The sequence below is a fragment of the Adiantum capillus-veneris genome, chromosome 4, assembly GCF_014529385.1.
Source record: "Adiantum capillus-veneris isolate H3 chromosome 4, ASM1452938v2, whole genome shotgun sequence".
NCBI lineage: Eukaryota > Viridiplantae > Streptophyta > Polypodiopsida > Polypodiales > Pteridaceae > Adiantum > Adiantum capillus-veneris.
Genome location: NC_140934.1, coordinates 55449701 through 55521789, shown reverse-complemented (window position 1 = coordinate 55521789; position 72089 = coordinate 55449701). Strand labels below are relative to the sequence as shown.

Below are 72089 nucleotides of genomic sequence, written 5' to 3'. Positions count from 1 at the left end.
GGTTGAACAGTACAACCAAATACATTTATGGCCATAAGTAGAATTGATTGAAATGTTACCATATACATGTGATAGTGATGTGTGTGAACACACTTAGGGCCGTCAGGGGCATTTTTACCCTCACTAGGAGTTTTTTCCCCGGTGCATTGTATATACGCCCATCACTCTAGGGCTATCTTACCTTTCCATAGCACACTAAGTAAAACACTCTCTATTGTGTGCCTTGAGCTTCCTTCATCTTCTCCAAGTTGTGTGTGTTTTCTTGCCACCCTAATTCCAACAATTGTTATCAAAGCGGGTTGCCTCCTCTCGGGCTTAGTTGTTGTCTCCAATTTTTGTGAGCTAATTAGCAGGTCAAAAAATACTTAGGGAAGGCTCGTAGAGCTAGGCCTACTCGGATTTTTGATTCGAGCTCATTTCGGCCTCCGTTTCCACTACAGGCAATACTGTGCATGCTTTTTTGTCATTTTATGCAAATTTTTTGTCAATGTCACTTTTTGCATAAAAGGTCCCTTACAGTCTTCTACGGTTTGTACTATATATCACATGTTGTTCTCGCTTTGTCTCTCCTCTTTTTGGGCAGTTTTCACATCACGTGGAGCATTCACCATGGCTGACAACAACATGGATGTGTTCAAGATGTTTATTGTTGTGAGGATAGATTGGATGGGGCCAATTACCCTATGTGGGCTTATATGATGCAACATGTACTTGTGTCAAAGTTCATTTAAAACATTGTGCAAGGCATTGATGTACGTCTTGGTTTTGTGGATACAGGCGAGGTTAAGGATGTTGCAGGTTTTGCTGCAAGGATTGCTATTGTTAGGAATGTTTTTTCTATGATTGAGAAAGCTCGTTGGGATGTAAGAGATGTGCAAGCTCATGCATTGATCGCATTGTCTATGAAGCGCACTATTCCTCCTCACATTCATTCAGCAAAATCTACAAAACAAGCTTGGGATATTCTGGCAAGTCTTTATGCAAGTCGCAATGAGGCTAAAATTGCATTGTTGCTTAAAGAGTTGGAGTCGAAGATTATGCATGAGGAAGGTGAGATGGAAACTTTCCTTGCTGGGTTTAAGGATATCAATGAGCAACTTATTTCTCTAGGCAAAGTCATTTATGACAGTTCCCTTGTGTAGACTATTCTTGATGCTTTGCCAGATTCTTACCAAACTTTTGCTAGTACTTGAAGATGTATGGCCCAAGGAAATCCTGAAGTTTTCAAGTTTGATGCATTATGCACGTTTCTGTTGCAAGAGTCACTTTACAGAAAAAGTAGGGCTAAACAGATTACAACTGAACAAGCCTTTATTGCTGCTCAAAGAAAAGGTGGTAACAGTAGTGTAGCCACTTCTCATAGTTCTTCTGCGAGTGGTAAAATCACATGTTCCTAATGCTTTTGCTGGTAGCAATTCGTTTGGCAATTTTGGTGATAAGGGAAAAAACAAGATACAGTGTCATTATTGTAAAGCTAACAATCACTTGATCAAGAAGTGTCCGATATTGAAGGCAAAAGAGGCTAAGAAGAAAGAGGCTAGATCAACTATAAGGTCCAATACAAGTGTAGGTATTGTAGAGTCTTCTATGAAAGGACATTGTGATGCTAATATTGATGCAGAATTGGGCTTTTAGTCTAGACTGTACTTATGATCCTACTATCCATGATGCATGCATATTTGTTGCTGCAAATTTCACATGTGTGGTATTTTGACAGTGGTGCTACAAAGCACATTACCTCACATCGTGATTTGTTTACCTGTCTTGAGTCTGTCCCTCATGGAAATTCAGTCACTTGTGCCAACAACGCCGCTTACTCGGTTCAGGGAGTTGGAAAATTTGTGCTTACTGCTGCAAATGGCAGCTCTTTCACACTTGTTGATGTATCGTATATACTTGGGATCCAGAAGAATATTTTGTCTATATTTGCACTTGCTAAACTTGGTCTTGTAGTCAAATTTGTGGATGACAGATGTACATTACATGATCTCAGTTTTGGTGATGAAATTGTGGCATCTGGCATTTTATGATGTGGGTTGTATAAGCTCAGTTTGTATGACAAGTGTGGGTAGGATTTTGCAAATATTGTTATGGATTCAAAGGCTATTTCAGATACAAAACTTTGGCATACACGTTTTGGACATCTGAATTTTGTCAATTTGCTATGTTTGCAAAAATGTGTTATGGTTTCTTCTTTGCCATTTTTGAGGCACCTATCAAACATGTTTGTGAAGGCTGTATTTTGGGTAAGATGCAGCATTCAAAGTTTCCAAAGGATGGTTCGGTTAGGGCCACATGCAGGTTGCACCTTGTGCATAATGATTTTTGTGGGCCATGCAAACTCCATCCTTGGGAAATTACCTTTACTTTGTGAGTTTCATTAATGATTACTCCAAGCATGCATGGGTGTATCCACTTAAAGCAAAGTCCGAACTATTTATGTGCTTCAAACAATGTCAAGCTATGGCTGAAAATGTCTTGAAATGTACTATGGGCACCCTCCGTTTGGATCAAGGGGGGGAGTACATGTTGGGGTATAGGCACCTGTGCCTTGCCCGGCTGCCCAGAGTCTGGGCGCCCACTGACTTGTATACCTTATACATAACATAAGTGTATAGGGGGCTGCTCACTCTTTGAGTCTCCCCACCCATATCTGTGTCGTGTGTCTCCTTCTCCCTCTCACTCTCCGTCTGTGGTGCTCCCCGATCCCCTTTAATTGGTATCAGAGCTATGGTGACCGCGGAGAGCACGACGGCTTTGAGAGCTTCGAGGTGATAGCTTGCTTGCTCTCGACGGTGGAGTTCGATCGTGGAGTTTCACGGAGAGAGATTTTAGCTTAGGAGCTTGGTGTGGTCAAGCTTGGTCGAGGAGGCGGTTGCGGCTTCCTTGGTGAGAGGAGCTTTTGAGCTCAGTGGAGCTCGTTAGAGAAGTGCTCGGCGGAGGAGAGCTTAACATTCGAGTGCTTGGATGTTGTTGTGGCAGAGCTCTTGCGTTGGAGCTTGAATTGAGAGGACATTGCATCACGCAGAGTGGAGCAGGAGCAGGTTCAATACTGTGTGCAGCTCGGTTTTGCCATTTTCGGGCTCTAAAACGCAGTTTTTTGCGTAGCTCCGTCATACAGAGTCAGATCTACATGATCCAGGAATCTAGGTCAGGGTTTTGGCACGCTCCGGACGCGATGGTGATGTCTATTTGCTAAAATTATGCTTTGAATTACAGCAGGTACAGCAGCAGGTTTATTTGTGCACTTTCGGGTCCCAAAAACACTGTTTTTGGTATATCTCACACACACGGAGTATTTTCTGCAGCAACCAGCAAATTCATAGGTGTACACAGGTTTTTGGATATGCATTTGTCCAGGAGCCACTCATGCGAGAGTAAGCTATGTTGCCATGGTCTTGGCGGTTTATGTATGCCATATATGGATTTGTGTATTTGTTTATGGCTAAGATTATTTGAGTGGTACTCCGGCAAGAGCGGGTATGCTCATATGTATGACTTTGTGAGGTGATTCCGGTCGAGTTTATTCCCGGATTGGCCATTGTGGAATATATTATTGTCTCTTTGAGGTTTACTGTTGAGATTTTGCTCCAGTTACAAAGGAGACTCTGCCAAAATTTTGTCAGATATTTATGCGCGATTGAGTCATATTGACTTGTGATTTTGTGCAAGGTTTTGCACGGTTATTGGTGCAACTTTGCATCAGGTTTTGAGCCATATTTGCAGACTTTTGTTGATGCGATTCGAGCCAGTTTAGGGCTGATTTGGTTGACATTGCGGGAGCTCTATTTTGGAGTGTGTCTCATAGGTTTTACATTGTGTTTCTAGCCATATTGGTAGACAGTTTCCAGGTGTTGTTGGTGAGGTGGTTTTGCTTTCTAGTTTGCTACATTGTGCTCATGGCAGAGACAGGTGATCGATCAGATTGTGACCTCTCACAGATGCGCGTGTTTGATGGGTCAGACTTTGCGGCATGGAGAGAGTGTATGCTTGATGCATTGACACAGCGAGGGTTGCATCGACCATTGAGTGGTGATGCAGGTAGACCTTCAAACATGTCTGACGATCAGTGGCAGGAGCTAGAGGAGATGGCACTATCTACACTCTCTTTGCACCTTGCGGAATCTGTATATGCTCTTGTTATGTATGAGACTACTTCGAGAGCACTTTGGCGCAGATTACATGATATGTATGATAGATCTGAGTCATCACGGACTCGTGTGAGACATGTACATTCACGAGCACGTCGACAGGTGACATGTTGGTATTGTGGTCATTCTGGACACGTTAAACGGCGCTGTTTTTGTCGTATGCGACATCGTAGGAGACATGGCAGTCTCAGAGATGTATGTAGTGATGCCATGGACTCAGTTGCTTTGACAGTTGATGCAGATGTAGTGTCGGAGTATACTAGTGACGGGGATGTCACTTTTACCTCGAGCTATGCATGAGATGCTATACATGTGGATAGTGCACTCCCTTCGCAGTGGTTGCTAGACGCAGATGCTATGTTTCATGTCACGCCGCATCGTGAATGGTTTTGTAGCTATTCTAGCGGGATGCTTAGTAGTGTAAGTTTGACCGATGGATCAGTGCATGCGATAGCAGGTGCAGGAGATGTGAGACTGTCATTACCGAGTGGTGCATCTTACTTGTTACGACATGTGCGCTATGTACCAGATTTGACAGTGAGTTTGATCTCGATTGGTCAGCTTAGAGATTGTGGATGTCAGATTTCGCTACGAGAGCGAGATTTTGTGATGCATTTGGGTTCGCTAGTGATTGCGAGAGGTGCCAGGAGTGGTACAAGTTACCCATTGCATGTGGATCACGGGAGAGACGGTGTTGTTTCTGTGATCATGCAGCCAGGTAGAGAGCGAGAGAGCAGGCGAGTCTCTTTTGCTCATGGGTTGCAAGATGCTTTGCATGGAGTGCAGAGTAGTGAGCTCGTTGTGCACACAGTTGGGGCACGACTTGAGCAGTCACACAGAGAGGTGACAGAGTCAGACATGCATGCTTTGCTAGTGACTGAGCAAAGCAGAGAGTCAATTGTGCGAGATACTTCTATGCAGGATAGACAGGTAGAGCGGTCTTGCTCTAGTGAGTCACAACAGGAGGACGTTGTGCAAGAGTCTATGCATACGGAGTTAGAGCATGAGAGCTCTAGTGAGTCACAGCAGATTGAGTGGTCATGTTTGCAGTGGATGATTGCAGAGGAGGCTGAGATGTCAGCGATTATGCAGTCATTCCTTTCTATGCTCGACAATGAGCATGGGGATATAGTTGTGCAGGATATGTCTTCCAGCAGACACCTAGAGCAGTTGGTTTGCTCTGAGGTTGCACGATAGATTGATGCGTCTTTTGTGGACAGTCAGGAGATGCATGTGGCTGACACGCCTTGTCAGCCAGAGATGCCTATTGCCAGGGATATATATGTTGACGCATGCTCCGTAGAGCTAGCAGGGCCCGCTAGCATTGCATCGGCATTCGGTGGTCTCATGTATGAGATGCTGATCTTGAGACCGGATATCGCAGCTGCAGTGGGAGCATTTGCAGTTGGGGTTGTCAGTCGTTTGTTGACTGATGATGGCATAGTGCACGAGGGAGATATGCAGGTATTGCGTACATACTTGCAGTACGTGTGCGGTACGTCTGGTGGTGTATGGACTTACACGGGAGCAGGACAGTCGGATGCACACGATCATAGCCAACCAGTGGGCATCGGTTGAGAGCGGTTTTCTCTCGCCTTTTGTAGTCTTTAGACTAGGTTCTCTTGCTTAAAGGCACAGTTGCCTTTAAGTGGGAGGTTGTTGGGGTATAGGCGCCTGTGCCTTGCCCGGCCGCCCAGAGTCTGGGCGCCCACTGACTTGTATACCTTATACATAGCATAAGTGTATAGGGGGCTGCTCACTCTTTGAGTCTCCCCACCCATATCTGTGTCGTGTGTCTCCTTCTCCCTCTCACTCTCCGTCTGTGGTGCTCCCCGATCCCCTTCAGTGCATGTCTCATGAACTTAATGCATTTCTAGCTATAAAACACCAATGTACAGTGCCTTATACGCCACAACAAAATGGTGCTGTTGTGAGAGGGAAAATAGGTCACTTACGGAAATGGCACTATGTATGGTCAAAAGTCAAGCTTTGCTGCATTCATTTTTGCTTGAGGCCATCATGTGTGCCACTTATGTACTTAATAGGCGTCCTATGAAAGCTTTGTAGTCTACGACTCCATATGAAGCATGGCATGATAGAAAGACTTCTATTGAGCACATGCATGTTTTTAGCTGTTTGGCATATGCTTTGGTGCCATGAACGCAACACAAAAAATTGGATGATAAGGCTGTCAAATGTATTTTTGTTGGTTATAGTGCTTAAAGCAAAGGTTAAAGGTTATACCATCCGCAAACAAAGCGTATCTTGGTCTCACGAGATGTTGTGCTTGCGGAAGATTTTGTTCAACCTTTGTTGTCATGTACTAGAGACAGTACTGTAAGCTCACAAGACATTTATGATGGTTTATTACCTCTTTTCAATGGTGGAATTTTGAATTTAAGTTGTAATGAGGCAAATGTATAGCCTATAAGGGTTTCTGAAAATGCTACAAATCAGTATATTACTGATGCAGATGTACATGATGTACTTGATGAGGAAAGGGCTGAGAGTGAGCAGGCTAGAGGTATGCCAAAATGGCTAGTGCATACTTTGTGTGACAGTAAATTGAATGCACCTTTGTCTAGTTGTACTCGTTTAGGTTCTTGCCATGCATCTTATGCATCGGAGTTATGCTTTGGTTGTGTCCAATTTATGAGATGTTGAGAAACCTTTGTCTTTCAATGAAACACAGAATTCAAAAAATTGGATGGCTGTCATGCAACTTAAATATGATGTACTTGTAGAAAATGACACATGGATTTATGTGGTTTGACTCCTGGAAAAAAGGCCATTGGTACAAAGTGGGTTTACAAGTTGAAATGCAAGCCGGATGGTGAGATTGATCGCTATAAGGCTCAACTTGTTGCAAAGGGTTATGCACAACAAAAAGGCATAAATTATGAAAAGACTTTTGCTCCCACTTGTCATATGACTACTGTGCATTTTCTATGTTGCATCATTACTTGGGTATACAGTTTAAGCAGTGTGATGGTGGTATTTCTTTGTGTCAGACAAGCTACATAGAGACATTGCTATGTAAGTTTAAACTTGAGGATTGCAAACATGTTGCCACTCCCATGGAAACAGGTTTGAAATTGAGTCTTCATGATGCTGGTGATCCTGCCGATGTCACTCTTTACCAAACCGCTATTGGTTGCCTTATTTATGTATGCAACACGAGGCCGGATATTCAGTTTGCAGTCTCACAAGTCAGCAGATTTATGCATAGCCCAGGGTCTAAGCATTGGTGGATGTAATTTTTTGGCGAGCATTTTTTGGTGAGCGCTTTTTTGGAATACGACGAGCAAATTCCAAGAAGATGCTTTTTTCCTTCTCAACTTTATTCTCTCTCTTTATACTCTCTCTCTCTCTCTCTCTCTCTCTCTCTCTCTCTCTCTCTCTCTCTCTCTCTCTCTCTCTCTTGATGTGTGTGTATGCTTTGCCGATGGTTGTACGCGTGTTAAAAAATAGTGGTAAATGGTTCTATCATTATACCACCCAAGCTTCTTCTTCTCCATCATCATCTGCGTCTCTCTCTCTCTCTCTCTCTCTCTCTCTCTCTCTCTCTTTCTCTCTCTCTATCAACTATTCATAATTTATGAACCTCTCTCTCTCACTATCCTCTCACTCATACATGCGACTTGTCTTCTCAAATGTTGTGATATATGTTGGGCAACAAGATTAACCACCAACGTGATAAGTGTCCTTCTATTTTTTCACGCTTGTGAGCACTCATACACATGAACATTTGTATACAAACATGGAAAATATACCCATAGCAAAGCACACACATTATTTTCCAACATCATGCTATAGACGGTGCAACACGATAAGCCATCAACCAGACAATGATACATGCACAAAAAACGTTGGCAACAAATCAATTTCAATAGTTTACACTCCATAAAAATGAAATTTGATTTTGAAAAACATTTAAAGACTACAATAAAAAAACCACAGAATAATATTAAAAGGGTTTAAAGTACACAAATTAAAACAATGACTACAATAAGATAGATATGAAAAAATAGTACATTATGCTAATATGGTGTCAAGGCCTTATTTTTCTAACCTTAGCAAAGGAAAGGTGAGATCTAGTTGTTTTTGTTGTTGTTGTTGTTATTGTTGTTGGCTCCATTGGCTATTCCTTGCACAACAATATATGCCATTCACACTTCTACCCAAATCTCCACATGTCATTCAAAGGATGCACACTCATGTGGGTGCAAAAACCATGTTCCCTCCAAATCATATTTGCATTGTTGGTTAGTGCGAAAACTTGATCGATATCCCCTTAGATTGGATGTGCATTGAAATCAAGGTTTTGCATGGTGTTGAATATTGAGCTTGTGGCCTCGTTGACTGCATGAAGAGCGTCCATGTAGTTGTGTGCACTCTGTGTTGTGCATACAACATTCATAGCATATACACTTTTGAGAATGTAATTGGCGTGCACATTGTTGATGGTGTCAACACGGGGAGGGGGTTGAACACGCTAATCGCATTGTCCACGATTTCACCTAAGCATGGTAAATATGTCATGGCAAATATGTGAATGAGAGAAAACTAAAGGAATAACTAAAGGACTTGCGCATGAATGAATGAATGAATGAAAGTGTTCTTTTTGCTATTTATAAAAACCTCCAAGCATCTTTATTTCAAAGGTCATTCGCACCATGTTCTCCACAATATATTCACTTAAAATATTACAAAGAAAAAAAAATCACTAAAAGATTAATCACCACCGATTGACTTGCCTTCAAAAGCATAGTGGCAAACACATAGCAGATTGTGCCAAAATTAAAACATAGTATGAACAACCACTAAGTTTAGGTGTGCCATTACATAGAAAATAACTTAATATGGAGTAGTCAATACAAGTCGGGATTTATGTTCCTGGTGGTCGCAAATCCTGTGGGGGTTGCGCTACTGGGACGTGTGCAAGTGGGGGTCCCATGGGTAGTGTAGGAAATAGTGGCTGATAGAGCGGTTAACCATAGCTTGGCCGTCATAGAACCATGGCTGAAGGTCTACTCAAAGGAGGAGCAGATGGCACAACCAACTCTTGGCAACGTCGTAAAGGACACGGGGGTGACTGTGATTGTGCTCTACGTGATACCTTGCCCACATGAAGAGTCGATCCTAGACCATTAGGAAGCCGTTGTTGCAGTTGAATACGTGCCAAAACAATTTCTTGTCCCGCTCAATGCTGATGAAATGTTGTTGTAGACGCTTGCACTCCATTGCCAAGCCACCACAACCTGCAAGACTATCCAAAACTACATCCCCAACCTTTGTGAAGGTACCTAACAACCACCTATTTACAAAAGCACAAACATTAGCAGACATTTCAATGGCTTGTTAGCAAACTAGTTCAATGGCAAAAACCAAGCATAAAAGTGCCCTCCTCGACTTACCGAGCAAATACTCACTCCTTTCTCCACTCCAGGTCGAAATGGTGCTCCAAGAGCATCTAGTGTCCATGGCAAGTCCCGTAGTGCTCTTGGATCATGTCACAATTCAACTCAAAACCATCCTTGTCAGTAACCACATCTCCTACTTCACAATCGTATAGTGGAACCACTGGAAGGCCTTCAATTTTACGTGTGAACATGACCAACAATAAGGTCGTGACCTGCAATATGGGTATTGTTTTAAACAAAAAACACATCAATATCTACCAACAATGAAATTCATAGAGAAATAGTTGAGAACTTATTGGATCCGTGAAGTCATCTATCACAGCGTATGTGCGTGACACCATTCGGAGAAAAATAGTGCAAAGATGGCAAAAATCGTGCAAGCGGGCCTCCTCGGTGATGAGTGCCAAGTGGTCTGCCCGGCATGCCATGACTATTGCACCATCCGATAGTAAAAACTCTACATCCAAGGTGAACACATTGGCAACGAGCTTGACAGAGAATGCATTCCATTGGGGTATGCCACCAATGCCGGCATCAAGTTTGCAAGGTGTGGAAAGGTTTGCCCACACAAGTCACACCCCTTCAAGCCGTTGATTAGGCTCCATTTTGTCGGAGTGTGAGAGAGACCCAATCAAACATTGGATCACTCGAAGGCTCTTGCAATACATAAATACCATGTAAAAGAAGATTGAGTGAGTGTTTATCAAGTTCAAAGTGGATGCCAAAGTATCATAAACTCACTCAGAAGAAATCTTTGGATCCATAATAGCCTTCCACACATGGCATATATCAGCAAGTACTGTGAGATGTATTGGGACTACCCCAACACTTATAATTTTTGCCATTTGTGAGTCACGGTGAGCCAAAACTAGAATTCCTAATGTGTGGCTTATGGCTCGTCAGCGCTGTCACAAGCAGTAATAAGCAATAAAAAAATCGATTTTTTTTTTAGCCACATAACTTCTTTGTGTGCAAGGGTTCATTCCCACACAAAACCCCGACAAATCCCATTTTTGATGCTCCGACCCCCGACTCCTCTCCTCAAGCTCGTGAAAAGGAAGCTTCTCAAAAATTTACAGCTTGTGAGATAGAGAGAGTGAGAGAGAGAGCTTGACACCGTGCTTGCAAGCGAGCACAAGCAACCGAGTTCGAAAAATTTGAAAGCAATCTTCATAGATCGAGCAAAATCTATGATCGATACCGATCGGACTCGGTATTGACCGCTCGAACCTTGGCGTTTTACGGCTACTCGGCTAGCCACTTCCGCCCGGTGGTGGAAGGCGACATCGACATCGACACCGCTCATGCGCACCGGCTCGACACTGCTCATTACGGTGGATCTCTGACATCCGACCTAGACACCGGGCGTTTTCCCACGACGAGCGCGTTCCCGTGATCAACGACCGTGCTTGCGACATGCGCGGGTGAGGTACCTCTATCATAGAGGAGTGACACCCGGCATTGGCACCGAGCGCACCGATCGCGCAGTATGACACAATTTACGGATACGACACCTTTGGCGGCTATTCGACTAGCATATTTCTGCCCGGCGGCAGAAATCGGCACATAGCGACACCGACACGCAGGTTACAGGTTACAGGGGGGTTTTTCAGCCCATTCACTCACAGAGTCTCCAGGTTACCAGACACAGCTCTTTCATAAGTGATTTGGCAGTCATTTCGCCAGCAGATTCTCTGCAGACACATGCATTGACATATGCATTTTGCTGTGAGGACACTTAGTGCTACTGAGCTCTTTTGAGAGCAGATATCCACGCAGGGATCACTTTCACTGCATGCAGCAGTTCTTGGCGCGTGTTTGAGCGCGATTTTACTCATGTACGTTGAGTTGCGGACACTGCCCACTGTACTACGTGTGGAGCCATTTTTCGGCTATTTTGGCAGTTTTTCTCGGCCGTTTATGAGACTCGGACCGGAAGAGCCCTTTCTGAGACTGTGGCTAGTCCATTTGTGTCTGCATTAGCCTTTGGAGGGTCAATAGCATGAGGTTTTCTTTGAGCTAGGGTGTGCTCGAATGTTGAGACACTTTCAGTGATACAGGTAGCTGGAGTTCCCCTTTACGGTACCCTCGCCATAGGATATGTATCTGGACGGTTATTTATTCTTTTGACGCCGAGTTGGCACTCACATAGCAGTTGTTTTGTGCAGGAGATGCCCAGTTAGTGCAGTTGGCACATTTATATGCATTTTGAGTTGAGTTTTGACTCCTCATACAAAGGAAACTCTGCCGGATTTACTTCCCGCGAGTCGTGACTTCCATTGTTGGCACTTTTGAGTCTATTTCTTTGGCACCTCTCAAACCCTCTTATCAGCGATGGCTTCCTCTTCAAAAAAGGAGGAGTATTTCATTTGGAAGTTCGATGGTAGCAACTTCACCATGTGGAAAGAGCGCATGAAAGATGTTTTGATAAAGAAAGGCCTCTCAGAACCGTTGAAAGAGCGCGCAGAGGATGATGATTATACACAAGCTCAATGGGAGCTTTTGGATGCAAAATCCATGGCTACGATACGTCTACATCTAGCCCAGTCTGTCTTCTTCACTATCATAGGGAAGAAAACAACCAAGGAACTATGGGATAGCTTATGTTCAGCATGGGAGAGCAAAAGTGCATCCAACAAAGTTTTTCTCATGAAAAAGGTTATGAAGCTCAACATGAAAGAAGGTAGCACAGTTTCTAGTCATTTAAATGAGTTCAACTCCTTGTTCAGTCAGCTGACATCTCAGGGCTTTAAGGAGTTTGACGATGAACTCAAGTCTATCTTCTTGTTATGCTCTCTACCCAGTTCATGGGATATCTTTTGCACAACCATTAGCAATTCAGCTCCGAATGGCAAGTTAGAGTTCAATGCTATCACAGATGTGTTGCTCACTGAAGAGATTCGTCGTAAATATCTCGATAACGCTAGTCATGGAGATGCATATATGGCTGGCAGTTCAACAAAGGCAAGAGGTCGTGACAGGAACAAACACAAAAGCAAAAGTAGAGAGCGAAATCCTCGTAGTCCTAGCAGACACAGGAACCAAAGTAGAGACCGCAATGCCATAAATGTCGAGTGTTACTATTGCCACAAGAAGGGTCATTACAAAAAGGATTGTCGCAGTTTCCTAAGAAATCAGAAAAACATGCAAAAGGATAATTCTGGAAAAGACAAAAGTACAGTAAAGATTGATGAGCTCAATATTGTTGAGTCTCCCATACCCACCACTGCAGTAGAGGATGCTCCTCCTCCAGTGATGCTCATTATGCCCACATAGATTCATGCCGAGGTGACAACAGATACCTCAGATGTTCTCATTTTCACTTCAGATCTCACTCCAGATGCTTTGGTTGCACAGGATGAGGGTTATGCACAGAATTGGATCCTTGATTCTGGTGCAAGTTTTCATGTCACACCGCATAGAGAGTGGTTTTCCTCTTATGCATCCATGCATGGAATAGTCAAGCTTGGTGATTCCTATGAGCTTGACATTATTGGCATTGGTGATGTGAAACTTCAGATGCATAATGGCACTACTTTTGTGCTGCAGAATGTCAGACATGTGCCCAAGCCTACGAAAAGCTTGCTTTCTATAGGGCAATTGGATGATCTTGGCTACACTACAGTTTTTGGTAATCGTTCTTGGATGATCCGCAAGAACAACCTTATCATGATGAAAGGCAATAAAAACGGATCCCTGTACTCTTTGTTTGTTTCGAGTGTCGACGAACACTCTATCTATGTTGCCAAGCTGCCGTCTCCTGAGTTGTGGCATAGCCGACTAGGGCACATTAGCCAAAAGGGAATGAAAACACTTCAGTGTTTTGGCTACTTACTCGTGTTAGATTACACGGACTTTCCAGTGTGTGAGCATTGTCTATACGGCAAACAGACTAGATTGACATCTTTGCCATTGAATAAGAAACTAGGCAAACCTCTAGACTTGGTGCACAGTGATTTGTGCGGTCCAATGCCACATAAAACTCTAGGGGGGGCGAACTACTTTCTCACGTTCATAGATGATTCTACTAGAAAGGTGTGGGTGTATCTCCTTTAGCGTAACGAAGAAGTATTCTCGACATTCCAAAAATTCCTTGCCATGGTTGAGAACCAATCAGGAACAAAGCTCAAAGCTTTTCGCACGGACAATGGTGGAGAATACGTCTCCACAGAGTTCAAGGATTTTTGCAATAGAAAAGGCATTCGGCGGCAGTTTACTGCTCCATACACACCTGCACAAAATGGGATAGCTGAAAGAATGAATCGTACGATTCAAGAGCGAGTTGTCTCTATGATGTCTATGGCGAATCTTACTCCAGAGTTTTGGGGGGAAGCTGTTCTGACAGCAGCGCACATCATCAACAGGTCACCTAGTTCTCCTTTGAATTTGAAAATTCCAGAGGAATTATGGACTGGCAAAAGGCCAAGCTATGAGCATTTACGTGTATTTGGATGTGAGGCATATGCACATGTGCCCAAAGAACTTCGTCGGAAGTTAGATCCCAAATCACACAAATGAATCTTTATTGGCTATGGTGCAAACGGAGAGATGGGATATCGTCTCTGGCACCCAGAATCAAATAAAGTCATTCGTAGCTCACATGTGATTTCCAATGAATCAAAAATGCACAAAAAGCCCATCAAAGATGTCGAGTACAGACGTGTTCGCTTTGAGGATGTAGCCTCCGAACCAACTCAGTTCAATAGTGTTGCACCTACTCCTCAAGTGCAAGATACTACTATTGCTCCGGAGAGAGCAGAGTCTAACAGTCAGGCACTGAGACGCTCTGAGAGAGTATCACGTGCGCCCGAGCGGTTTGAGCCGGGTATACACCACATTTTGGTCACTGACATTGGAGAGCCAACCTGCTACAAAGAAGCTATACAAATGGAGGATAGTGTTAAGTGGGAGCAGGCTATGCAATCAGAATACAATTCGATTGTGGCTAATGAGACATGGGATTTGGTTGAATTACCAAAAGGCAAAAATGCTTTACCTTGCAAGTGGGTATACAAGAAGAAGTATACAGCGGAAAATCCCGAGCCTAGATACAAGGCTCGTTTAGTTGCCAAGGGTTTCAAGCAGCAAAAAGGTGTGGATTTTGATGAGATTTTCTCTCCAGTAGTCAAGATGACTACACTTCGCACCGTGCTTGGCTTGGTTGCTATCCAGGACATGGAACTTGTCCAAATGGATGTGAACACATCATTTCTTCACGGGGATCTAGATGAAGATGTCTACATGAAACAACCAGAGGGATTCGTATGTGAAACCCAAAAACCAACGAGGATAGAATTGGTTTGTAGACTGAAAAAGGAACTCTATGGCCTCAAGCAAGGTTCAAGGCAATGATATCAAAAATTTGACAAATTCATGCAGTCTCAGGGTTACATAAGAAGTCAAGAGGATCACTGCTTATACACAAAAAGGTTGAACGATGGTTCTTTAATCATCTTAATCTTGTATGTAGATGATATGCTTATCACAGGCAAATCAATTGATGAAATCAATCAGTTGAAGAAAATGCTAAGCACTCAGTTTTCCATGAAGGATTTGGGAGATGCCAATCACTTTCTTGGTATGCACATCAAGAGAGATAGGCAACGTGGAATTCTTGAATTATCTCAAGAAAAGTACATTCACAAAGTCTTGCAACATTTTAGTATGCAGGGGGGGAAGTCATTGAGTACCCCAATGCAAGCATACTCCAAACTTAGCAAGGAAGACTCTCCCAAGACAGTGGCTGAGAGAGAGGAAATGACCAAAGTACCATATTCTTCAGCAGTTGGCAGTTTGATGTACGCTATGGTAGCCACAAGACCAGACATTGCACATGCAGTGGGAGTAGTTAGTAGGTACATGGCAAACCATGGCAAGAAGCATTGGGAAGCAGTGAAGAAAATCCTCAGATATTTGAAAGGTATAGCTAGCAAGTGTTTACGCTTCGGAAACAGTGATGCATCTATTGTAGGTTACACGGATGCGGATTATGCGGGTTGCGTGGATCGTAGAAGATCCACATCTGGCTATGTGTTCATGTTTGCTGGAGCAGCTATCTCTTGGAGATCGTGTCTCCAAGATTGCACGTCTTCATCTACCGCTGAGGCAGAATATGTTGCTGCGTCTGACGCCAGCAAGGAAGCCATATGGTTGGCTCGTCTAGTGGGAGATTTGGGCATTCAAGAGGTTCCAGTACTACATTGTGATAGTTAGAGTTCCATTGCTTTGGCAAAGAATCCAGTGTTTCACTCAAAGTCGAAACACATAGAGGTCAGATACCATGTCATACGAGATGCATTGGCTGGCAAGCGTATCGAGCTTGCCAAGGTTCACACTGACGACAACCCCGCAGATGCTCTCACAAAGAGCCTAGCCTCGGAGTGATTTACACATTGTATAGAACTTATGGGTGTAGGATGAAGCCTCGGCAATGCTTCATCAATTTTGTATAGACTAACTATACTAATGCCACTATTGGCCACCATGACCTTCAAGTGGGAGGTTGTTGGGGTGTAGGCCAGGTGGCCGTGGGAAACCGCCCCTATTTACAATTTCACCTAAATGAATATAGGGAGAGAAAGGGAGAGAGTTGACCACTCTCTCACTTTCCTCTCCACTAACCCCAAACCTGCTGTGTACTGTGCTTCATCCCCTTCCCCATTCTCTTCTTCTCCTCTCTTGCACACACTCCGTACGCGCGCACAACAGTAAATGGACAAGAAATTGTTGCATAATATGAAACCAAGCTTCTAAATTAAGCTATGGCGTGCTGCAGATCTGCACGATGTCGATGGAGAAGGTAGCACGCAGAACTGAATTCGGTAGGCTATGCTACTGTGACGAAAAACCACCCACAGGCCGGCGCCCGTCCACCGATCTTGCTCTTGACAGATTTGGTGAAGGTCGAGCCTACCCGAGAGATGTTCACTGGCGGTGTTTCTTGCGCACCCCGACTCCGAGCCTTGACCTCCCTTGCATGGCTTCACACGACGCATCAGTCTTTTCCATGGCAGCGGGTGAACTCACGTGCTACACTTACATATTTTGAGGTGAACCCCCCGAGGCTCAAGAGAAGCAAATAATTATAGATGTGGACACCTTTGAACTTTCCACCAATGACACTGAAGCTTTATAGTTTTTTCAATGCATGGAACAAGGAAGGGTGTCATAATAACTAATATCTAAGTCTCCTAAATGATTTTTCTCATGTTAAACTGATCATTTAATATGGGGAAGTGCCAGGGGAGAAAAGGCTAGAATATTGGTTAAGCTGGTAGACCGGCCACAGTAGGGATCCAAAGGAGAGAAAATAGGGATCCAAAGGGGGGGGCCATCTGCAAAAGAGCAATGTGCAACAATGGGCTTAAAAGACCCTAAGGTTCAGCCCATTAAGACTTCCAAAATGCTAAGGTTCCAAAATTCAAAGGTTGTGTCCAACGGTTAAGCTTAGGAAATTTGGATGCTTTGTATGTGTAAAAAAATATTCCCCAAGTCCTACAAAGGAGGGGACGAGCCCAAGAAGTAGGGGATGAGAGATAATATTGTATAGCTCAATACCTGTATAGCAAGCATCGGATGGTACAAGCGAAATGCGGCTACTCCTCTGTGTTGTGTGTGGATCATATGGTTTGCTTCCACCGCACAAAAGCCTTGCCAAAGTTCTTTTGTCAAAAAGCCTACAAAGCATCACCAAGAGACATGATGCCACAATCACATGAAGTACGTGCATGTAGATTCTTTAATGTGGAGTTCTCAGTCTCCATCTAGTGTTAGTACGCTCACCTTTCAAACTGCCACCAATATTTTAATATTGTATAGCTCAATACCTGTATAGCAAGCATCGGATGGTACAAGCGAAATGTGGCTACTCCTCTGTGTTGTGTGTGGATCATATGGTTTGCTTCCACCACACAAAAGCCTTGCCAAAGTGCTTTTGTCAAAAAGCCTACAAAGCATCACCAAGAGACATGCCACAATCACATGAAGTACGTGCATGTAGATTCTTTAATGTGGAGTTCTCAGTCTCCATCTAGTGTTAGTACGCTCACCTTTCAAACTGCCACCAATATACGTGCATTCTCAACCATTGTGAGAAGGGCTTCCCCTGCATTGGAATAGATGCCTCCACTAATGACACATCACCCTTGGCCAATATATATATCAAGTGATATTTTCTACAATTTACCATTCGTTAACATTCTTAATAAATTTAGAGAACAAAGAGTGCTTTCAAAAGCATATAATACTTACTTCGAAGGACTAATCCGTGCCCGTGCAACCTCGGAGACTCTGAAGGGGGTCATTTTGTAACCCTTCTCTCCCCAACCCACAAAAGAGATGCATTTTTGGAAAAAATATGTTCCACTCTCGGGATTGGCTATGACTCCCTTTCGCACAAAAAAGTTCTTGGTCTCTTTCACAGCCAAATTGTAGCTTGCCTTGTAATCATCTTTGTGTATGCAGTACTCTTTACTCCCCTTCACTGTTAAATTTTGTGTTTTCAGCCGTAAGTACATGGGGTTTTTCTTGGAAATCAGTTTGATTTGGCGATTTGCATTGCACGAAGAGTTCGATGCAATGTGTATTATAAATTTAGAATTACCTTCCATAGTAGTTGCACTAGCAAATACATAGGTGACAACCACTTTGAACGGTTCATCCCCATCCCATTAAATTCCTTATAAGCTTTTGCTCTATCTTCTTCATTGAATTTGTCCAATAAGGATTGTGGGTCCACAAGTGCTAATCTTTGCATCATAAATATGTCGTGCGCAGTGGTGTGAGGCACATGGACTCGCGTCACCCTATTCTTTAATGAAATGTTATATTAACAATTGATAATACAAGTGCACCAATAGAAGTGTGAAGAAACTTACTTGTTGATCATGTCGAGCACCAATAGAAATTCGCCATCTCCGCAAGGTCGCACTTCACAATCGTGCACTTGACCTTTGGTGTAGAAAATTCATCCAACGGCTCCCACAATGCCCAATCTTTCCACGCATGGAGCCAGTGGTTTCCGTCCCATACAATGAACATTTTCTCCTCCATGTGAGAGAGCTCGAGAACTTCTCTAATTTGGTCATCAAATGTGACTAATATCGCTAACTCTCTCCCATAAGTGCCACGCCTATCGAATGGTAAGATCTTGTCCGGGAAAAGCTTCGGACACAATGAAGCGATCCATCATGGGTTGGTAACCTCTTTCAGCTATAGAGGTCGTTAATTCTACCATACAATCATTATCTGTTCTAATGGCTGGGTTGGCCAAAAGACGACAAAGGGGGATTCGAGGCAACAAGTGATTGTATGACACAACATGTGCATCAATCCAACCCGATGAGATGTGGCTATCAACCACGGATACAAAGAAATCGGTAAAAGGATCATTATCTGTATTTTTCACAAGGATGGTCGTTGATGTGACTGCACCCGTCCAAGGAGGCACTTACATCGTTGTCAAAACGGATGCTCCAATCACGGAACCGCTCTCTTGAGTGGTGTGCAGAGGAATTTCTTCTTGGGTGATTTGAATCATCATTTCTTCTTGGCGGTTCACGTCTTTGGAGTGCTTTCTTGTTAAAATTGGCATTTTGTTTGTTAATTAGGGTGCTTATGAATTCCAAAGAAATGATGAAAGGTGAAAGTAAGAGAAGAGGTTTGAAGGTGTGGGAAGAAGGTTTAAGAGAAATGAAATGAGAGAGTGGGAGGAGAAGGTTTGGAAAGGTGTGAGGTAATGAAATAAAAAAGGTTTTCTTTTCAAAGAGATAGAGATCAATAACGCTTAAGAAAGAGTGGGACTGTAGAAAAAATAAAGAAGAGAGAGTGAGATTTTATATGGGGGGGGGGGAGGAGGAGGGGGGGCGCGGTGGTGGGGGTCAAGGGGGTGGGGCGAGGCGGGTGCAGGCGAGGGGGTCAAGGGGGTAGTGCACGGGGGGTCAAGGGGACGATGCAACATGAGCAAAGGGAACACGTGGCGGGCCGAGGCGGGCGCAGGTGCAGGGGGTCAAAGGGGCGACGCTCGAGGACTCAAGGGGACGGCGCGGGCCAAGGGGGGATGGAGCGGCGCGGGCAGGGGGTCAAGGGGGGTGCGGTGTGGGTAGGGGGTCAGGGGGGCAAGTGGAGCAGCAGGTCAATGGGGGGACACGGGCAGGGGGCTAGGAGGGGCACTATGGGTCGTCGTCCACGTCAACTATAGGTAACCCGCAGTCCATGTGGATAGCCACACGGTGCACCACAATCCACGTGGACGACGGTCTTGTGGTCCGCATGCCATGTGACCTGCTGACACGTGGACATCCACGCGAACGTCCATGTGGCCTGCAGCATGCTAGCAAGCCACGCAGCACCGCAGAACGCTCGCATGGATTGCGGCGCGCCAGCCAGCAGGCGAGGCAATCGCCCCCTGTCCTCGCCCAGCCACCCACAGCCCCTGTCACCCCTAGCCCCGCCCCGCCCCTCCCCCGCCCCCATCTCTCTCTCTCTCTCTCTCTCTCTCTCTCTCACACACACACACACACACACACACACACACACACACACACACACACACACACACACACACACACACACACACACACAGAGAGAGAGAGAGAGAGAGAGAGAGAGGGGGGCGAGAGAGGGGAATGCAATTTTATAAAAAAATTAATATGGATTAAAAAATTTATTAAATAGTATTAATAACTACTAGGATCAATATAAAATGCTCTCTAAACACAACTAAACACTTTCCTCATCTCCTGCTTATCTTTTCTACTCTACTATCATGTCATGCACTATCTTCTTTTGAAGGGCTTTTTCCTTTACCAATGGGAAGATTATGTTTGGAGTTAAATATCTATAGGAGCATGTTGCACCACAAACATTTACTGTTTTGCATGCAATTGTCATGGTTGGGAGTGAAGAGTTGACAGTGCCAATGGAGAGAACAAGCAATCACTTGGGAGAGGAGTTTTATGTAGTGGACGAATCTCTCTATACAAACTTCGTGGTATTAGTCGAAGATGACACAGTCTCAAATTCAAGTGGCATGGTTACTCCCTTGGTGGATGTTCCCTACATAGACCTTACTAGTCCAAGGAAGGAACAACTCTGTGGAGAGCAAGCGTTGCAAAACTCTGTCAAGGTAAGGAGTACAAATAGTATTTTGTTATTTTTTAATGCAAGATGAATCCCAACACCTTGACGAAAGCTTCTTTCAAAGATAGTGGAAATCAAACAAGTGTCGAAAATACCAAAGGTGTACAATGGTAACATGGTGTTTGAGTTTCCACCGACCCTAGAAAAGGTTCATCCAATGGATGCTATGGAACATAAGTATGATCCACACCATTGTACCAAACCACAAACCTCAAACATCACATTTCCTGGAGTGTGTCACAAAAGTCAGTGTGCAAGTGCTCTAAAGTGTCTCAATGAAAGTTGTTCCAAATTGGTTAGTATTGGAAAGTCAAACACAACGCATTTCAATGGCAACATGCTAAAATTACCTTGCATTGGCAAGTTTTACGATGGACCTGGTGCCAAGATTACTTGCTACTATTGCGATCAACCACCCATTTGTTTGCGAACATGTGATTGTTTCGTATATTATGTCATGCCAAGGGATGAGAGCATGAGCAAATTAATGGTACATCAAGGAGCTCACCAACATGACATGAGGGATGGGTTATCAAAAGGGTTAACCGATAAAGCTAAAGAAATGGTTGCACAAGTTCTCCGTGTGGATAGACATGCAGACGCAAGAAAGATACAAATGTGTGTGGCAAAGGAAATTGTGACAACAACTTTGATGCAAGAGGGGGGCTCTAGCCATGTACTTGGTGAGCAAGAATTTTTAAATGTTGTTGAGGTAATGGGTCCCTTGGTGGAGGACAATTGGTGAGGATGCTTACATGTTTCTCTTTTTTGGACATAATATCTCAACGTAATTTAACTCTGAAATACAGGTTTTGAAGATCCGTGGTTGCAACTACAAATGGGCCAACAAAGGAGAGCTTTGGTGTGGACTCCTTGCTTCGGCTAAAAAGAGATTGCACATATGATTTTTTTTCACAAAATCAGCTTTCTCGGGCAAGGAATAGAAGGGGGGCGGTGCTTTGTGTTCAAGATGTCTTACAGTTGGTCATGCATCTGGATTGGATTTGGTTAATCAAATGCGATGAAGTAGACCTGGAGATCTTCAATAGGCTTGGGTGCAGTTTGATCACACTCACCGAGTGACGGATTGGGTGACCATGTCATGCCACGTTTACGATCCAAGGTTTGTTGTCTTAGGAACATATTTCAAAAGTTTGGCATATTTTAAGAAACAACAAACAATGTGTCCACTAATGTGCTTGTCTTATGTTGTAGCATGAAGGATCTCCTCACTATTGCAACTTATGAGATGAAAGAGGAAGCCATGAAAGCACAAATTCTTTTTTGACAGTGCATAAATGCAGTTATGGAGGGTCATGGATGTGAGAGAGCGGATTTCCATGGATTCATGGCGGACGAAGCTCGAGCCAACTGAAATGCAGTTCGCACCGTGTTCAATGGTGGCAAAGACAATGTTCTACAACATCAAGAGCGATCTTGCCTTTTTCATTGGAAACAACGTATGGTGGCATGCTCCACTAAGTACATTGTCTCTTCATCTAATCAAACTCACAAAGACATGTGTGAAAAGTGGCGTCTAGCCCCCTCTAAAGAGGCAGCTGCAGCGGAGTCTTGTCTCCTTCGACAATGGTGGCAAAATGGAAATTGCATGGATAAAAAAATCTTTGCAATGGACTCTTGGTTGAGTTGGTGGGAGATGCGTATTGCACATTGGGGGAGCATCATGACAACAATAGAGGAAAGTGATGATTGGGAAAACACTCCAAGAACCAACTTGGCCGAGAGCAAGCATGGTAGCTGGCTTGTAAGCGAAGGGTTTTATGAAAAAAATATCATTGTATGACGCATGTACTTCAGATATGGAAAATGCAATACTACAAAGCATGAAGGCAGTTGCTTACTCTCAAGGTAAACATATTGGAAAGGGTCTTTCACTAGAGAGACTCAAGGAAAGAGTTTCCTCTAGTCCAGAACAAGGGATAAAAGTAGTAAATGAGGCTACATTTGGAACACCAATGTATAAGGCTTGCACCCCTCCTGAAGGAGACAAAGAAACCATTCAGCAAAAGTGAGGGCCATCGATTGTGATTGATGTTGAGGATGAATTGACACATAGGCCAAAGTACAATGCAAAAACACGAGACCGCACAACACACGGAAGATTCAGGGGTAGTAGTAGATGGGAGTGAGAATTCCAAAGAGAAGACGAAGTTTTGTGTTTTGGAACAAAAGGTCAATGAAGCTATGTGGGCAATTAGAAGAACCCCTCTTGGTAGGTGTGACATGCTGTGGCACCCCCAACGGTGGAAAAAGATAACAAAATATTGTGGCATGTAGTAAAGGGACTCCTGCACCATCCTTTGAGGGGTATAGAAAACATCCAAATGGGCTATTCAGACATTGGTTTTGGTTCTGTCCCAGACATGTTATTCATTTCTATGTGGTGGATCATAATAAAGAACCAAGGCCAGCTCCTCCTCCAACAACTTGGCCGGTTGATCTCGGAACAAATGTCATTGATGAAGAAGTTGAGGTATTACTTGAAGGAGGATTTCAAGTGGAGACAGCTAGAAAAGATTGAGAGAGTGCAACAACAATGAAAACTCCTCCCAGAAGTGGAGGTGATTCCTCTTCCGCTTCAACAAAAGCAGGTAGTAGTGGTTCAATACTAAGAAATGGTATAAGAGTCAAATTTTGAACTTCCATTTCAGAGGAGATAGCTAAGGTGATTGAAAAGAAATGCATTGTAGACAAAGCGCATGAAGTCTTCGAGTTTAAGCATCACGTAGTGGATGGACATGTGGGGGTGTATGAGGTGCACATCAAGGATGAACCCTACTGCACATGCCCCTATATCACTGAAAGGGAGGCCAAGAAAAAATCTTATTTGGCTTGCAAGCATTTGTACTTCATTTTCTTGAGAGTTCTTAGATTGAGCCAAACTGAAAACATGTTCATACATCAACCCGTGCTAAGCAAAGTACATGTTTACAATGCTATTACCCGTGAACACACATATCCAAACTTAGAGTAAAGCCCATGATTGTACAATTTGTGACACATTTTCCGCCATGCATTTTAGATGGCAAAGTTGATATAGATTGGGTAGGAATTGGACCTTTGGCAAAGATGTTTTGGATTATCTTGGTCTATAAATCTTTTAATATCTCTTTTTGTTAGCAGTAATCTTGATGTAAATTGATTTTGGTGTATACTTCTCCTTGTGTGTGACGCACACGCACACACACACACACACACACAAAAGATTAAGCTTATACATCCCACAAAAAGAAAGTGATGATGCCATAATAACATCGCCAAAATTGAGAGCACGCACATCACATTTTCCATCCACAAACTTCACTACAAGACCAAGTTTCGCAAGTGCAGGTACAGATAAAAGGCACTTCTTGATCTTTGATACCTACAAAGCATCCAAAAGTGTCAAGACTTGCCACCCATAATAGTAAGCATAACCTTCTCAACTCCCTTAATTGGATAATGACACAACTGATGGTATTCCCGTGAAGGATAGTCTCAAGAGAAGCGAACAAATAATATTGACATAATTTTCTTTATTGCAATATTGTCAAAGTACCACACATGATTTATAGATTCGACAATACATACATCATGAATAAACGGGTCGAATTGACATTGTGCACTAAAAGCCCATTCTGCATCTTACACATTACTACCTGCCAAATTTGCATTGCAAGAAGCATTTGCAATGGTTGCATTTTACTCTTCTTTTGAGTCTTTTTAGCTTTAAGCTCAGGGCATTGCTTGATGAGATGATCACTTTCCTTATAGTAATCAAATTTCATATTCTTCTTGCCTTTATTGCTACACGTCTCAAACTTATTGCTGTTGTAGATATGGGGGCAACCTTTCTACCAACAACAAAAGCATTGGAGATGGCAACATTGGTATTTTTTCTTTTGTTGTGCAACCACACATGCATGTTTCATAGAATGCTGCTTAGCCCCCCCTTTTTTTGATTTGGCCACTTGCAACAATATAAATACAAGACCATCAAACAATATAGAGACATTATAGAGACTTGCATCATCATCCATAGAGCATATATCCCTAGATTCTCGTCTTACATCATAGCCACGAGCAATGTTCCCATGTATACAATAAGTGGATGGTTTTCCCCATCAAGTTTGTCCTCAACAAACATAATGGGAAAACATCATAACCACGAGCAATGTTCCAAACACGCTTTTCAACAAGGACATGTTGTATCATGTATGCCCTAAGTGGATGGTTTTCCCCATCAAGTTTGTCCTCAATAGACATAATGGGAAAACATCAATGACTATACTTAATGCAAAAGTTGCCTAAATAGGAGAAAAATTACACAAAATTAACTTGTGCTATCTAGCACAACCCATAGTGGACTAGAAAGCCCATGTTTTGGAGAATCATTGCAACACAAAAAAAAGCACTTGATACAGTTTCCTAAACCTGTTAGGAAAGTGATCCATCCTCTGTTTTTGTAAACACGAGAATTGTATTAATAACCAAAAGCGCCTTGCCTTGGCGGATGTTTTGTGCCCTTTGCAGCCTAAATTGATGCACAACACAAATAGCGCGATCCATGTATAGGGGCTTTTTGCCTGAAGTGCCCATTGCGGCAAAAAGCAATACCTTTGAGGATTTTTGCATAACCTCAAAGACATCATCATCCTATCCTACATGTGTAAATGCAATAATCCACTTTGGAAACTCGGCATAGGCCAGTGCGTCATGTTACATGTGGGTATTTCGTGCTGCCCCTCTCCTGGGTCTGCCGTGTGCTAGTAGATTGGGTTGCATAACACACTCTCCTCGTTACGAGCTTGCGATCCTCGGCCGCCCTCCCAATTTGCTGCTATTTGCTGTTTGTTGCCTTCCATCATTCGCGCGGGGTAGAGAGAGAGAGAGAGAGCTCGTGCTGCCCAAAACGGCTTGCTTGAAGTCAATTGAGTTCCCGTGCATCCTCGCAGGAGCTACATTTTCTAGCTTTAACACCCACAATGGACCAGGTACTCTGCCCAAAGTATCTTTCACTGTATTCTTAATATTGTCTCTAGAATTTGAAAATAGCTGGGTCAGTTCATGTTTACCGTTCTCGTTTTGCGGCATCTTTAGTATTCTACATTTGTATGCAAAGTGTGCAAATTTCTGGTATTTCGAAGGTAATTGGAATGACACAACGGTATGATTCAGCTTGTCTAAGAGCCATTCTGCACAACTCGGACTTTTGGGGGTGAAAGAAGTGTCCACACCTAGTTGAAGTAGTAGCTTTGCCTTCCGCGTAACACGCTCCTGTGCCACTGACATCTGAGTATATCAGTGTGTATGGTCAGTGTCAACTTTTACAGACCATCATCTGAGATGCATGAAGCTTTGCTAATACAGAGCTTCATTGTATATTTTGACTCCATCATCTTACTTCTCAGGTTTGTGTGTTATACCTCCTGAATGACCCCTATCATGGAAAAGTTCTCTAATGGTTTTAGTTTACATGTCTCTTGCTTGATACTCTTGAGAAATGGATAAGCTGAGCGTTATTATCAAAGCCTACATGTGGCGACCTTCATATCCTCATTTCTTCATCAGAACAAGTGAACCTCATTTGTGGTTGAGTTAGTGCTTTTGAAGCTGGTTGAGCTGTTTTGTTGCCAATCTCATGGCAGGTGCTGCAAGGGCCTGCCCCTTGTCCCCTTTGAAAACTTTGCCTAGTTTGTGTGCTGCCCTAGCAATATGGTGCCTTGCCCTTGTGTAATCAGTATGCTTCATGTTTTATTGCCTTGAAGTTACGTAAAGAGGTAGTGATAATGACCATTTTTGGCTCTTACTAGTGCTCTAATATGTAGTTGTCATCCTCCTATGGTGTCCAAAAGAATGCGTTATAGAAAAAGGTCATTGCTGGAGTCAACGCTGGAGAGGACCAAATATGAATGAAATTCCATTGGGGTTGTGCAAGTTAGCGAAGGGATGAAAGCCAAGTTTCCAACGGTGCTTGACAATCAAGGAGTTAAGGTCTTGTAACCTATTTTCCTACAACAGTTGACACAGTTGGATGTTGTGAACATAATTCCTCAAGTGACCCACAAAATTGTATATTATTTTTGGGTGCAAGAAAGTATCTTTAGCATGTGGCATCGTGAAATTGCATTTCAAATGCTTTACTATGCTATTCCTAAGAGTATAGGAGATTTCTTATTAAAGAAAAAACTCCAATGCAAAAATTCCAATTGTAATAAGTTTTGTATTATCTTTGTTGATCATTCCATTTAGGATGCCACACACTTCTTCCCATGATGAAATCTTAAAGGTGGTAGGCATGGCATGCACAAATCGAGGCTCAACACTTCCCATTGAACATGCACCTTTGTCGAACCTTAAACATGAGACTCGGATGCATCTACAAGCCATCACATCCTCATCCAGTATATCACATTAGACTCATCTGGATATGTTCTAGTACAATTTAGAGATGCATCTGTAGATGTTACAAATTGATGACGTGGCATGACTATCCGCGAAGAGTACGCTGTTGACGTGGCACGCTGTACGGACATGCTGACATGGCATGCTGTACGAATAGAATGACGTGGCAGTCGTATGAAACCCCCCAATTTTGCGATGACATGCTGACGTGGCAAATTGTACGGACGCCCGGTAAATCGCGCTGATAGCTGTATGGATTTTCGGTTTTTGTGTTGATGCTTTTTCCTTGCAGCTTTTGGAACTAGTTGCTTCAGGAACCAAATTGCTTTTGAGTTTAAGCTTTTGGGACTCTGCTTTTTGTATCCCTATGTAAGAATAAAAGGAGCCCAAGGGCCTCACTTCTCCGAGCATGTGGATGCAGAGTCTGAGAGCTGAGGACTCGTGGGAGTTGTCTCAAAGCGGTGACATGGCATGTCCTACGCCTGACAGGCTGATGACGTGGCATTGTGACGCGGCAGACAGATAGACGCCAACGTGGCAAGCAGGCAATACGGAGCCGTAAAACGCATTGACGTGGCACTGTACGGACGCTCGCTTTTTGCGTTGACCACGTTGATGTGGTAGGAGCGTACGAAATCCCGCTTTTGGCGCTGACTGCTTTTACTGGCAGCTTTGGGTCAAGTTGCTTTTGAGTTTACATGCTTTTGGGGCTCTGCTTTTGGCATCCCTTGTAAGAACACTGATAAAGTTTTGACACAAAGGACCTGACAGAACTTGTGATAGAAAGAAGAAAAACTCCCATAAAAAGAAGGATGCCCGACCCCGATTGACTGTGGAACAGAGAGCTGACTATCTCAAAGAGGGGAAGTGTTTTGGTTGCGGGGAATAGGGACGCATCTCCGCAAAGTGCCCCAAAAAGGCACAACGAGGACAAACTGAAGAAAGGTTGAGAGTTCTAGAGCAGTGGAAGAACGTGGCAGAAAGGGCAAGATGAAAGAAGGACTGGTACCGGATTGCATGGGGACCGCTGACCCAAGTCCCGATGGACGAATGTAAGGAACTTTCTCGCGCATGGGGCAAAGTGAAAGATCGGGAAGCCCTCATTTTCTTTGATGGAGGAGCCAAGGCCAACTTCATTTCACCTAAATTGGCAGTTCACTTGAGATTACGCCTAACAAGGTGGGGCCACCGGCGAAGGCATTTCTAGCGGTGCTCGGATGGGATGTTGCCATTACACCTATCATTGGCAAACTTTGTTTGCATTGTCAGGGATATTTAGGGCACGAGTGCTTTTACATCATGCCTTTGGAAGGGTGTGACGTCCTCCTAGGAATCCCTTGGTACCACAAGAAGAACGCCGTGGTCGACTATCGAGTCAAGAAAGCAACTTTGACCAATGAGAAGGGCAGGAAAATTATACTTGATGTAAAATTGAAGGGCGAGTCCATCCCTATTGTGTCGGCTTCGGCCATTTCAAAATTAATGAAATCCAGTCTTTTTGTTTACTCGATCTATTTGAAAGAATTGAATGATGAACAACGAACAAACATGTTTGAATTGGACAAAGAACGACAAGAATTTCTGCATACACATGCTGACTGTTTCTCAGAAGGCCTACAAGGCGAGTTACCTCCATCTCGTTCTAAGGACCACACTATTGATTTGATCCTTGGAACCACACCACTGAACCGGCTACCTTATTGTATCAGTCGAGCCTAGAATGAAGAAATCACGAACCAAGTGAAAGACTTTGAAAAGGGTCTATTATTTGCGTGTTTGTGGTGAACGGTTTGGCACTCCGTTTCTTTGTTCATCTACATTGCATGCACAGTCTTTTAGGAAGACGAGATTTCTTCCAGTCACTTTACATGGAATAGGTATGTTCATGTTTTTGTGTTGGAAGTGGTTTCAGGAATTTTCAGCCATGGAGATTCTTGAAGACGAAAGAAGCATGACTCTAGACGAAGTTGAAGCATTGAAAGGAGCCACAAAAAACTTTGTCGCTTTCGGCGCGGCCCAAAGAAGCAAGCGTTGCAGACCTTTATGAAGTTCAAGTATCGCACGACCCACGCATCGGAGTGGGCCGGCAAAGAATCCTCTCCAGGATTCCGGATGTTGTTGGCAATCTCCCTCGATGCCATCCAATTCGGTACCAGTACCTCACTTTGAAAAGGAGGGGATGTCACGTGACACATCCAACCCTATGTGTCCGTGGACAAGCTACAGCATGATTAGGGTTCAGTTCAGTCAAGTCAGTCTAGAATAGGAAGTGATCTGGCACTTTTGTGAGTCTGTTCGCAGACCGTGCATGTCCAGACACTTAGAGTAGATGCATATCCTCTGGTTGCACACAACATGACCATCAGATTCCAATCAGATCCCATCAGTAGCATTTTTACAGTGCATAGGCCTATTTTTCCTATTTTTGACATTTTTCACTTATTATTTTTAAGTGACTTTTGTTGGAAAGTAGGTAGGGCAATTTCACTAAGTTTGTATAAATAAAAACCTAGCGCTAGCACTTTCTGGCAGAAGAGGCAGCAGGAGCACCTTGCTCAACATGCAACTTCTCAGCAAGACCAACCCCTGCGACAACTCTCGCGTTTTCTCTCAGAAGGCCTAGCGTTTTTGCACCAGATCAGCCAGCGTTTTTGCACTTGCAGATTCCCAGCGACAGTAGACAACAGATCAGCCCTAGCGTTAGCAGATTCCCACAACAACACAACAGATTTCCTAGCGTTAGTAGATTTCCTCGCAAGGTCAGTTTTCAGCCCTAGCGTTTTTGGTTTGCAGATCAACCTCAGCGTTTTGCAGATCATCGCGACAGAATCATCCATAGGACCAGCGTTTTCAGCCTTTAGCACTCACAGAAGAAGTCCCGAACTTCGCAGATCTCACCTTCCCGCAGCAGTTCCTGGCTGCACGGTGGGTTCCATCGAAGTTTGCAGTTTCAGCCCAGAAAATGCAGATTTCAGCATCTGCGTTTTCAGCGCGTCGTCGCCGCATCGTGGCCATCGACATCGTCACCGACATAGAGTCAGAATTCAGCAAATAGAAGATTTGCAAATTTCAGCCCTTAGAGTTTCCAGATTTCAGCCCGTCTCGTCGTCGTCCTCATCGTCGGCAAGTCCAAGCATTGTAGAGATTCGTGCAATCATAAGTAGACCGCTCTCGCCATAGAGAGTGGGGCCTTCGGAGGAGGGTTTTACAACGTCTCTGGTGTTGTATTCTCTTCTCTATCTCTCAGTCTCATGCACTTCCATTCACATTGTCCATTCACTTTGTTTGTGTCCATTGCACTCTCTCACTAAAGGAACAGAAGGCTCTCCCTTCCGTAAGTAAAAGGAACCTTGAGCACAGTTCGGAGCACGCATCTTGAGCAAAGTTCAACATTCACTTCCGTTGCACCTTACAAATCTCCTGGTGAGGAAAACTCTTCTTCGACACTCCCATGCTCACCACCTCCAAGCGAAGTATCCATTCCGCTTCGGGTGATGACGATCCGCTGAAGTCTTTGGTTCTTAAGTTCACTAGGAACTTGGGTTCTTGTGGGTCTTGAGTTCTTAAGTTCTTGAGGTTCTTGAGGGTCTTGCGGTTCTTGAGGTTCTTCTTTTGCTTGCAATCTGTGTTAGAGAAGGATCTTCTCTTCACCCGAGTTCTGCTCTTTTCCTCGGGCGCACCCCTTGGCGGCCTTGCGCTCACACCAAGGTTTCTTTTTCCCACCTTACGTCGATTGGTCGGCCGCTAAGTGCATGGTCCTCTCTCAATGAGTGACAAGAGGCACAAGGGGAGGTTGGACAAGCCCTTCTTTCTTGGGTTTCCTGTCGCTCTTCAAAAACACGATTAGGAATCGACATGCCCAAGAGGACTTGGGTTACGTGCGACCGCAACAAGCAAAAAAAAATTCTGTGGTTCTTGTGGTTCTTTCCTTGAGTGATACAGAACTCTGCCAAAGCTCTGATACCAATGTAAGGTGCAGCGGAAGTGAATGTTGAACTTTGCCCAAGATAGTGCTCCGAACTGTGCTCAAGGGTTCCTTTTACTTACGGAAGGGATAGCCTTCCGTTCTTTATGAGAGAGTGCAAGTGATCACAAACAAAGTGGATAGACACTGTGAATGAAGGTGCTGAGACAAAGAGAGAGAGAGAGAGAGAGAGAGAGAGAGAGAGAGAGAGAAGAGTATACGACACCAGGAAGTTGTTAAACCCTCGTCCAAGGGCCCCACTCTCGATGGCGAGAGTGGTCTACTATTGATTGCACAATATGGTACAAGATGTTGATGCAAATCTAAGTGACGCTATGTCGAGGTCGACGGTGCGGACGACGATGACGAAGCTAAGGCTGAAAACTGAATGCTGTGAGTCGGTTCCTGCTGCACCAAGTTGGGGTTGTTCTGCGAACTTGAGGCCTTGCTGGAACGCTGTCTTGCTATCTACAAAAAAACGTTAGCTCTGTTGGTCCAAAAACACTGTCTCTGCTGCTCCTAAAACATTGGACATGCTGGTTCCAAAAACGCTGGTCATGCTGGTCAAAAACGTTGGTTCTGCTGTCCTAAAAACGCTGAATCTGCTGCATTGAAAACGCTGCCCGCTGAAATGAAAAACGCTGAAATGGCTGAGTCTTCAAGGCTGAAAAACGCTGTTGTTCATGGCTGAATTTCACTGGGTTCCCATGCTGTAAAACGCTATGGCTTCTGGGCTGGAAACGCCAGGGTTCTTGGGGTAGTCTTGCTTGAGGAGGTGCCTGTTGAGCAATGCTCCTGCTGGCTCTTCTGCCAGAAAGTGCTAGCGCTAGGTTTGTATATATACAAACTTAGCAAAATTGCCATACCTAGTTCCCAACAAAAGTCACTTAAAAATATTAAGTGAAAAATGTCAGAAATAGGAAAAATAGGTCTATGCATGGTAAAAATGCTCCTGATGGGTTCTGATGGAAATATAATGATCATGCTATGTGCAACCAGAGGATATGCATCTACTCTAAGTGTCTGGACATGCACGGTTTGCGAACAGACTCACAAAAGTGCCATATCACTTCCTATTCTAGATTGACTTGACTGAACTGAACCCTAGTCATGCTGTAGCTTGTCACGTGACACATCCAACCCTATGTGTCTGTGGACAAGCTACAACATGATGAGGGTTCAGTCAGTCCAGTCAGTCTAGATTAGAAGTGATCTAGCACTATTGTGAGTCTATTCGTAGACCGTGCATGCCCAGTCACTTAGGATAGATGCATATCCTCTGGTTGCACACAGCATGATCATCAATATTCCCTTCAAAATCCATTAGATTCCATCAGGGGATTTTTCCAGTGTATTTAGCCTATTTTCCCTATTTTTGACATTTTTCACTTATTAATTTAAGTGACTTTCCAACAAAAGTAGGTAGGGCAATTTGGGTAAGAAAATATATAAGCAAACCAAACTTAGCACTAAATGGCAGAAGAGGCAGCAGGAGCTCCACCGCTCACAGGCAACTTCTCAAGCAAGAACCCCTTGGGGCCAATTCCCTCAAGCAAGATCCCCCATTGTCCTAGCGTTTTGCATCAGCTGGCGTTTTCCTTAGCACTAGCGTTTTGCATCAGCAACCACCGCGGCAGAAGCTTCTACAACTAGCGTTTTTGAAGAAGCTGCACACCTAGCGTTTTTGGGAATCATCAGTGTTTGCAGATTTCAGCCCCTTGCAGATCCCAGCCTTGGCGATTCTAAGCAAAGAAGGATCAACAAGAACCAGCCCTAAAAAGGTAGCAGATTCAGCCCCAGAAAGACCTCAGTTTTTGATGAGCGCGCGGCGGTGTGTGCAAGTGATAGAGCACGCGAAGATGTGCAGGCCTTGAGGCTTGAAGCGGAGGCACTGTGCTGCAGAAGGGAAGCGCTAGCAGAACGAAGAGGGGGAGAGAGAGAGCTCACGTTTTTGGGGAAAACTCAATAAGTGAGTTTTGGGTTTTTCCACTTTTATTATAAGTGACCTTTAAAAAATGTGTTCAGGTTCATATTGAACCTGGACAAAGTATAAAAATGTACAAAAAGAGGTTATTTAGGCCTTCAACCCAACAACCTCCCACTTAGAGGCATAAATGACGCCTTTATGTTAACCAACTCCCACCAGCTGTATGCAATCCTCATGTTGAGCCTTAGTAAGACTCTTGGTGAGAACATCTGTAGCGTTATCTTGTGTATGGATTTTAGTCAAGCTGACTAGACCATCCTCCAATACTTGTCGTATGAAGTGGTACCGCACATCTATGTGTTTGGTACGCGCATGAAACATGGCATTTTTGGCTAAATAGACAGCACTCTGGCTATCATAACCCAACACGGGTGTATGAGCAGGCATGCCAAGTTCTTTCGCAAGTCTGTCCAACCAAATGGCCTCTTTTGAAGCCTCTGTGGCTGAAATATATTCAGCCTCAGTAGTACTCAATGCCACAATTTTCTGTAACCTAGAACACCAAGAGACTGCACCACTAGCAATGGCAAATACATATCCACTGGTAGATTTCCTGGTATCCATGTCACCTGCCATGTCTGCATCACAATATCCCTGCAACTTTAAGTCACTTTTGCCATAACAGATACACTTTGATTGTGTACCTTTCAAATATTTAGAATGCATTTGGCAACTTCCCAATGCGCTTTGCCAGGATTCGACATGTATCGACTAACAACTCCCATTGCATAAGCAACGTCGGGACGAGTGGCAACCATAGCATACATAAGAGAACCACAAGCTGATGCATAAGGGATTCCCTTCATTGCTTTTAATGCCACCTCATCCTTTGGGCAATCTGCTTTGCTAAGCTTAGTGTATGGAGGTAAAGGTACTCCAAGAGGCTTAGCATCAGCCATATTAAACTTGTCAAGTACTTTTGCAATGTACCTTTCTTGAGATAAAAACAACAATTTTAGCTTTCTATCTCTTTTAATACGCATGCCCAAAATATGCTCTGCATCACCCAAATCCTTCATAGCAAATGTTGAATTTAGCTTACGTTTCAGAGCATCAAGACTAGTCTTATGTTTCCCGGCAAGCAGCATGTCATCAACATAGAGACCAAGTATGATGGGACTACCATCTTCATCCCTTTTCGTATACAAACAATGATCTGCATGGCTGCGTTTAAAGCCTTGAGACAGCATAAAAGGGTCAAACTTCTTATACCACTGCCGTGATGATTGTCTCAATGTCACAAAGTGATGATGTGGCGGACAGCAGAAACCCTAATTTCTGGCTGAAACCCTAAAATTCCTGCAAACCCTAAAATCTGCCAAAAACCCTAATTTGCAGCAAACCCTAATTTCAGGCTGAAACCCTAATTCAGCAAACCCTAATTCTGCCAGGGGTGCCACGTGGCAGCAGCAGTACGGATTTCCGTGTTTTGCGGCGGAATTTGCACTGGCAGCTTTACTTGCCTTTCCTACGCAAATAGCAAGAGAAAGAGAGAGAGAAAAAGTCTTTTTCTTTTTCTTTGGGACTCTCAGAGAGAGAGAGAAAGGGCAGATGCTTTTGGCTTTCAAAGCTTTTGATTTTGAAGCTTTTGGGCATCCCTTTTGCGCGTCAAAAAGCTGAGCAATCCGTGCATCAACCACCTCTTGTAATTCCTTCTTTGAGTTCTGTTTGTGATCAGAAGGTTTCTTGAGAGCGAGTTTCGGGAGTGGTGTTGTGGTTCTCTGCCACTCCGTCTGTACCTCTTCCAAAGAGGTCTGGTTCATATATTTTGCCATCTTCGGGTCCTTGGCAAAATTGAGCATCATCTTGGTTGCATCATCAATCAATTGACGACGCTCCATCTCTCGCTGCTCCGCCTGAGTAGGCCTAGGCGGGCCATACTCCGTGCCGGAATCTTCGTTGTGATCCCTCCCCGCATCTCCAGATGCAGAGGGAGTCGACTTATCATTGCTTGAAATTAGGGTTTGCTGCAAATTATGGTTTTTGGCGGATTTTAGGGTTTGCAAGAATTTTAGGATTTCAGCCAAAAATTAGGGTTTTTGCTGTCTGCCACGTCATCAATTCTTGCAAACCCTAAAATTTGCCAAAAACCCTAATTTGCACCAAACGCTGAAATTAGGGTTTATGTTGTCCGCCACGTCATCACTTTGTGACACTCAAACTATAAAGAGCCCTTTTCAGTTTGCATACAAGTTCCTCACGTGTAGGAACTACAAAACCTTTAGGTTGTTTCATGTATATGTCCTCTTCAATGTACCATGTAAAAACACTGTCTTTACATCCATTTGATTCAATTCCAAATCAAGCACTGCAACGAGAGCAAAAAGGACACGTAAAGTTGTAAGCTTTACAACGGGAGAAAGGATTTCTTGAAAATCAATTCCTTCTTTCTGTGCATATCCTTCTGCAACCAATCTTGCCTTGTACTTGGGTTTTTCATCCACAATCTTAATCTTGTATACCCATTTGTTAGGAAGAGCCTTTCTCCCTTTAGGCAATGGCACAAGATCCCAGGTATCATTTGCATACAAGGATTTCATTTCCTCTTGCATTGCAAGCTCCCACTTACTGCTTGACTCACATGTCTTTGCCTCTTTATATGTAAGAGGCTCTCCCTCATCTGTCAACATAATGTAATGCAAAGAGGGATCATATCTACTCACAGTCTGTCTTGGACGAGTAGACCGCCTCACCCAATGATCCACATTATCCGGTAATGGGTCTACATCAGGTGGCATAATAAAATCATCAACAATGGGCTGCTGTACATCATTTTCAACACCATTTTCAGCATTGTTTCGTGGCTGAAAATGCCCTTCAGGAGCCTCAATTTGCTGTCCAACATCATCTGGCTCAAACACCACTGGATCATCTACATTTTCAGCCATATGTGGTGCATCTTGAGGGTCAAAAATAGGCCTAACAGGTGGCTGGTCATGTTGAAATTTGACCCTTTTATGGTCATGCTTTGAGGCACAATTGTTTTGAAGCAGCCTTGCCTCATTAAAAACAACATCCCGGCTGCGTACAACCCTTTTGAGCTGAGGTAACCAAGTCCTATAACCCATTTCGCCTTCTTCACCATATCCCATAAAGAGGCCTTTAATGGACTTGACATCTAGTCTACTCCTCAACTCGGGTCTGACATGCACAAAAGCCTCGCAACCAAAAATGCGTAAGTGATCATATGAAGCAGGCTTGCCAGACCAAACCTCTTCAAGGATGTCACCTTTCAAAGACATGTGAGGGGGATCCATTGCATATATGCACTGCAGTTTTCAAAGCTTCTCCCCAAAATCCATGAGAGAGATTAGTTGTGGACAGCATGTATCTCACCCTCTCACAAAGTGTCCTATTGAATCTTTCAACCACACCATTAGAAGAGGGGCTGTATGGCACATTAAGCTCCCTCTTAATGCCCAAATTTTCACAAAACTTGTTAAATTCATCACTTGTAAACTCCCCCCCATTGTCCGTACGCAAGCATTTTAACTTTCTATCTGTTTGAGTGGTCACAAATGCATGAAATCTCTTAAACGTAGCAAAGGCTTCGTCCTTAGATTTAAGCAAATAAACCCAAATTTTCCTAGAATGATCATCAACAAAGGAGACAAAATAACATGCACCTCCCATAGACTTAGTAGGCATGCTACATACATCAGAATGTACAAGATCAAGCACACAAGATTTACGAGAGACACCAGAGTAATAAGAACGCTTTACTTGCTTGCCATATTGACATTCATTACAAAAGTCAAGCTTTGTGCCTTTGGCATCAAGCTTGTTCAAAGTACAAAGCTTAGAAAGGTCCTTTTGGCTCATATGGCCAAGCCTCTTGTGCCACAACTCCATGTGAGAGTTAATTTCAGCCAATGCAATAAATTTGCCCAACACGGCCTTTCCATGCATGCAACAAAGTGTCCCTTTCTTTGTGCCCTTTACAATCAGCCTTGAGCCTTTAGTCATTTTCTATGATCCTCTCTCAAACAAGATGCTGTAACCATGCATATCCATCTGACCAACAGAAAGCAGACTCTTCTTGATTCCCGGCACATATCTAACATCATGCAAGACAAGCTCATTTGTGCCATCTATGGAGAGATGCACAGTGCCAATACCCTCAATGGAACATGCATGATTGTTTCCAAGATAACAGCCTTCTTGTTCAGGCTAACCCATGCTTCATCCGTCATATTCTGTGGCTTTACCTGTTCAAGTGCCCCTTCACAATCCTTAAGAAATAGGATTCCCTGGATCTTATCTTTCCAAAGGTCGAAGCCTGTTCCATCGAACCTCTTAATCTCGAAGAGATTCTTCACATCCGAAGAAGATGAGGCCATAGTTGCACGAATAAGAGGGCTAATATGTTGAATTTTTGGGCAAAATGTGCAAAAACCGGAGTATAGCCTCACAGAGGTGTGCACTACAGCTCCAAATGGTCACATGAGCAATTTGGGGCAAAATAGATCGATTTGGGTACAAAAAACAATTTCTGAAATTTATGCGCAGGAAATTTCAGCGAGCGAATTTGTGCTCGAAAACAACAAATTTAGTTGTTTTTAGCCTCACAGAACATACATGAGGCTTATACACAGCCTTTAGAAGCATGTAAGAGCAAAAGCCCCAATTTGTAGCATCAAATTGCATGAAATTGAGCCACAAATGGTCATACATAGCCAAAATTTGTCAAACGTGCATCAATTTGCAATTTCCCCCAATGTAGTCGCATCATAAAAACACTTACAAAAACCTTCGTAAATCTGAAATTTGCTGAAAACGCCTGTTTTAGGACCTGTTTTTCGGCAATTTCAGTGTTCTCGGGTAGCGGGGACTTAGCAAAAGTGTTCCCACACCTTAATACATCATTTGCAAAACCTGTATTTTACTGTCATAACCTGTAATTTGCTGATTTTGACCTAATTTCAGCCTGTTTTAGGTCAATTTGACTTGCCGGGAGCTCTCTAGTGTTCGGGGACGAGTCCTTTGGTGATGAAATTGCAAAATCTCGCGTGAAAGTTGACCTCCTTGGCTGAAAATCAGCGTTTACAGGTTTGGGAGCAAACCCTAATTGGGCTCTGATACCAGTTGATGAGCAGGCGGCGGTGTGTGCAAGTGATAGAGCACGCGAAGATGTGCAGGCCTTGAGGCTTGAAGCGGAGGCGTTGTGCTGCAGAAGGGAAGCGCTAGCAGAACGAAGAGGGAGAGAGAGAGAGCTCACGTTTTTGGGGAAAACTCAATAAGTGAGTTTTGGGTTTTCCCACTTATATTATAAGTGACCTTTAAAAAATGTGTCCAAGTTCAATGAACTTGGACAAAGTATGAAAATGTACAAAAAGGGGTTATTTAGGCCTTTAACCCAACAATTTTCAGCCTTGAAGATCATCAGTTTTCAGCTCTAAACCTGCAGATTTTCAGCGTCAAAGACCCACAGAAATCAGCCCCAAAATCAGCGTTTTTGGCTCAGTCGCAGATTTCAGCCCATAGCGTTTTTGGATAGTAGTAGAAAGATTGCAGATTTCAGCCCTTAGGTGGACTTCGTCATCACCGTCGTCATCGTTGACATAGCCTAGACTTGCATCAGTCCCATGCATCACCATTGTACCAGATTGTGCAATCATAAGTAGACCACTCTCGTCGACGAGAGTGGGGCCTTCGGAGGAGGGTTTTACAACGTCTCTGGTGTCGTATCTCTCTTCTCTCTCTATCTCTCAGTCTCATACACTTGCACGCACACTGTCCACTTACTTTGTTCGTGATCATAGCACTCTTATTTAAGAACGGAAGGCTCTTCCTTCCATAAGAACTAAAAGGAACCTTGAGCAAATATGGATCACTCATCTTGAGAAAGTACAACATTCATTCCGCTGCACCTTACATAGCTTGTCCACGGACACATAGTGTTGGATGTGTCACGTGACATGTGATGTCATGTGAAGTGATGTGAGTGTCGTCTTTGTACAAGTGCTAGATGTGTCAAGTCTAGTGTGTCGGTACTTAGTGTCAGTGTGTCTGAACTGGTTTCTGGCCTCTCTGTTTTGCAGTCGTAATCGAGGGCGATTACAATTCTTTTAAGAGAGGGGTATGCCACAAATTGATGATGTGGCATGACCACCCGCAGACAGTACGCTGTTGAAGTGGCACACTGTACGGACATGATGACGTGGCAGCAATACAGAACCCTCAAATTTTGCACGGACATGTTGACATGGCAGACTATATGGATTGTCCCGTAAATCACTGTATAGATTTTCACTTTTTGCGCTGATGCTTTTCCCTGGCAGCTTTTGGAACTAGTTGCTTTAGGATCCAAATTGCTTTTGAGTTTAAGCTTTTGGGGCTCTGCTTTTATGTAAGAATAAAGGGAGCCCAAGGGTCTCAATTCTCAGAGCATCTGGACGCAGAGTCTGAGAGCTGAGGACCTGAGGGAGTTGTACTTTGCTTAAAGATCATTAGAAAAAGAAATACCGAAAGGGGCGCCATTCTTTGTGGCCAATCTCTCTTGGCACGGAACTACGCCGGGCTGTGTCGAATCAATTAATTGTGAAGTTTTTTTATAGTGAATCTCTCTCGTGTTGCGACAGAAACTAGACTTGGGGTGTCCAAGTTTGTTAAAGTAGACATTCATTTTACGAATTGAATCAAATGAAGAAGTCTACCTTGAAGAGTTTTGAGTGTTCTAACAATCCTTTATGTACATATATAGTAGTCCTATATGCGTAGTAAATAATTTTAGCTCACTACTTTTTGGCATGCTAAAGAGCGTAACCAAATTACTACTATATAGTATAGCCACAAACTTGTCGATCTATTGGCAAGGGAGTTGGGTAGCTCCTCCTTGTGTAGTAGACAGTGCATGAGACTTACCTGCTAAAACCTCTCATGCCCTTGGAATAATAGGTTACTATCTAAAAACCTCAAGGTAAAGATCCAACAACTGAGGGTGATCTGCCAAGCCCCCCTCCTCCAACCACTTGGCATCCAAAGTTGGCTAATCGTTGAGCTTCAACAAGTACCTTTATATGCCCCCTACTTTTTGTTCTTTGTAGAACCATGTAGAAAGTTCCTGTTCTCTTTACCATGCATGGAGGTGGAGTCAAACTTATCGGTATTTTGTCACAAAGTGATGACGTGGCAGACAACAGAAACCATAATTTCTGTCAGAAACCCTAATTTTCGGAAATCGCGGAGGCTGAAATTTAATTTTTTTTTTTTGGAAAATGATGAGCGACGCAAATTTCGCTTTTTCTCTACTTAAATGAGAAAGAGAGAGAGAGAGAGAGCAATTGCTTTTGATTTGAAGCTTTTGGGGCTCTGCTTTTGGGCATCCCTTGTAACCTTTAAATTAGTGGTGAGGGCCTCACTTCTCAGGGGATCTGGACGCAGAGTCTGAGAGTGAAACCCTAACCGCTCTCTTGTACTTTGATGATTGATTAATATAAAAAGAAATACCGAAAGGGGCGCCAATCTTTGGGGCCAATATCTCTAGGCACGGAACTCCGCCGGGCCAGTGAAAATCTATTGTGATCTGTGAATTGTTTTGAAGTGGTTATTTGGTGCTGTCGCGGTTGATTCTTGACTTGGAGTGTCCAAGTCTGTTACAGTGGTATCAGAGCACGGCCGATTTCTCTTTTACGGGAAATCCGATCCCCGAATTTTTTTTCCGTGGCACCTATGGCTTCAGGCAATGATCAGTCGACTCCTTCTGCATCTTGAGATGCGGGCTGGGATCACAACGAAGATTCAGGCAGAGAGCATGGCCTACCTTGGCCTACTTAGGCAGAGCGGCGAGAGATAGAGCGTCGCCAGTTGATCAGCGATGCAACAAAGATGATGCTCTATTTTGCCAAGGACCCGAAGATGGCAAAATATATGAACCAGACCTCTTTGGAAGAGGTACAGATGGAGTGGCAGAGAACCACAACACCACTCCCGAAACCCGCTCTCAAGAAACCTTCTGCCTCCAAGAAAATATACGGAGCAGGAACTGGAGAACGTGGTTGATGCACGGATTGCTCAGCTTTTTGACACGCAAAAGAAAGCCAAAAAGCAAGGCAAAAAGCAGAAGAAAGGCACTGACTTCCCGGGATATTTGGGTCGTCGGTCGACATTTGACAAGGCAAAGAAATTGAAGAAGTGCGTCAAGTTTGAAGACCTACCCAGTTCTTCTTCTTCTTCTTCTTCTGACAGTTCTTCTAGCTCCTCGGATTCGAGCGAAGAAGACAGAAAAGGTAAAAAGCGAAGCAAGAAGCAACGCTTTGGAAAGGGCAAGAAAAAGGCAAAGAAGGCTACATCTCGCCCAGAGACTGACAGTTCTACTGAGGACTCGTCTACAGACAGCTCAGATTCCGATGACGGAAAGTTTTATGCGAACAAGAAGAATTTTTACAAAGCCAACCAGTATGACTTTCTCGAAGATAAAAGCAAGAAAGTCCGAGAGTTTAAGGAAGGTGGCCACTCGATCAAGTTTGATACTTTTTCAGGATACTCGGATGCTTCGAAGGCTGTGTCTTTTTTCAGCAGTTTGACATCGCTTTCGCGGGAGGACGCTATTGAGAGCACTCCAAGATTCAGAGAGCTGCCTCTTACTTTAAGGGGAATGCTCGTACTTGGTGGTCCACGCTTCTTTTAAACAAGAGTGCGCCAGTTACATGGCTGAAATTCAAGAGGCTTTTTATTTCGTCTTGGTTGACTCAAGAGTTTGAGCGAGATATACGAGCTGCTTGGAACCATCTCCGGATGACCAAGAGCGATACAGTGAATTCTTATTGTGAAAGATTCTGGAGCTCTTTTCTACCCGCCTCTTCATTCAAGAAGATCTCGTTCAGAGAACAGATTGAGCGGTTTACCTTGGGTCTACCTACAGAGATCCGAGATCACTGCTTGGAACAGAAGTAAGCTTCTATTCAGGAGTTGATGAGTCATGCGAAGCGGGGCTTTGCCATTCACTCTGGCAGTTTGACCTACCCCACAGATAAGGCCATGACACAACGAGCCGAACAGACTTCTGGGAATGAAAGTAGAAAGAAAAAGAGCAAGCCAGAGAAAAAGAATGCACAACCCAAGCTTACTCCTGAGGAGAGAGCTTGCTTCATCAGAGAGGGGAAGTGCTTTGGATGCGGGGAACATGGACATATTTCCGCAAAGTGCCCTGATAAGGCACAGAAAGAACAGAATGATAAAGACGACGACAGATCTGAGAGTTCAAGAGCAGCTGAGGAATGTGGCAGAAAAGGCAGATAGAAAAGCAAAACTGGTACCACATGGCGTGGGACCTGCACCGAATCTAATGAATGAAAGTACAAACTTTGCCGCTTTCGAGGCAAAGTGAAGGATCAGGAAGCTCTTTTGAAGGAGCCAAGGCCAACTTCTTTTCACTTGGAATTGGCGGCTCGATTTGGAACTACGCCCGACAGACTGACGCACAGGCGGATGTAGTTCGATTGGCACCCGGATGGGATGTTGCCATTACACCGAGCATTGGCAAACTTCGTTTGCAATGACAGGGGTGTTCAGGGCACGCGAGTGACGTTCTACTCGGGATCCCTTGGTACCACAAGAACTACGCCGTGGTTGACTACCGGGCTGAGAAAGCGACTTTGATAAATGAAGGGCTTAGAGATTGTACTTGATGAACTTCAGTTTTCTTACTCATTCTTTTGGGAGAACTGAACGATGGATAAAAGTTGAAAATGTTTTGACCTGAAGAAAAGAACGCCAAGATTTTTTTCTCCACGCTCATGCCGATTGCTTTTGAGAGGGCCTGAAGATCATACCATTGATTTGATATCTGGAAGCACGCCACCGAATCGGCCACCTTATCGTGTGAGCCGAGTACAGAATGAAAAGATTATGAACTCAGTGAAAGACCTCTTGGAAAAGGGTCTTGTCCAGCCTAGTACTTCACCGTATTGCTCTCCAGTGTTGTTGGTTTTGAAGAAAGCCGGATCTTGGAGAATGTGCATCGATTATAGCACTCTCAACGAAATCACCATCAAGAACAGATTTCCGATTCCTAGGATCGATGATATACTCAATAGGTTACAGGGATCCTCGTGCTTTAGCAGGATTGACTTGAAGAGTGGATATCATCAGATCAGGATAGCGCCAGGAGATGTCTACAAGACAGCTTTTCGGACGACTTTTGGGTTATTTGAGTTTTTGGTGATGCCTTTTGGCTTAACCAATGCTCCTGCGACATTTAACCGGATGATGGACAGGATTTTTCGAGAGTACAGGCTATTTTTTGGCACTTTCTTTGACGACATCATTGTTTTCTCCAAGAATGAGGCAGAACACAGAGATCATCTGCTTCAAGTCTTTCAGGCATTACGAGATCACACATTAGTGATTAATGCTACGAAAAGTGAATTTTTCCTACCAGAGATACATTTTTTGGGACACATTGTGTCAACAGCAGGAGTGCAAATGAACCCGGCCAAGATAGAGACTATCCGTGATTGGCCCGATTTGAGGAATGTCCATAAAGTTGGAAGCTTCTTGGGACTGTGTTCGTACTACAGGCGGTTCATACGAAAGTTTGCAGAGGTTGCTTCCCTTTTGCATACCTTGACACAGAAAGGAGTACCTTTTTCGTGGGGACCCACAGAGGTGACTGCCTTTCAGACATTGAAAGAGAAATTCACTACAGGACCAGATTTGACTTTGCCGGACTTGCAGAAGTCATTTCAAGTATTTTGTGATGCTTGTGGTCGTAGTCTGGGTACGGTCTTGATGCAAGAAGGCCATGTCATAGCTTACGAGAGCCGTTTGTTCTCTAGGCCGGAGATGACAGCACAGATCTATGGGAAAGAGCTTTTGGTGGTTATCCATGCTCTTACTCAGTGGAGGCATTACCTACTCAGAGCGGATTTCGCTGTCTTTACAGACCATCAGAGTTGGCGCTACTACTTCTTGTCATAGAAGCAGCTTTCGGAAAAGCAGATGCGGTGGGCGAACATCTTGTCACAGTTCCACTTCCAGATTGTCCATGTGCAGGGACAAAAGAATGTGGTGGCAGATGCTTTGTCTCGGAAACCGTTGGTTCTCGCTGTTTCCGCGATACATCATAGGAGCTTCGAGGATATGGTCGATCAGTATGCCACAGGTACAGATTTTGCAGATATTTTCACACGGATACGGGATGGGGAGACAGTAGCTGGATACTCCCTTCAGGAAGGCTACTTAATGAAAAAGACTATGTTGTGCGTTACACAACCGTTGAGGGAAAAGGTTATGACTGAATGCCACTGTCCACCTCTTACGGGTCGCCGCGGCATTGCTACCACCATGAAAGGGGTAGAGAGATACTTCTTTGGGCCGAGACTCAAAAAGGATGTGGAAGAGTTTGTGCGCAGTTGCTTGGTATGCCAGAAGGTCAAGTTTGACAGGCATAAGGCACAGGGATTGTTACAGCCTTTACCCATACCCACGCGCCCCTGGGAAAATATTGAAATGGATTTCATTTTTTTTGATCTCCCGAGAATACAGAATGATCACGATGATTTTCCGATTACATGGCACGTCTGAGACGATTGTCTTCGACAGAGACCCCATATTTATGAGTTGGTTTTGGAAGGCAATTTGGGAGAACATTGGCACGTGGTTGCAGTTCTCGTCATCGTTCCACTTGCAGACTGACGGGCAATTTGAGATTGCCAATTCAGTGATTTTAGATTTATTGAAGTCTTGTATCTCGGATCAGAAGACTCAAAAAGAACTTACCTTTGGTGGAATTTGCCTATAGTAACACGATACACTCTTCGACGGGGAAGACGCCATGTGAGATTGTTGAAAGTGCTGCGAAGGTTCCATCCTTCCTGAGCACGAAAGATTAGAAATTTGAAGCGGATGAATATTCGCGAGATTTGGATACGGCTTTTGCCAAGGTTCGTGAGACTTTGCAGGAGTCTCAAGAACGACAGAAAAAGGCAGCGGATCGCCATCGTCGCGACTGGAAACTGAAGGAGGATGATTGGGTGCTCTTACTTTTGAGAAGGCACGCCTAAGAAAGAAAAAGGGAAAGGAGAGGCTTTTTCCAAAGCTTAGTATGTGATACTACGGACCTTTCCAGATTATTGACAAGATAAATGACGTCTCCTTCCGATTGAAACTGCCAGATACTTGCAGGATTCACAATGCATTGCATGTGAGTCTCTTGAAACCTGTTAAGGGTGATGTGCCTGATGATGGGGAGCCTGATGAGCAACCCAAAGTGGAAGAAAACGAGGAGATCCTTGTTCCTGAACAGATTTTGGCACATAATGATACGAAGAAAGGTAAAGTTCGAAGGCGGTTCTTGGTTAAGTTCAAGAACTTTCCTGCATTTGATGCGAAGTGGATGGAGGAGGAGGACCTAGCAGATAATCCTCGGATTGTGAAACTTTACCTCGATGTTTTGGTTTAGCATAGTCTACTCCAAACGGAACCCAGAATTCAGCTTGGCCGGAGATCTGGTGTAGTGGGATGCACAAGAGGGGAGTCACTCCACTCCTTTGTCAACAGATGCCTCGATTTTGATACTAAAGTCACTGATGTCTCATTGAGCTTAAGGGATACTGAGAGCTGACAGTATTCTGTTGGATGACTTTATGAAATGGAATTCCTGATTATGATACTGATTTGTTCTTGACTTCTTGTGAGTGCAGGAACTGATAGCCGAAATGACTGCAGCATTTTGGTATGATTGATCTCGAATAGACATGGTTGCAATAGGGGTTAGTCAATTGGACATCGTTGAGGTCCCAATTGGACCTAGATGTGATTGCTAGCTACATTGCCGATAAATCATGGTCTAAGATCCGAATGAATGTTGAATGTCATGTGATGTCCTGTGATGTCTGGTGATGTCTGGTGATGTCCTGTGATGTGACTGTCGATTTTGTACATGTGCTAGATGTGTGTTCCTAGTATGTAGGTACTAACAGTCAGTGTCTGCTAAGACGGTTTATGGCTTTTGTCGGTTTTGCAGGCGTAATCGCGGTCGATTACAATGCTTTCAAGAGGGGGGTATGTCACAAAGTGATGACGTGGCGGACAACAGAAACCCTAATTTCTGCTAGAAACCCTAAAATTCTTGCAAACCCTAATTTCTGCCAAAAACCCTAATTTCCGGAAATCGCGGAGGTTGAAATTTATTTATTTATTATTATTATTTTTTTCTGGAAAAATGATGAGCGACGCAAATTTCGCTTTTTCTCTACTTAAATGAGTAAGAGAGAGAGAATGCTTTTGCTTTCATGTTTTGACTCTCTGTGAGAGAGAGAGCAATTGCTTTTGATTTGAAGCTTTTGGGGCTCTGCTTTTGGGCATCCCTTGTAACCTTTAAATTAGTGGTGAGGGCCTCACTTCTCAGGGGATCTGGACGCAGAGTCTGAGAGTGAAACCCTAACCGCTCTCTTGTACTTTGATGATTGATTAATATAAAAAGAAATACCGAAAGGGGCGCCAGTCTTTGGGGCCAATATCTCTAGGCACGGAACTCCGCCGGGCCAGTGCAAATCTATTGTGATCTGTGAATTGTTTTGAAGTGGTTATTTGGTGCTGTCGCGGTTGATTCTTGACTTGGAGTGTCCAAGTCTGTTACATATTCTCTTGTTTTTCTTTGTTCAAAACTTGTTGGAACTTTTTGTTCTTTCGCACATTATTAGTCTCTTCAACCTCTTTTTAAGAATCATGCCCTTTGGTATTGGTCCTTGGAATGGCCTAAGAAAACTCACATGGAAGGCATTGTGAATCCTCCATTGATCTTGCAGTTCCAACCTGAAAGATACATCTTTTCAGTGATCTTAAAACGACAATAGTATCCCATACAAAGCGCTTGGTCAAGCTTCTGCTTTTCTCCAATCTTTTTGAGCATGGCCTTTTCAAACTTGAGAAGAGCCCAATCATCTGCTTGCACTTGCAAATTATTGCGATTCTTTTGTGCCGTCTCCCGAGACATTTGTTAAGACTTTTGCAAAACCTCTTTAACTTTGGCAAAGAAAGCAACCAATTCCTCTACCATAGTTGCCAAGAAACCCGTTTCTTCCACACAAGATCTTGAGGAAATGTTTTTGAAACCTGGCATCTTTTAAATTCGTGTTTAAGAGGTGCACGGATGCTGACGTGGCAAGGCTGTACGGATTTTCCGTGTTTTGCGATGGTTGTACGGATTTCCACATTTTTTGTTGATCGTTTTGGGCACTTTTTAACACTAGCGTTTGGGGCTCTCCTTTCAGGCAACCCTTGTCCTGTTTATAAGGACCCTTGGGAGTTATACTGTTGCGACTAAATAATAAAAAAATACTAAAATGGGCGCAAGTCTTTGGGCCAGTGAGTCTGGGTGGCCGCTGTGCTCTCTCTCTCTCTCTCTCTCTCTCTCTCACTTAGAGTTTAGTGTGATTTTGCAGTTTCTATTTGTGTGTTCCTATTGATTTCTCGCTTGGAGTGTCCAAGTGTGTAACATAAAACTTGTTTCAAAACTTCTCCTTTTGAAACTTCATGGCTACTAAGAGAAGGAAGAGCTGATAGAGCGGAGCAGCCAACCCAAGATCGAGCAGAGCTTGCATGAAATGTGGCGCGAATCGATGGTTGTACAGTTGCTGACATGGTTATACACGGGCAGGGTGATGTGACACTGTACGAACATGTCCAACATGGTAGGTTTGTCGCTCAAGATTTCAACGCAAGCTATGAAAGCAATTGATTTTTGGGACTATTTGGGCGCCAATCTACAAAAGTAGGAGCTTTTGGGTCCTAGTAAAGTCGAAGCCTAATACCTTCATCATGAGCCTTGGGGGAACTGGCTCGATGCAGATGTAGAGTTGGTTCTTCCTAGCAATTGTACACAGTTGAAGACCCTTTATTCGAGCAATATAAAAGAAATATCGAAAGGGCCGCCGGAGTTTGGGGCCAATGCATTTGGGAGTGGAACTTTGCCACTCCGTGTCTACCGTGTGGATTCTCTCTCTCTCTCTCTCTCTCTCTCTCTCTCTCTCTCTCTCTCTGAGTTCTAAGTGCTAAAGTCTGTTCAAGTTTTGTTCTTTTTAGTTGCATGTGGTGCCTGTCGGTTACAGTGGTATCCAAGCTTTAGTTGTTTGTTGCGTTGACAAGCAAATCGGTACTACCGGAACAGACAAAGATGGGGTTTCTTGATTTTGCCGAGTACTTGTAGTTCCTTCTTGACGAGCTTTGCGACATCCTCTTGGGAGTATCCTCAATAGAATCTACCTATTCTACAGAGCTTTTAGCAGTTCTTGTTTCACATGTTGCCGCCATTGATGCCTCAAGGTTTCCCTCCTCTGACACCAGACAAAACTAGCGCTTCTTCTCGACAGTTTACATAAGCCTCTATTTCATTTGGGGGAGTTTTTCGACATCTAGCTCGCACCTTCCGAGTTTTCACCACCAGTGCCATCTCCTCCCACCACCTCTCCTATCACGAGACTGTGACAACCGCTATATATATTTATTGGTTTCTTTTCCTTGATTTTTATTTAGTTTTTGGGACCCTCTTGTTAAAATCACAAATGTCCAGACATTGCATGGCCAGTGTGAAACGGCCATTGGCCGAGAGTTTCACCCGCAGGAGTCAAGGCTAGGCAGTCACAAGATGGTTGGGCCGATCGGCACTGGAATCCGACTAGTAAAGAAGCGGCTAGGCTTAGTTAAAGTCATTTAGGTCCCTCGTCAGGACTTTATAAGTTGATGAGTACTAGGAATTAATCCAAAAGGAGCAAACTGGACACATGGCAATAGGAGAGCAGCCTGCAAGTCAACTCACTCCAAAAGGTCTCATCTAGGAGGGGGCGCCCAATATGAGGCTGGGAAAGCTGATTTTTCAGGTGGATTTTCAGGTTCTAATGTCACGAGACTGTGACAACCAATATATATATTTGTTGTTTTCTTTCCCTTGATTTTTATTTAATTTTTGGGACGCTCTTGTTAAAATCACAAATGCTCGGACATTGCATAGCGAGTGTGAAATGGCCATTGGCCGAGAGTTTCACCCACAGGAGTCAAGGCCATGCAGTCACGAGATGGTTAGGTCGATTGGCATTAGAATCTGACTAGTAAAGAAGTGGCTAGGCTCAGCTAAAGTCATTTAGGCCCCTCACCAGGACTTTATAAGTTGGTGGGTACTAGGAATTAAACCAAAAGGAGCAAACTGGACACATGGCAAGAGGAGAGCAACCTGCATGTCAACTCTCTCTCCATAAGCTCATCCAAAGAGGGGGCGCCCAAATTGAGAGTGGAGGCTGATTTTTGTTCAGTGTGCTCCAGAGTGTATGTGTGAGTGGTGGATTTTCAGGTTCTGCAGCTTTAATGGAAAGCTTGCCTACTCTCTTGTCTCATGTAGCGCGATGATTTTCAGGTTCTGCAGCTTTAATGGAAAGCTTGTCTACTCTCTTGTCTCATGTAGTGCGATGATTTTCTCTTGTGCATCTCTCTCCACCCTTTGCACATATGGTAATGTCCCTCTAGTTGGGCTTCTCAAATGACCATGTAAAGTTCTGGGGGTTTTATGTGCGTTTGCCAAGGCAAGAGCCTTCTGTACAGGAACCTAATTAGCTAATTGCTAATCCTCCATAGGTACACACAATTCCATCGTGAAGGAATGCGAAAAGAGTTTTCTCGCGTGAAAAATCCTCCAATTTACAAGGGAATTGTCCCATTGCGTGCGGGAGCTCTTAAGAACGCGTAGACGTGTTTGCTCCACTCAAAATGATGCGAAACAGAGAATTCCGGTTTCGCTCCTAAATTGCAAGGTAATGCCAGGGGAGCCTTGGGTGCTTGGACAAGACAATTTAGAGAGATTTCCCCCTAGGAATCTCCTCTAATACAAAGGCAAGTGACCCTACAGGTGTAGGAGCTCGAGTGCTACCCACAGGAGTGATCGGCACACGAATTGGAGTGCAAAATAGAGAAATACAGCTTGTTGTAATTTTTTGCAGGTTTAGGGTTTTGGCCAGTTTTGATGGCTACAGTCCCAGGAATTTCGGGGAGGCTAGGGAATCACCGAATAGGTGTTTTGGTGCAAATTGGAGGCCAAAAATAGAGATTTCAGCGTGCTGTAATTTCTCGCCAAGTTTTGTAAAGTGCTCTAAAGTGCGTGGAAAGTCACTATTTACTTGGGATTTTGTTCGTGGAGACTTATATGATGGGTATTTACTGAAATCGGGTTAGAGTAGGGGAATTTCAGCCCGATAAAAATGGGACAGCTTGTAGAAGTTTACAAGTTTTTTTTTCTCAAGTGCAATAAGAATAAAGAAATACCAAACGGGGCGCAAGTCTTTGGGGCCAACGCGGTGTCAGTGTCTGCTAAGAAGCACTCTAGCTCCCAGGCCGTGTTTTGTTTGAAGTGTAATTTCTAGTCACAGGGTTATTCGTGAAGTTCCTTTGTGTCGTAAAGTTTAACAATTTTAAAGTAATGATCGGGTGAAAGCTTAAGTCTTACCGCCCTACGGGCCAATTTCATTCTACATCTCTAATGGAAAGCTTGCCTTCTCCCTTGTCTCATGTAGTGCGATGATTTGCTCTCGTGCATCTCTCTCCCCCCTTTGCACATATGGTAATGCCTCTCTAGTTGGGCTTTCAGATGATGTCACAAGACGGGCACCACGTGCCAATAGAAAGAACGGACTGAATAGACTTTTAGCACTTCATAACAAGTGAAATTGAAAGAGAGGGAGCACCCGCGACACGGAGTGGCAAAATTCCACCTCAGAGAGTATTGGCCCCAAACCTTGGCGCCTGTTTCGGTATTTCTTTATATTAGTTGAACTCAGTACAATGCCGATACTCGCGCTCTGCACCTTCTCACTGAAGCGTGCCAGAGACTAAGCCCTCTGCACTTATTTTAAGGCCCTTGGCCTATGAAAAGCAGTTTACATGAAAAGCCTTCAAACTCGAAAGCATCTAGTCCAAAAGTAGATGCCCAAAAGCTGCCGGTGCGATTTATGGAAATGTGTACAATTGCCATGCCAGCAACGCAAATTGCGGAAATCTGTACACACTGCCACGTCAGCATGTCAGCGCAATTTGTGGAGTGTCCGTATTGCTGCCACATTATCAGCCTTTTTCTTTTTAATGTCTTTGGGTTACTTGGGCCCCATCGGACGGGGTCCCATAAGTTGGCGGAAACTCTCTTTAAAAATAGTCTACTTGACAAAACTTTGCAAGTTGGTAAAACTTCTTCTGTTGCTTTTGCTTCTTCACTCAGGGTTTAGGCCCCTCGGCCGAGATCTGCAAGTCGGCTATGTTCTTCAGTGGCTTGACACGTCAGCAGTTTGTGACAGATGACCATGTACAGTTCTTGGGGTTTTATGCGCATTTGCCAAGGCAAGAGCCTTCTGTACAGGAACCGGATTGGCTAATTGCTAATCCCCCACAAGTACGCACAATCCCATTGCGAAGGAATGCGAAAACGAAGAGTTTTCTTGCGTGAAAACTCGTCCAATTCACAAGGGAACTACTGCATTGCGTGCGAGAGCTTCCGAGACATCCTTAGACGTGCTTGCTCCGCTCAAAATGATGCAAAACAGAAAATTACAGCCTGCTGTGTTTTTCTGCAGGTTTAGGGTTTTGCACCTAAACTGTCACAAGACGGGCACCATGTGCCAATAGAAAAGAACAGATTGAACAGACTTTTAGCACTTCAATAACAATTGAAACTGAAAAAGAGAGAGCACACGCGACACAGAGTGGTGGAATTTCACCCCAAAGAATACTGACCCCAAAACGTTGGCACCCCTTTTGGTATTTCTTTATATTGCTTCAACTGAGTACAATGCCGGTACTCCAATCCCTACACCTTCACACTGAAGCATGTCAGAGAATGAGCCCTCTGCACATATTTAAAGGCCCTTAGCCTATAAAAAGAAGTTTACATGAAAAACCTTCAAACTCAAAAGAACTGGTCCAAAAGCATCTTGTCCAAAAGCTGCCAGCACAAACTATGGAAATCCGTACAGTTTTGCCATGTCTGCAACCAACGTAAAACGTGGAATTCCATTCAATCTACCGTGTCAGCAGTCAGCGTAAGATCTGGACATCCGTACAACGGCTGCCACGTCATCACCTCGCAAATTAGCCTGTGTCTTTAGTTCACTTGGGCCCCATCGGATGGGGTTGTTGGGTTGAAGGCCTAAATAACCCCTTTTTTGTACATTTTTATTCTTTGTCCAGGTTCACATTGAACTTGGACACATTTTTAAAGTCACTTATAATAAAGGTGGGAAAGCCCATAAAACTCATGTTTTCCCCAAATCGTGCGAGCTCTCTCCCTCTCTCTGCTTTCGATCCCTAGCGCTTCTACTCTGCTGCACTTGTGCCTCGCTCTACCCGGCCCAATCTTGCACTCCTTCACCTCGCGCATCTACCAGTAGCCTCTCCTTTGCGCTTTCAACTGGTATCAGAGCCCTAGGGTCCGAAACAGGACCTGCGCATCGCGAAGCCCCTTGCTTAGGGGGTCGAGAAGGTCACCAAAACTGCCAAAACAGGTGTTTTACAGGTTATTACAGGTTAAAACCAGAGTTACCTGGAACGTGGAACGGGAACGGCGACGAGCCTCCCTGTGGAACGGGGGAACGGGAATGGGTATGGAATGGGAACCGCGCGGAACGAGAGGCTAAAAAAACACCCAAATATTTTTTTTTTTAGCGTTATGTGTTTGAATACAAGTAGTACTAGAGTCCTTTGACTCTAATACCCACAAAAAACACGATTCGAGGACCATTCAACCTTATTATGACTTGATTGGGATGTGAAGCGCCCATAGTATATAGCACATAGACAACATTGAGCACACACACTACCCATACACAATTGTCAATAACATATGTAATTACAGATTAGAGCTCTCAAATAATTGCAAGAGTAGTAGTCAGAGATAACACTTTTCGCTTAATTATGGCTAACAAGGCCCACCAAGGGGCTACAAAAAAACCAAAGGTGACATACCATAATGAGAGTCGAGACTACAAGGGGAGCAAACCAGTGACCACAATACCAAAAGACTGAAGGTGACCAATACCATAAAGATGCTAGCATATGTTTTATTAAAACCAGGATGTCCTGCAAACGGAGTGTTGTCAGTGCATTTTCCAGGTCCACAAAAAACAAAAAACACGATTCGAGGACCATTCAACCTTATTATGACTTGATTGGGATGTGAAGCGCCCAGAGTATATAGCGCATAGACAACATTGAGCAAACACACTACCCATACACAATTGTCAATAACATATGTAATTACAGATTAGAGCTCTCAAATAATTGCAAGAGTAGTAGTCAGAGATAACACTTTTCGCTTAATTATGGCTAACAAGGCCCATCAAGGGGCTACAAAAAAACCAAAGGTGACATACCATAATGAGAGTCGAGACTACAAGGGGAGCAAACCAGTGACCACAATACCAAAAGACTGAAGGTGACAAATACCATAAAGATGCTAGCATATGTTTTATTATAACCAGGATGTCCTGCAAACGGAGTGTTGTCAGTGCATTTTCCAGGTCCCCACTTGCATCACATGCTACCACAAAAGTTTCCCTAATTCTGGAATTGTTAAAATACAGATTCTACAATTGCCTTTACCTTATCAAGCTCAATATGAATGTCTTCGTTAGAGATTACCCTTCTCAAATATACATTTTCTTCTTTAGCATAGGAGCACTGTCGGCAATTCTACGATTGCCTTTACCTTATCAATATCAATATGAATGTCCTCGTTAGAGATTACCCTTCTCAAATATAGTTTTTTTTCTTTGGCAAAGAAGCACTTATTCAGTTTGACATACAATAATGTTCACTAAAAACTTAAAGAGTTTTCTTTAGATGCAACTCTAATGATCCCTTTCATTCTTAGAATAAACAAAAAAATTAATCCAAAAACACTAAAATAAAGTCATCAAGATATGGATGAAATATGTTGTTGATTAAACACATGAATGGGTGTATTAGTCAAAACAAAAGTCAAAATTGTAAATGCAAAGTGTCCATATCGTGTATGAATAGCAATCTTCAAAATATCTCCTTTCTTATTTTTGATCTGGTGGTATCCAAATCGTAGACCAAGCTTTAAAAGCACTTGCGCACCGCTAAGTTGACTTTAACAACTCATTGATGTGCGGGATGCGATATTTATTTTTAAGACTATGTTTATTCAGACCCTTGTAATTAATACACAATCTATATGTTCCATCCTTCTTTCTCTAAAATTGAATTGAATTGCCCCAAGGAGATACACTAGGTCTGATTAACCCTTTCTTTGACAAGTCATTGAGTTGGACTTTTAGTTCTTTAAGTTATCGATGTTGAATCTGTATGAAGCTCGTGAGTATGATTCGGTTCTTGGATATAGGATTATTCCATGGTCTAGTAATCTAGGAGGAAAAACGTCCTTGAACTCATCAAGAAGCTTTTCCACACACAATGGAATTTTTTCCTTTTCTTTTTCAGGTTCAACTTTTAATTCATTTGCAAAAATTATAAAGGTCTCACATCCCCGTTCAAGTCCCCTTATCAGTTTCATGGCCGAATTCAGAATAGACTTAGAATCCCTTTCTTCTCCATAAATAATGTGGTTACCCCCATCAAAAGATTTAAAGAGATTTTCCTTTCTTCACAATCAATCAAAACGTGATTTTTAGTCATCCACTCCATGCCTATAATTACATCATGCAAACCCATGTCTATGACATAAAAATTACCTTTATGGTTCTGATCATTCAAAGAAAAAGACAGTTTTTCAATTAGCCTTTTGTAAAAGTTTTTTTGTTGCTAGCTAGTTCCACATCTCTCGGGGTAATTTTAGGTTTAATTTCTCTACCAATTTAGAGGACAATAAGCGATGAGTACAACCCAAATCGATTAAGAAATTCAATTTCAGATTTTTGATTTCACCCATGAATTTAATCATAGAAGCTTTTAAATGGCGCATCGAAGACGTAAAGCACCACAAAGGAAGGTCAACTGACTTACCTTTGTCAGTCGCATCGCCAATAGTCCCCACATTAGCCATTTTGGCCTGGACTACCTTATCGATCACTTTGTTCGAGCATTCGAAAGTTCGGTGGCCTTGCTTTCTATGTTGAAAGCATAATCCAAGTCTTTGAGCTTGTTCAAGAAACTCCGGGTCTTGCTGCCAATGCATTGGAGGTTACTTCTTATGGTTTTCGTCTCCATTTCCATTTCCATTCTCATTTCCTCCATTAGGGAATGGTCTTCAACACTGCTGTGCATTGTTACCTTGCCGATTAGAAAACAATTGATTTAGCGGGTTCCAAGGATTTGCTACGGCGTTGTTCGATCGATGGCTTGTCGAAATCATGCTTCTAGTCTGGTAAACTTTGTCCCACTTCTCATAATTTTCTGCCTTTGTCCCAACATCTAAGAAATCAACACAATGTGCACCCTTCACTTGAAACTTCAACACGTCTCGCAGACCCTCAATAAACTTCATTTTTAATGTGTCGCTCATCACCTCTCGAACACATTTATGTAAACGTGGAAATTTCTATGTGTACTCATCCATGGTCAGAACTAGTTTGTCGGCTTCATGCTGCTTGAAAACATAAAATTCCATCTTCTTCTCCATATTATAGTGAGGAGAACCATACCTTTTCTTAGCTTGTGCACAAAATTCCTTCCATGCAATTACGCTTTCATCGATACGAGTTTGTGTGTACGATTTCCACCATAGCTTTGCAACTCTACGAAGTTGCAGGATAGCATTCTTCACCTTCGCTTCTTCGGAAAACTCCTGTAAGGCAAAGAACTCTTCGAGTTCTTCAATCCACGCTTCCAAATCTTTGCCCGTCTTTTCTATGCCATCGAATTCATTAAGCTTAGACTTCTTGAAGACTTATTTGATTCCCGCATTGTCGTCTTCATCATCCGTTTTTCTTCCGCTTCTTCTTCTTTGACCTTTCACCTTGTGGAGGCGGTGATGGACCTTTTTCGCCGCCTGGCAACTCCTCCTAAATTCCACCGCCATCTTCTCCTCTTCTTCCACTTCCACCTTCTACATCAAGTATTCCGTTTCCTTTGTCAACTTTCTCACGCCTGCTAAGATCTTCAGTGAGCCATCAAAAAAGCTCAGTTTACTCTCTCAATCTTTGCTCGTATGCTTCGATTTCTACTATAGAATCAAATCTGCTTTGATACGACTTATGACACGACACGGGACAACTGAAACGATCGAGAAAGAGAAAATTGACAATGTACCCAGAGTCAATTGGACAAAGTAGAGAATTTGTATTGATGTAAGATAATTACAGAAGGAGCATAGCTCGTATCATAACCTCCCGACCACCCCGGAGCTATCTCAATCTCAATCATGTCTTACTCTATCACAATGCCAGTCACGCACACTCACAATCACAACCACGATCACACTCTCAATAACGATCACAATCATGTAGCCTCTGTTGATCATAGAGACAATCTCCCGGAATAGCTAGCTGAAAAGTGGCTATTTTCGTAGCCGAACTTCGTTCTTTAGTAAAGCAAGGCAAAAATAGGGTCGAAAAGAGGTGTCATCACATGACCACAAAACGGCACTAAATCCCATACGTGCGAATTTAGAAAAAATAGCAATTTTTTTTTGTTAAAGTCATGAATATTTGTCCATTTTCAATAGCTCGTAGCTCTCAAATGGCCACGAATCTGTTCGGGACCGTCTTTGTCTTGTCGTGTTCTTTTACAATTGTGTGACACAAAAAAGTCACATCTTGCTTGGTTTCTCCAAAAAGTAACTTGCTAGTTGGCAATTTCTACAAAAACGACGTAAAACAACATTTTCTCACTTTTTTCTTAATCTACAGGCTGAAACTAGCTTCAATATGATGGAATTTGAAAATACTTAAGGAACCAATAATTTTTCTTGTGTTTAGGACTACTTTTTCTACATCAAAACTTTTCCAAAATTTGACCTTAACATCATCAAAAGAGACTCCCAAAGCGTGCTCCATGTCAAAATTTGAAACTGAATGAAAACAATTAGAATGAACTCTTAGATTGGGGACAAACTCTAAAATGACCAAATTTTTCTTCAAACAAAAGTTATTGCTGAAACTTTGAAAATAAGACCTATTACAAAGCAATATAAAGACCTATTGCTAAAACTTTGAAATAAGACCTATACAAAGCAATATAAAGAAATTCCGAAAGGGATGCCACACTTTGGGGCCAGTGCGCTCACGCCACTCGTGTCTCGTGTCGAGTCTCTCTCTTTCAATTAGTTGTTTTGAAGTGCTCAAAAATTTGTTTATTCTAATCTTTTCAGTTGGCATGTGGTGCCGTCCCATTACATATGTTGGGGCTGATGGTGATCACCAAGTACGACTCCAAGGAGCAAGGATGGCTGAGTGCAGGGGGCAGATCTCTACCAAAAACAGGAGCAATGGAGGGCGACCTCCAGCCACCACGGAATTGCCAAGGATGTGGGAAGTGACTAGATGCAAAAATGATAGAGATGCTTCTTGCTAGGGCACCTAAAAACTTAGTGAAATGGGAGAGGCAAGGGCTGCTTAAGAGGCCTGAATTTCTGGAGGTCGTACGCCATCTAGTAAGTGGGTTACCACCTAGTAACTGCAATGTGAACATGTGAGTTTTTGACATTATTCTTGCCATATCTCACTAACCAGCGATGCACATATCGATCCGTTTTTCTAGCCCTAATCTTCATGGTAGTGTTGCCAGTTGCCCACTCAAGAGTAACAACACGTGTCAAACATGTGTACAAACCATGTATTCAAGAGGGGTTCCAAGATTGGAAAACTTAATCTATGGCACTTGTCGGAGCGAGGAGATTTTGCAAAGAGATTGCCGATAGATAATCCCTTTTAGTATGTAGACAAACCTTGGCTGCAAAGAGGTAGTAGTAGCATTTCCACGTGGCACATGAAGCCATGTGGACATACAACGGCTATTTGGGGCCAACGCTCTCTGAAGGGGAACTCCATCTCTCTTTGATCCTCTATATAATGAACAACCCCCTTTTCCTCCTCAGCTTGAGGGTCTACAATGAAATTCTTTATGTTCTCAGGTGTGAGAGACACAGAGTTGTGTACAAAACACATGGCATCTACTCTTGGTTAGTGATGATGTAAGTAGAGATGTAAATTTTGTCCAAACTAAAAGATAAAGTCATCCTCTTTTCACTTCCCATTTTGGCCAAGCAGTAATGATAAGGTTGTTTGCAAGCTTATGTTTAATTTGATTGTGGTTTACCTTATTTCAGATCTGTATGTTGTAGAATCTTGTCTTAAGTTATAGCTTATTTTAGGAATCAAGAATTTAGCCTTTTCTCTCATGTTTGCGTTAGTTAAATGAGCTTGAAGGTGGGGAATTAAATCTTCTTCCCCTTGTTCTTGATGTCAACGACTTTAAAAGTGAAGTTTTCTACAAAGTTTCTTTTAAGTTAGGTTTTCTATTTGTCCGAGTCACCAGTTGTTGCTGTTTTTTGCTTTTTAATTGTGTTTAAAGAAAAGAATTGAGTAACTTGTTGCTTCGTTGTCTTCTTTCTTCTTTATTTCTCTTTCTTGTGTGTTTTTTGTGCAAATCTTGTAGCCCCTATTATAGTCCACAAAGCTAGACGTTTGTAACTTTATGAAAGTGTTTAGGTTATTTGGTTACGAAACACTTTCTAACATCTTAAATCATTAGAATATTAGTAACTTAAAGTTGTAATAAAATGTTAGTATTCTTTTGATGATGTACAAGCCGCAAAATCTAAAATAAGTAATGTGCGCCAAAATTGAAACTCTAGAATATCTGCATTTGCATGATTTCAAACTTTGGATCCAAGTTGAACCATAGCTTTCAGTCAAGACATAGGACAATGCTAAGAAATAGCTTCAAATGATGAGGATTTGCCTCTTGTTAAATTTTGAAAAAGAATTTTCTCTTTGCATGGAAAGTAAGGTTAAAAACTTGTTTATTCAACTTATGTATACAATTCTTCATAGACTTTAAAGAGACAAAAGGGATGTTTTAAAGTTTTTGAAAGAAAAGCTTGGAATGTTTGTGACAACTTTGATTCAAAGCTTACAATGGATTCCAACATATAACACAGACATTGTTTCTTAAGCAGTGTTCACCTCTTAACATAGCATGACATGATCTGAAAAGAATTAAATTTCTTTCACAAAGTAAACACACCAAACTAGTGAGCTAGCATTACATTAGAAGGTCCCAACATACTAAATTGTTGTAAGTAGTCATTTGTAGTTTAGAAAAACACAGATTTCTGATTCTTTCTTTTTGTTGGGCTTTGGCAGGTCATGAGTGCTGCACTTTCTTCTCACCCTATAGGGGTCGAGAAGGCACCTTCAAGTTCGTGCAGCTTGCTTACTATTGCAAAGCCAAGTAGGCCACTAAAATATAAGAGTTATGAACGTCTTTGGTAAGTAATGTGTGATGTTTCCAATGTTTGAGCTTTTTGTTTTTATCTAGGGTGTGTTGTTTTAGAAGGTATCTCATTAGCGTTTTTGGGCAAGGCATCCGAGAACGAGTCCCCCTCTCCCTCCCTACCCCCCATGGCGAGAGAAATTATATGAAAGGATATGGTTAAATTTAGAATTAGCTTCATTGCTTAAAGAACAATGTCTTTTTAACCAAACCATACTTGCCATGTGGATGCCACAAACCTCCAATTATTCCACATGGTTAAGTTTAAATTGACAAGTGCATGCTAGATGACAAATACTATGTTAGGGACTCAAAGATTATCTTCGGCAATGTGGATTGGAGAGCATTATTCAAAATGCGGCTACAAATTCTGGGGTGCGCTTCACGGGTGCCAGTGCCTGCCCCTACCTGATACACACGGCCCCTACCTCACCATAGATTTCGAAAGGGGTAGTTTCAAAACAAGTTTTAGAGGCTTCACGTAGTGTATAATACGCCATCCAAGAGGTTTGGCGAAAAACTTGAGCGTGCACATTGCACACCATATCATAGTAAGACATGATTCAGGTGTGTTATATTCCAGAGAACTCATGGATTACTTCAAACTTCTAACATATTAGATGGCAACCACACAAGCTAAAGTAACGGTCTTTACAGAAATGTGAGTTTTAGGAATGCAAGGTTCGGAAATGTTTTCCTGAGATCTTTTGTGGAAGAAAGAGGTTTCTTGGCATATGTACCTCATAATATGTCTCGTCCTATGCTTGCGCATTCAGATAAGCACTCACTTCAATAGACACTATGCATAAAAATAAGTGGACATGGTCTTCATCAAGTTTCTTCTTCTTAGTAATTCTGGCTCTTGCACAGCAGACACGGATGGCATGGTCAATCGCACAAATACAATACCCTCTCTACTAAGTTTCTACTTATAGGATGTTCCTTGCTTTTGTAAAGTAGGTAGAGAAAGGCCCAAGAAGTGGTGTATGCGCTAGAAAGAAAGAAAGATATCATTAATTCCTCGTAGAGGCCAAAGAGAATTGGCCTATGAGACAAAACCATGTTGGAAGCATTCATGTCATCCTGATGTCATAAGATACAATCAACAAAACTAGTCTCCGCCATAATGCATTAGTGTCAGAGACTGTTTTTTGATGTGTTGATGGCACACAAGGCATGAGAGTGATAGGTGGGCTATGGGGGATGCCACCTTGGGCAAGCCATGGCAAGGTGCAGGTGCAGCACAGAGAGAGAGAGAGAGAGAGAGAGAGAGAGAGAGAGAGAGAGAGAGAGAGAGAGAGAGAGAGAGAGAGAGAGAGAGAGAGAGAGAGAGAGATGAAATGAAATGAAATGTTATATTAACGTCTTCAAAAGGCCAAAGTGACCTATGAGACCAGAAAGTTACAATGTGGTGGATCTTATACAAAGTCAGAGTAACAAGATGACAAAATATAAAATATTATGGAATCCTAGACTGTTGGGTGTGGACTAAGCAACTAAAATAGCTAGCTGGGATAGGTAGATCATAGGAGATCCAGCATCGGTCGCTGGCGGATCTCATCAATCTCCTCCATGGTCAGTAGTCTGACCGGGCGTTGTGCATGTCGAGCCAAAGTGACCTGGATCGAGCCAAAGTGACTTGGATCCTCTGATGCAGCCTCTGTCGATGTTGTGTAGTCCTCCGCAGTCGTGGGCGTCTGGATCTCCCCAGCTCAGTCACTCGTTCGATTAGTATGCCTCTGGTGTAAAGTGAGGAGCTCTGCTGTGGTAATAACTCCTCCGGGTGTCCAGTGGCAGCTCTAAAGAAGTCTGTGATCTATCTCTGAGACTGGCTAATCTTTCCTCTCATCATGCTCTCTCTGTGTCTGCGCAGCTCGAGCAAAAACAAACCCAGGCATCTTTGATCCTCGTACCGCATGACTCTAGAGAATGGTCCAAAGCCCTCTCTGAACAAGCAATGGAAGCGGCCTCGTATCTCGTAGTAGACGGGGCAGTGGCATGTGTAGTGCAACTCTGTCTCAGGCTCGATGTCACACAGGGGGCATGTCCTGGCCTTTGCTGGTGCTCCGCTGTATCTCCCAGTCTCGATCCGCAGCTGGTGTGAAGATGGACGTATCTGGCCAATAGCACATCGTACCCCATGAGACAGGTGAGTGTCCATGTATCTGGGCCTCGTCACAAAACCATCCTCCGTAACCTGGAGGAGATGCTCTCCGTAGAAAGCCATCTTCGTGCCTAGCTCCTGTACTGGCTGTATCCATGTCCTCTTGGTGTCTAGCTGGGTCAAGTCCTGGCGAATGAGCCTGGTGATCCTGGACTGTGTAAGAGTCAGAGAGGGCACATCCAGTGAGTACTGGAAAGGAGGCAATCTATCTATGCTGAACCCATGCGCTTGAAACCATGACGTCATCTCCCCATACCAGCATGTTGTATCTCCCTGCACGGCTAACTGTCGAGAGGACTCAAGTGCAATGCATGCATATCTATCTCTGGGGAGTTCCCACATGCTGTGTATGAAGGAGACCGATCTTGTGAGCGCCTCAACCACCAGTGGGAAGGCAGCTAGCTCTGCTCGTATAATAGCACATGGTACTGAAGTCTTGGCCCTAATGAGCCGCGAGATCATAGAGACCAGAGGCTTCTTCATGTCCCCCCATCCATCACTTCGGCTTGTCCTCCCGTGATGGTCCAGTGAAGGTCCCCAAATCTCAGCTCCATAGAGCAATACAGAAGCCACCAAAGTGTCAAAGAGCCAGAGCTTCGTCCGAGGCTCCTGAAACTGGACCTGTGAACACATCCTTTCCAATTTACCCAATGCTGCATGTGCTCTGGTCAATCGAGTCTCTGCTGCCCTCCTCAGTGAAAATGCTGGCCCCCTGAAAACCACTCCAAGGTAAGTGTAAGCATCTGTATACTCCACCTTCTCCTGTCCGTATGTGAAAGCGGGTGCTGACCTCCTGATCCACTGTGGGGTGGTATTAAATACCATGACCTTGGTTTTACCAAGGTTGACGGACAAACCACTTTCTTGGGCAAACCTATGCAAAGCATCCAGGTGACGTTGCATCCCCTTCGGAGAGTCAGAGATCAAAACAATATCATCAGCATATAACAATAGTGGAATCCATGTCCCCGCCAGCTGTGCACCTCTATCACCATCTCTCTCAATGTAGTCAGAAACCTCATCTACATACATACCAAATAGAGTAGGAGAGAGCGGGCAGCCCTGCTTCACCCCAACAGTGGAGTAAACCGGTGTGGATAGACCCTCTGGGTACGTACATGCCCTACTACTGACCTGTATAATACCATGACCCCCCAATTGAGCTTTGTGGGTACTCCCATCTGCGGTAATCTGCGCATCAATCTCGCTCTGGGCACTGTGTCAAATGCTTTACGGAAATCCACAAAGCTGCAATAGATCCGTCTCCCACGCGATCTACCCTCCTCAATGATGGCTCTGAGTGTCAAGATATGGTCAAGAGTAGAAAAACCCCTCCTGAAACCTGCGTGCCCGGCTGCGCGCATCCCCTCCCTCTCTGCCCATCTACTCAGTTGTTGCTCAAGAATAGATGCGTACAACCGTGCCAGTGTGTGTCCAATCATGATGGTGTGATAGTTCCCAGGCTCCATAGGGTCTCCCGACTTGAAGATAGGTACAATAGTAGATAGGCTCCAGGTATCAGGCAAGCCCTCACACATGGCATGGTTAAACATAAGTGCTAGAAGCTCTGCTAGTAAATCTCTGGCATGCATGAAATGCTCAGCCACTAAGCCATCATGATCATATGCTCTCCCAGTCTTCATCCTGTCAATGGCCTTCCTCACCATCTCAGCAGTGAAAAAAACACGTGTACGGGCATGGATTGGGGGGGTCGGGAAGGGGGGGCTGCTCAGGAACTGTGTACAAAGATGATGCATATTGGCCCCAGGCCTCTGTAGAAGTGATGGCAAGGGGGGGGGAGTGTTCATGAAAGAGCCTCCACGCCTCACGAGAGTCCTGACTCAAGAATAGCTGGTATAGATCCTACTCTAGGCGAGCTAGGAATGCCCTCTTCTTCCGCCGCACTAGGCGTCGGAAGTCAATCTGTGACTGCCTATGAGTGATGTTCCCCAAAAGCACCTCCCTCTGAAGTCTAGTTCTAGTGTCCCGGCATTCCTCATCATACCAACTGTTTTGGGGCATGCTCCCTGGGCGGCGTCTCTGCTGAGGCTGGGTATGTGGGTATGCTGCTGCATCATGTAGTGTCTGTGTCAGTATAGTAATAAGCTGCTCCAGAGGTCGCCCTGGCTCCTCTGTGCACAGGCGTCTGTAGATCCCATCTATGTATACAGAGTCCGTCTGTATACATAGATGGGATCTACAGACGCCTGTGCACAGGCGTCTGTAGATCCCATCTATGTATACAGAGTCCGTCTCCCGCGTGAAGGTGTAGCGAGTAGGGGGTGCTGCCCGTAGCCTGTGTGCTACACTAAACTGAAAAGAAATGGTCAGCGATATAAGAGCATGATCCACTGCCACACCAACAGGTCTGGGTCCAACCGTGAGGTCCTGAATACTAGAGATGAGGCTTGGTTGTGGAGAGAGAGAGAGAGAGAGAGAGAGAGAGAGAGAGAGAGAGACACAAAAAAAACCACGCTATGATTGATTATATCCTTTTACATATATATAAGGCAGACTTGCCATGCACACTAAAAAGGAACTCGAGTTGACTGCGTGCATTATGAGACTTGTTCCCACAGGCAAGACACCACTAAACCCGGGCTTGCTTACCCAACAGAGAGTAGTGTCAGTCAGGTACATGAGGGCTTTATAGAGCTCTACTTACTGTGGGGCTCAATGCATATCTATATGCCTAGGACAGTACATCAGTATGAAAATGCAAGCCTAGTAGTACGGTGTACATAGGCGAGTCCTCTCCTAGTTCTCTGCTTGCCCTTGGAGATGCTTCTGATGTCTTGGATCCTTCCTTGTATCGATGTGATGATCTACAACTAGGCGCTCTACCTGTAACACCCTGGTGAGATGACATGTTTGCAGGGTGAAAAAACTCTGTAACCGTAGTCTGTCTGATATGGTCTCTCCTACTCCCCATTTGTAGCAAATGCTATCGATGCTGGTACATCTCAAGTGGAAAGTGATCCAAGTGCAGCTGGTGATTGGTCTGGGGTCATCATCAATAACTAAGGAGAGAACTCTGTCCCTCCAAACACATAGGAGCAAAATGTGCTTCAGATTCTACCTTCAATCTGCATAAATGTGCACATCCTCGACTCCCATGAGATGCCTGCTGCTCTACCTGCCTTAATGGCAAGGGGGTGAGATGAGACCCTGATCAATCATTACCCTCATGCTGTGTGGTAGGAATAAATCCATGTATGAAGGGCGAGGAATAAATCTGGCACGAGAAACCAATTTATGTAGCAGTCAAGGTTGTCTTATCCAGGCACTTCACCACTTGCTTTGGAGTTTGTAAGTGTCATGACTCACACCTTTTCCTTTGCGGTCAAATCCTGCAAGATTTTGCTAATTTCAGTTTGACACTAGTCATTTTAAACTTTTCAGAAGTATTTTGACCTAATGGAGGCTTCTAATTGCAGCTATAGCAGGTTTCCAATCACTATAACAAGCAGAAGCATGGTGCTTTTGAGAAATCAGCATTGTCTAGTCCATGCTTTACCGCTTCAAGCAGTCACGACGGATAATGATTCAGAAGGTAGCACATCTCCTGGACCATCATCATCGGTGGAATATGCTGGCATCTTCCAACCCGAACAGGGAGCACAGCGGTCTTTGCTTTATTATGTTCGAGTTTGGTACACAAATGCAAAAGCTCAAAATGTGCCTGTGAGCATCCAGCAAGTCTTAGAGAAGTCAAAGACAGAACTTCAAACTGTAGATAAAAGCCACATTTTACGACAGATTAAAAGCAGCAAGTTGGCAACATTTGGGATACATTGGTGGGAGAGTTCACAACCATGGGTCAAATGGCCTATCTCAATCTTGTATGAGTCTGAACTCAATAATGTCTACTTTATGTATTAATGCTTGAGTCTAATGGTGATGCCATGTACAGGAGCATGCAGCATGGGCATGTTGCTCACATTGTGTCCCGCACTCATGCAGCCTTCTCTCTTTTTCATTCACAGCTGTTGACGCGTTTCATAAATGCATCGACTCCTGAGGTGCAGGGGATTCACTAGTAGTACTAGGGAGACGTCACCTATGTGCACCAAAATTGTCTTTTTGACCCCTATATACGGACCTTCCTTTGTAAAATCTATCTTTTTTTGCCTTGTAAACCCCCCTGCTTGATACCATACAGTAACCCTTAGTTAATACCCCTGGGGTGTCTGACACCACCCAGTTAACATAGATGAGATTCTGCATGAAGTTTTGTGATTGTGCATACAAATTGTCGAGCATAAATTATCCACGTGTGCTTTTGTCTACCCTCCTTTCATAAGATCGCATAAAGGATTTGGGTCGTGTCTGTACATTCGCAAAATTGCATGACAGATTTGGGTCATGTCCCTTCTTCCTCTAATTTTGTGCATCTGTTAATGGTTTGTGCAGTATTCCGTGGTTTTTTCTTGTCAGCCTTTTTTATGGGTTATCTGCATCCAAGGATCTTTTACCCTTGTGGGTCATTGGACCTCTTTTAACCGGCCTGGCAGTGAAGGCAAGCATTCAGCTATCTGAATCATACCGGCAGTGGTTAGTGGATAGGAAATTAGCAGACAGTATATCATTTGTGACGGAGGGCATCAAGACAGGTCAACTACCACGACAGGTGGTTGAAGCTTTGGGGTCAAGATTTGAGGAAGTCAAGGTGCAAGGGGGCAAGAAAAAGGAAGAGTTGGGAATTTTCTTTCAAAGTGGTGAGTATAAAAGAGCTTTGAGGAAGTATGCTGATACAAAACTTTTCGAGCTGCGGGAAGCATTCATTGACAAGTACGAAGACTGGCGGTTGGTTTATCTCTATATGGAGAGGAAAATGAAGAACATAATTTAGTCGTCAAGCACATGGTGTTCAAACTTGCGAGGACGGGGCATGCAGATGACTTGTGGATTGTATGTGAGATCATCTTTCTGTCTGTTGGCCCCTTCACAAGAGCGAAAGGTATTGCCAACATGGCGGGTACGGGATCTGTTATGAGGCGCAATGAAGGTACTACAAGAAAGGCCGTCTCCCAAGGCAACATGGATGGAGTGCGCTCTGAAGGTTGGGTAATCTCAGCAACCTCTCTTTGTGGAAGTCGTAAAGCAACAATAAGAACACGTACACCGGCTGTTCTAGCAGGTCATGACGATGGCGACAACACTACAATTTTGTAAGGTTTTTTTTTTTTTTTGGTGGCACCTTTGCTCTTACATGTTTGAAACCTCACTTAATTTTATCTTGATTTCTTTGCAACAGAATTGCTGCTTTTGTTTGTGAACTTTTCAAAGCTTAAGCCTTATCTTTTCCTTTTTCTGATGCTATGAGCAGCAAATATGCTAATTTTAGCGTGGTGCAGTGTTATTGGGGCATGAATGTGTGTGTCGTATTTACAAAGTTTGGATCTGATATGAGGATTTACACTTACCATAGGAGAGCCGAAGCTTCAATTTATTCTAAATGTGCACATTGTGTCTTATATGAAGCCCATGGTATTGTGCAGAGTGTTTACAAGGTTCATGCTCGACGTACAAGACAAATTGTATGTTCTGTTCTGTACCATAAACTAGTACGTTGTGTTGAAGACTCATCCGACAGTACTTAGGTCAATCTTGTGGCCTCTGTTGATTGGCATGAGAGACCTTTTTTGAACGTTGTGAGCTGCACTTTTGGCCTTTTTCCATGTATTTGAGCTCTAGCCTTTTTGGCCATCTATCCTAGTAAGCTCTTTTCCCTCATGTTTTTTCTTGATAGACTAGACTCTACGCTAAAATAACTAGTCTTCTATGTTTTATTGTATGTAACATCCACAGTACGTCATACTTTTTCTAGTTTGTTTAGTACCGCATGTCTTCGTATGTGTGCGAATGGTATGTGATTGTACATGTCAACCCTTAGTGTTTATACCTAGCATAGGTTAATGAGGTAACAACCTATACTGGTACGTATATGTACTGAAATGGGCTTGTAGGCTAAGTTTGTTGGGTGTGAGAGAGCCGCAAGATTCGAAGATCAATCCCACTACATTTGATAGTGGTACAGCTATAAATGCATTACAAATAATGGATTTCTGTACATTGGTTGACACTTTGGGAAAATCAGCACAATATGTTGGCTGTCTTATCCTGTTACAGTTTAATGAACGTATTGTTTTAGGGTTTGGTCTAGCTAGCAAAAGGAATGCAATTTCTTTTAGGCACAGTTGAGTGAACATTGCATTCACCGTTTGAATACACTAATCATATTGATTCTTGTAAGACAATTTGCCAAACAAATAACAGTTAAGAATTTAGTCTCACTAATTTTGTAGTATTTTTACCATCTTTGATATTCAGAATTTAGTATTACTCATCTTAGAGTATTTACACTATCTTTGCATTTATGACAGATTTGCACCACCGTTATACATGGTTCACACATGTTTGTTGAGTTTTGGGCTGACTTTCACTTCCACTCTTATGCTTGTACCCCGGAATAGTTCCTAATTAGTTTGGTACCAAAATGTGACACTTCTCCTTTCTTGTACAATTTCAATAAAATGTTGTGTGCAATGGAACAAACTTCTTAAGAAATCCTATTGGGAACATTGAGTATGGTAATATGGTGCCCCCAAAAAATATATACTTGTAGTTTTGAGCCCAAAAGGAGTGGAATCATGTTGATAAAAAGTACCGTGCAAAATTGTGAAACATGTTCAAAACTTTTGTTTGTGCGTTTTTTAAATAATGCAAAGTTTTGTATGTTTAGTAAGATGTTTGATTCTAATTCTTACGTAGGCAAAGTAAAACCTTTTTTTGATGTAATTATAAGTTGCATAATGTGTTATGGGTATTTTTGTATACAACTAGTGTAAAATGTAAGACTATCGATGTTTAAGTGAGCTAAAAATAGAAAATTGTGGTGCATTTTTGAAAGCGTGTACCATAAAAACGTCGAAATACAACTTGGCTTGATGTCAAATGTTTTTGGGAATATCAATGAGTTGTATTAAATCACATGGTATGGGCATGATTGGGACATGCATAACCTTGATTTTATGATTGTTGAGAATTGTTTGTTTTCAAGAAATTTGGACATGCATATCTCTTGATGTTTATGGGAGATTAGAGCCCCCAAAATATACATTTTGTGGTTTTTTACTTGTAGTGACCTGTCTTAAATTTTGACCAATATGTAATAAGTCTTCTTAAAGTGCCTCTTTCTCAACACTTTTAAAATAATGAGTTTCTATTTCTAACTTTAAATTGGCATGGAAGTTAGGACTTGAGGCTTGATTTTTTGTTTATTATGGTTGATATCTATTGCATGAGCTTTATAGACATGAAAAACCCAATTGCTTCAAGAAGTTATAACCAATTTTTGAAAAGAGCTTCAAATTTTGGTCAAAATTTAACTTCTTATCAATCTTTTAACATACTATGAGTTTTAACACATAGAAAATTTGCTAGTTTTTCCATATTATAATCTAGCTACACTATAAGCGAGACATGTAACATGTGTTTCTAGCTTCATATAATAAATTCCACAACTTCGTGGAAATACTTAGCACTTGCCCAATTATAGAACTAGTGCGAACAGTTGAAATGGCATATACCAAGGTTAGGACAATAATAAGAAGTGCAACCTCGTGCCTTTTTGTCCTTCCATGGTATGGGATTGGCTCTAGGCAAATGTTATACATAATGTAATTATGAGGTTTTATTGATGTAGATATCTGAGGCACATCAATAAACCATGTTCTAAAATTTCAAAGAGGAAGCACAAATGTTTGATATCCTTGTCTTAAGGTTGGGTAGGCTCAATGCTGTATAAGTGATCCATCAAAGGATTTTCCAACAAGCTTGGCAAGTGGCATGAATTTTGTGATGATGTGTCATGCATCATGCTCATAGCAACAATATGTTGTGGTGCAAGGGTTTTCATCATAATAGATAAAAAAGCATGCTATATAGGACGCCAATGTACAACTCGTCATGCTCATTCACCACAAATGCTTGCTACACAAACTTCTTTGACATGAGGCATATGCAATGTTTGAAGTTCTGATGCAAAGTTTGTCCTTTTCCCTTAATCCTAGCCTTGAAACTCAATCAAGCCATCGTAAGGTTCCCAATGCAAGGATAAACAGTTTATATAGTAAGAAATGGACTCCAAAAGAAATGTACATGTAACAATGCTACTTCTAGATGGTTAGGCGCAAGCCTTTGGAATAGGCCATCCTAGATTGAAACCATTATCTAGGTGAACAAATAACCTTAATGTTGCGTGGTAATTGATCATACATATAAATGAAAATTGAGAGGTCAACATAAGGTACTCTATATAATTGGTGCAACCAAAAGAGGCCTAAAACGATCGTTCAAACCCAACAGTGTATGTTTTAACAAGCATCGATGCTAAAGGTGAGAGGATAAAGGTCTTAAAGTCTAATCGATGGAAATCTATATCACAATTAAAAATATGGAGTATCAAAGTCAAATGTATGGGGCTAAAGCTCACTCACAATTTGTTTAACTGTCTAACACAAGGTTAATTAAAACTACAATGTTATTTTGGATTCAACCTCATTGGAAAGGTGAGGTTGCCTTAAAAGGTACTTTTTTAACAAGCATTTAGTATTAAAAATAACATGATAATTTTCTCTACATTTAGTTTCCTTTGTTCTCGAAAAACTGGGTTATTGAACTCAAGAAGCATGTCATTTTCGGAGTGACCACTAAAGTTTCCATATTTCTTTGGTTTGCTAAATATTTGATTACAAGTGTGGTAGTCAAGTCATTCTTAAGCTTAGTGTAAGTTGTTAAGTTTGGTGAAGGTCAAGTGGTTGATATATGTATGCACTTGAATGGCAAACCAACGGAGAAATCATATATAAACTCATTGTCTAATGGTCCAGTACAATTTTGTAATCGGTCTATAGTAATGCATTTATCAGGTTGCAATTGCAAGAATATGGGATTCAATAACATGTGACCTCTAGTAGGCAAATCTTCTTCAATAATTCTTCCCCCTTGATCTATGTCTTTTATTTTAAGCATCCAAAATGAAACTGAGGTGAAAGTTTATATTCATAAATGCAAATAGTTGCCACTCCTATTGTACATAATTTAGTGTGCTACCCAAAAAGATCACTATCTCATAGATTGTGAATAAGTTGTGTAATTTGGGTAGCAATCCACTAATATTGGTGCTCTAATGAGTAGGAGCTCAAGCATCACGATCACAAACTCCCATCCAAGTGAATTTGTGGAAATAGACTACAACAGTCTATTCCATCATGGTTAAAATTGGTAGAGATGAGTACCTTCAATTCCCTTGTATGAATAATAGCAACCCCCACATTACTCATTCCTCCATAGTCAACCCACACATGACTCATTCCTCCATAGTCAACTATGAGAGCATGAATTAACCTCACAATAAACAAGATATTTGTTTGAAGTACATTTGAGAAGAATCAAAGATGCCATGATTGTGTAATCAAGCACTTCTAGATTGATCAATGCGGGTGCTAAGCAATGTTGAAAAATCAACTAAAATCAAGAGAATAGAAAACAAATGAGAAACTATATCCATATACATATAACATTTGAGATAACTTCATGGCGTGTGACATCTTGTGAAAGATCAAAAGGTTCCACTATCTTGGTCACAATGTCAATAACACATACCCAAAGAAATGCATGTGTTATAGAAACTTTTTATCAACTGTCTAGATTCTCAATATTGATAGTTGAGAAACATATAAGTGCAATATTTTCTTATTATATATTTACATTGTCATAGTTAACCTTCCCCATGGTTCCATTAGACTTGTCACAATGGCGATAAGACACACCCAAAGAAATATATGCTTTATAGAAACTTCTTGTTAGCAATCAAAGTTCCTAGCATTGATAGTTAATAGATTAGCACAAGTGTTGCTTATATCTTTTGATCTTCTAGAAAAAATATCAACGCTTTGTACAAAGTTTGTGATGCCAAAATATAAGAAGTGAATAGGAGGTCATCCGAGACAATTATGTACATCACCTCCACAACCAAAGTGTAGAGACAAGTTAAGTCGAAATGAAGGAATAATTATTGTTACAAAATGCATTCACCTTCTCCGCAACCCTCATCACCTCAATCTACTTTATTTGCAACGTTAACTAAAAAATGCATTCATCGTCTCCACAATCACCTCAAATTTAATTTACTCCCGTGATGATATTGGATAAAGAAGTACTTAAAATAAACCGACCATTTTTTTTGAAAATTTTTGAGTCTTTAAAAGAAACAGGTTGTTCCTTCTCACAGACACTAAAAGAGAACCAAAGTATAGCTATAATATGCATAAGATGCACCCAAAGATTTGAAAAAGTGTGCTTACACAATTTTAACTAGACCAGGATGAGATCACAAAGTGTTAATGTATAATGGTAAACTATCCTCCTTGACACATTAAAGGAAAGGCTTCACTACATC

At 42.9% G+C, this 72089-nt stretch overlaps 1 protein-coding gene across 1 annotated transcript; it reads left to right on the top strand.

The window, feature by feature from the left end:
* The first annotated feature begins 25393 nt into the window (after positions 1–25393).
* Positions 25394–66973, top strand: LOC147459201 (uncharacterized). Its single transcript, XM_086510513.1, has 4 exons — positions 25394–25707; positions 59331–59455; positions 65062–65466; positions 66038–66973. The coding sequence occupies exons 1-4, from the start codon at positions 25699–25701 to the stop codon at positions 66474–66476; spliced, it is 978 nt and encodes a 325-aa protein (XP_086366639.1). The 5' UTR covers positions 25394–25698; the 3' UTR covers positions 66477–66973.
* Positions 66974–72089: the final 5116 nt, after the last annotated feature.

Bases quoted from the DNA above. Each gene is read 5' to 3' on its own strand.
- LOC147459201 (XM_086510513.1), top strand. The intron at 59,456-65,061 runs GTAAGTAATGTG...TTCTAATTGCAG, and splicing joins AAGAGTTATGAACGTCTTTG to CTATAGCAGGTTTCCAATCA. The intron at 65,467-66,037 runs GTATGAGTCTGA...TGGTTTGTGCAG, and splicing joins AAATGGCCTATCTCAATCTT to TATTCCGTGGTTTTTTCTTG.